This window comes from Peromyscus eremicus, chromosome 13, assembly GCF_949786415.1.
Source record: "Peromyscus eremicus chromosome 13, PerEre_H2_v1, whole genome shotgun sequence".
Taxonomy (NCBI): Eukaryota; Metazoa; Chordata; class Mammalia; order Rodentia; family Cricetidae; genus Peromyscus; species Peromyscus eremicus.
The window spans coordinates 34,066,808-34,138,896 of NC_081429.1; the positions used below are offsets into that span (position 1 = coordinate 34,066,808).

Consider the following 72,089-nt stretch of genomic DNA (forward strand, 5'->3'; position numbering starts at 1 on the left):
AGAGAGAGAAAATATCCTGTTACAAGATCCAGCTCTCAAATATATACACCCTAGTCATCTTCCTTCCTCATCTAAGCCCCTCCTGCTGGTTTCCAGAATTTTCTAAAATAGCATCACCAGCTAGCGATCAGGCCTTCCGCAATGAACTGTGGTTGATACTTCCTGTTCATATACCAGGACATGTATTTGCTCTAGCTGGTGGAATTGTATCTTAGCAATTTCCAACTAGTGTTGACATTCTTGCTGTGGCCATGGATTAGGGGATGTATATTGATAGCCCCAGTGGATAGGATTCGGCTGTAGAAGCTGAAAATCAAACCAAGCATCTCTAGCAATTTGGTCCTCACACTGCTGCCTCCTGAGAGGTGTGGCTCCACATTTTTCTCATTTCCTGAGTATACCCAGATGCTTGGCTCTCCCTGAATTCTGCAGAAATTCTCTTGCATCCCAAGGCCAAGGAGCTGGTAAGAGCCAGGATGAACTTAAGGGTGGACTTACACCCTTCTCACACCCTCTCTCCTCTTTGGTTTGAGTTTGAAGATTATATGGGAGCAGGAGCAATGCTTGGCAATGGAGATAACTGCAAGTGGTTATACATTTTTGTACCTTTATCTCATTGTGTGACTTTGCTTCATACTCAAATAGAAGGAAAAATAAAACATCTGTAGGACAGAGGAGGCTCTGATTCTTGAACTTAGCCACTGTTCAGGCCCCACAGCATGATACTCTAGCTTCAATTGCTAAAGACCCATGGAACTCTTAATTAACATTAGGAAATTATGTTGAGGATGTAGCTCAGAGGAGAACATTTACTAGCCAGTGTACAAAAAGCCCTAGATTCCAACTCCAGTGCCACTGAGCAATAGAAAAGAAAAAAAATGAACTCAAATGAATAAATTTAGGGAGAAAAATTAGTTGGTAGAAGAATTGGAGGTGCCATGCCTCAAGTGTCTGGCTGGGGGTGCCTTTTAAGCAATTGGGTACATAGTTCTGAAAGCTCATGAATCTAACTGAAGCGGCAGGTTTTTAAATGGTTGTTATTAAGATACCTACTGACGTTTGTTTTTCCATGTTTCTCTCCACCTTGCTAGTCAGACGTATTTTCACTTAGTACCAGCCAGTGTACTGGGTCAGGTATCAATGTGTTTGGTTTAAGTAATGGACAGCCTATCCTAAAGTATGTGTTAGGGACTTTCAAGTCATTATGACAAAATGCCCAACAGAAAACCTTAAGAGAGGAGATGTTGATCCTGGCTTGTGGTTTCAGCAAGTTCAGCCCATATTTGCCTTGCCTTGTACACTTGGGCCAAGTATGGCCGTAAATAGTCTATGGCGGACAGTGGCTGGGACTATGGCTTAGTGGGTGAAATGCTTGCTGCACAAGTATGGGGACTTCAGTTATGGTTCCCAACCTCCTTGCAAAAGCTGTATACGGTAATGGACATCTATAACCTCAATATTGGGTAGAGATGGGTGAATCCTTGGGGACCCTTATGCCAGCCAATCTAGTTTAAATGATCATCTCCAGGTTCAGTGAGAGGTTGTCTCAAAACAATAAGGTGAGAGGGGATTAGGAAAGATGCCTGAAATATCCCTTTGACTTCCACACCTGCACACATGGGTGAGCTCACCTGCACACACCTGCTTATGCCATACACATATGTATACATGTATGTACATACAAGACAGTATGTGGTCAAGGACAGCTTTATACACGGTAGATAGGAATAAGAGAACAATACAGAAAAGATCCAGAAAGAATATACCCTGAAGACCTGCCCACCAGTGACCCATTTCTTCCAGCTTGGCTCTACCCTCTAAACTTCTAAAACTTTCCAAAACAGACTACCATCTGGGGGCCAGGCATTCACATCATGAGCCTGTGGGGGATATTTCCTGTTAAATCCATAACATGATAGATCTGCTAGACAGGGATTCATCTCATTATCTTCCCGTCATGCCCCTGGAAGGAGGTGGCTGCTGGTGCTGCTTCCTTGGCTCAATGATGCTAGATCTTTAGAATTTCCTCTTGGCCCCTAGATGGTTCCTGCCTCTCTGGGCACCGAGTCGACATCTGAGGCAGGGTCAAAGAGCAGGCGCAAGTTTTATTGGTTTCCTTTAGTAAGAAAGACCTTTCCTTCCACTCGGAGTTCTGTGTAGCATTGCATGGTGTCAAATGACTAGCTATGGCTGCAAGGAAAGCTGGGAAAGTGAACGGAAAGAGATGTTGAGTCAGTCCAGGAACTGGGGTGTCCAATGTTTGACATCTAAAGTGCCACACTCACTAGTCTCTGGACCAGGAACACGAGCTCAGACCTGGCTGAATGCATCCGGTGACTTCGCAAGTGTGACCTCCTGTCACGCATCTTGACTCTTTAATGAAACATTCTCTGGACCTTCGAGCTCAATCCTTTACCAAAATCTTCATAGGAAAAAAAGAATTGGTAGCATGTGAACAATTCAGGATTTTTCTATGTGAGCGACACGTCTGGATGGCCATAAAAATCTGCAAATTCTCCCTTCAAACGTCAAAGTGAGAGAGTCAGGGAAGATGGAACGATTAGTAGCTTCTGATGAAGAGTCCCCTGGCAAGCTTTGCCCATCAAAGGCCTTTGTGGAGTTCCTTCAGGGAATGTGTACAGAGGAAAGGCATCCAGTCACAGAGGACATGCTTGGGCAAGGTGACACTTGTGGATGAAAGCTGAAAAGCTTGGTTGTTTCTAGAAACTTCTGGCTCTGTCTTGCCTTACTTGAACCAGTGAGCTATTTCTCCTAAAATAGCAACTTTGCAGCATTGAAGTGTCTTAGCACATGCAAAAGAGAATAAAGAAACAACCCAGACCAGCCAAGAAATGAACCCTTCTATGGTTTCAATGCTTTAGTTTCCATTTTTACCAGCTCAGGTCAATCACGACACTTGGGGTGTAAATCGTAAATCTATGTCTGTATTCGAGTAACACATAAAATCAAACCTTTATCATAAAGGCTTTGGTTTTATTTCCATATCTTTGTTGTTCTCGAAAGCACAGCAGAATCCTTGCTTTATCTGAACTCAAGGGAAGACACAACACTCTACGCAGTTGAAACTGGAAACTGGGGTGGGGAGAGAGCTCAGTGTGTAAAGCCGATTGCCACACAAGCCTTGTGACCTCAGTTCAATTCCCACAACCCATGTTCAGGAGGAAAGAGAAAACAGACTCCACAGAGTTGTCCTCTGACTTCCACATATATGCCATGGCATGGGTATGTGCCCACACACACACACACACACACACACACACACACACACACACACACAAATTTAATAAAGTAAAATAAATTAAAACTATGTGGTATTCCTGTCACCCACTATCCACCAGATACTGGAGACTAAAGAGACTTTGTCACTAAATATGTGATTCATGATTTATGCCTTCATTTCCAAAATGATTTCTGCCATTTATTTACTTATAAGACACTTAGATGCATATTTAGTTTTAAATGTGCTTTCCTTTAAGTAGTAATGAATGTTCTTCCCAGAACCTGATTTGTCTAGCGGACATTTTGAAATCAGATATTCTTCTGCTGGTTTTTATTATTCATTTGCAAATTCTTTGTTTTAATATCTGATTGATGTTCAGTCAGCAAGGGCTCCTAATATACGCTCAGCGGAAGACACCCTCAGCCTCCAACTTCTGGGTCACACTGTTAATATTTCATAGTATCTGAACACGCTCTAGGAGCTTATTAACCTATATAATGAGATAGAGAATTTTATTCACTAACATTCCAGGGCCCGTTCCCTATGAGATTAATGGCAGTCACCAAACTTCCCTGGGGGTCCGCGTGAAGCACAGGATCACGGATTGGGAGTGGAGGACGTGAGTGGAATGGCTGCATGGGAAGCAAGCAGGGACAGATGGCACAGTGTTTCAGGGAAGGCGAGGAAGAAAAATGCAGAGAGAAACCGAGAGAGGGAACACAAAAGAGAATGGGTGAGGAACAGAGCAGGTGTTGTGGAGTCTATGTGCATGAGGATGTGTTATTAGGAACTTCTGGGGCATTTTACCACACGAAATGCTATCTGTCATTAAATTTGTGCACAGCTTTTCTAAGTAAACAAAAATAATGTAGAGTATTAACTATAGAACTCATAACGCACATGGGTCTCTAGACTTACATACCCTTTGCCGTCCATACCTTCATTTCTCCTGCTTCTGAATCCTGCTAGACACCACCCCATGCTGTTCCTGGGTATTTGACTTTTTTTAAAAAAAATCTACATATCAATGGAATCATTCAGCATTTGCCTTTATTCTCCTGGTTATATGAAAATTTTCTCAGAGAGTAAACTTTTCAAGAAGTCACCACAGGAAAGGTTAAAAAGATAATTAAAAATTAAACATATTATCTATATTCACAGCGATTCAAATGATGAACAAAACGGGATAATCTTGCAATAATCATAAGCATAAACTCTTACTAAGAATCTAGGAAACAAGAATTAGAGAAAAGAGTGAAGGACTTCATTGTCACTGGTGAAGTCCTTGCTGTTAAGAGGCCAGGTGACTGTACGCATTTATTAAAAATCAATAAATCGAACAGGTCAGTTTTAATAAAAGGATTACAGTATTCACAACAATGTATGAGGTTGGCTATTTGTTCTAGAAAAATTATCAATAGTCAGAGACCAGCCTTAATGTTGTTGGGATGTATTTGGGTTATACTTGGGATTCAAGCCTCTTTGGTTATTTCTTCCTTTCTGTCCAAATGTTTCCTTAAAGTGGGAAATGCTCCAGGGAGTTACTGTTTGCTCTAGAGAGTGTGCACAATAGAGTCTTGAATGTGGAACTCAATGGCCTGTTTCCCAGTCCCAGCTGTGTCATAGCAGTAATTCATTTCATCTTTCTTCCCTCTCTTGAAGTTGTAGCACAGAGCTGGGAGAATTAAACACAATGTCTGTAAACGGTCCTGCCACCATGTCTGCCCATAATGAGTTTAATGGATCTTGCACCTGAATCAGCAGAGGATAGCTAAATCATACCAATGGGCTATTTTTACCCTCATCTGCCCATATGGGGTAGAAGCAAAGAGTCATTTCTATTACTGGGACAATTTTCTAATCAAGAGATACCTCAGGGATTATCAATAAAAAAATTAAATTAGTATCAACAGACTCATTATTTCCCCCCTTTGAAAAAATATAAAATTGCTAAATTTTAAACCAACAGGAAATTGAGTAGAAAAATTAAGGCATAAAACCCCCATGATTTCTGCTACACACACACACACACACACACACACACACACACACACACACACACACACCTCCAGAATGTCCACTATTTGGTAACCTTTTTTCCCATTAATCAGGCCAAAGGCAACATTTATACTCTAAACCACTGGAACTGAAAGAGAAAGTACTGAGTGAACATTATTCACCCGGTAGTTACATTAAAGAGCAGGGGGCCCTGACCCATGGAATTGAGAGTACAGAGAGATGAAAGGGACCCGTGGTCGCATGATGGGCTCCATTCATAGAACAGGGTGGTACTGTTCTCTCACAGCCAAGAGTTCTTGTAAAAAAAAAAAATCTGATTTCTATAGGGCTCATCCCCATTGCGCCCATGATTCCTTCAGTTCAGCATCTCCGCCATGGCTAAGGAGCAGCAGGATGGAGTCAACACGCAGTCTCTGCCGTGAGTGCCAAAAAAGGTACCCAAAGGGCTTTACCTTGGTCTTCATCCAAAGCAACAGCATCTCACTGCTAATTAAAGCTACATAACACTCCAGGGGTTCCACCAGGGAGAAAAATAACTGGAACTTTTTCCAGTATCATTTCTTAAATGGATGGTGATTCCAAAAATAACCCTGGGCACTCAGAATGTACTGTTGTGCAAAAGAAGTCAGGAACGGACATTTCTTCCGATCCTTGCAGCTCTCGCTCAATCCACATGTCATAATCTACCCACTGTCCTTGACTAAACAGAGGAATACAGGGTTTCTGTTGCACCTTCACATGGCATAGACAGGAGAAACTGAGGCCCAAAATGTGTGTAAAGTCATACTGTATTAAAATAAAGCCGAGGTCTTCTGATTGCCACTGATTTGATGGGACCTTGAAGGGTGGATAAAGGCAGACAAACAGTTTAGATTAAAACCTGACATGTAGGATACTGGAATACAATACTGAGAACTTCTGAAAATGGCCATATTCAAAAGTTCTGAGATAGACTTCATGTATATATATATGAAAGGATTGTGTTTCCTTCAATTTCCAGTTTTGCTTTAAAATCAGAGACTTCGGATTGTCTCAAGTGGATTAGGGGGGTCTGTGGCTTCAGACAGAACTCACTATCACTCCCCTGTCTTAATAAAGAGAGTATTCATTGGCAACGGGGACCCACTGACAACACAAAGCCCACCCCTGCCATTTCTGAGTAGCTGTCAAATGTGAGGTGCAGGCTATGCAAACATCAGGAGCTTCCTCCTCAGCAATGTATGCGGCATGCATTAATATGGAAATGGATGCAACTCCAGGCACTCTGGAAGTTGTCAAGGCTGTTCTCTTGTGACAAAGTTTCCATGTCTCCGTGCGTTGTACGGTGCTCCCTTGATTTTAAAATCTGTGCTTACCTGATGTATTGTAATTACGGGATCAAAAATGACAGGATGATGCTATTCCGAAGTTCAAATGAATGATAATAATACCTTAGGTCTAGATAGTGTCTTTCTTCTGAAAAAGTAAAAGAGCTTTTGCATATATTATCCCATGTATCCTCTCACTACCCCACATGGTATTATTAACCCCATTTTACAGATGGGGACCTGGGCAGGTAGGATACCTAGCCTATCATGGATCAGGGGAGTTACTTTAGCCACTGAGCCTCACCAGTAGGAAGCACTGCAGTGGCTTCTTCATGCTGAATGAAACAAGAAATTAACTTGTGTCAGCAGGAGCTTGGATTGCTCCCTACCTCCAGCTGCAGGTCCTACAATGCCATCTCATCCATGCTACTAGAACTCAGGTAATTAGATCAGTCACGTGCTTCCTTCCTTTCCCCTACAGACACTTTTGAGGATGCAACCACCACCTTGCCCTTTGGAGTCCACAGAACCAAAGATGCCTAAACGATTCCTCAGTGAGGCAAGCAGATGATCAACACATGAGATTCATATACTCAGGGAGCTTGCCAAGGAAGGAGATTGAGGCATACAGAGGACTGGTCCAGGGATACTCTTACAGAGAAGCAGCCTATGTGCTTCCCACATCCACCTAGCAACATGCATATAGGGTATAAGATGAACACTTATATTGTAAATCAGCCTAACAAGCTGCTGGTAGTCGTGCTGTCCCTTGGCAAATTTCCCTTTATAGTGGCCAGGAAGGCAGGTCTTGAGTTAAATACTGACTTCTCCAAGTTGTCAATAGCAATGGAGAAAGTGAGCCTCTCTCTTGGCCTGGGACACAACCTCTTTGTTCTTTTCCTCTCAGGCTCTGACTGTTCCCTGAGAAGCCTTGCACACGCAGCTCACACATTCTGCAAGCTCTACCCAAACACCCTAAAAACAGCTTCCCTGAAACTTAGGGACACCGACTAGGGCGTGGTTAGCCTCAGGATGTTGGAGCAGGGGAGGAAACCCTCAAGAGTGCTACAAAAAAGTAGGAAGTCTAAGAATAGTGTTTCTCAACTTGTGAGTCAAGATCTCTTTGGGAGTTCAATGATCCTTTCACGGGTTACATGTCAAATATCCTGCATAACAGATATTTACATTATTATTCATAACAATAGAAAATTACAGTTATGAAGTTGCAACAAAATAATTTCATGGTTGAGGGTCACCATGACATGAAGAACTGTGTTAAAGGGTCGCATCATTAGGAAGGTTGAAAACCACTGCTCTAGAAGGTGGTGGATTCTGAGTGGGCACATCAATTTAGCCTCTTGGATTCACCAGAGTATGGACTAAGTGGGGATAAAGGAGGATGGGAAGAGAGCCTCAGGTAGAAACCATCCTGTCAGGGTCAAAGAGCAGTACTGCTGATGAAATTCAACATACGTCATTACCAGACTGGAAACAACTTTGAAGATGTTTCTTTCAGAGTCAGAGGTCATGCAAAATTTGTTTCTCCCCAAGCCCATCCCAATATAGGGCAGACCCAAACCTGCAGCCATTTACATCCAAACCCTAGAGTCATGTCTGAGTCTTTCCCTAATGCCCACACTGATGGGAAAATGTTGACAAATACATCCAAACTCCAATCATTTTATCTCACCTACTCACCGCTACAATGTGTGGTACCATCATCTCTTGTCCTGAATTTTACATGAGTGTCCCAACTGGGTTCCTACATCCACCTTCATCCCCACTCTTTGGCCTCTTAGTATCTCCCCACAGCAAAGGAGCCACGGGAGCTTCTTGAAATTCAAGTTGACGGATTGAGTCATCTGCTTAACAGACTCCACTGACTTCCCAGTGACGTCACTGAGAAAGCCCAGTCTGGTACTCCTTCACACATCAGCTCCTATCACTTCCCCTCATGGCCTCACTTCTGCTACACTATCCTGCTGACTGTTCCTTGGAGTCACGAAGCACATCTTCTTGCCTTTCTTGCTGCTCCTCTTCCAGGGAGAAGGCGCGCGGTGATGTATGACCATGCCCTCCCTCGCTTCCTTTTTATCTTTATTTAAAATCATCTTTACACAGCCACATACCCAAAACCATGGTCCCCTTAAATCTACTTTAGCTAGCCAGGAAGTGCCACAGATATATTTTGGTTATATATGCTTGTCACCATATATGAACCCGAAAGTGAGTTCCATGAGGGTAGGCACCAAAGCCCAGAAACGTGTGATTTTTACAGTACTCACAAAATAAGACATTCTTGTTGACCACCAAATCCTAGAACTGGATTCTGAAATTGATTTGATACCATTTTAGAAATGTTCTGTGCTTAAATTAAAAGGGAAGTTTTAGGGAGATATGTCTTGATGCCAGTTGGGACGTTACCTCACGTCTCCAGGCTGAAAGCTATCAGAACAGCTGTCCAGTGAGCATTTGCTTTGTAAAGGAAAGAGTGACATTCACTGTCGTGGGAACTGTCCCATCCTGTACATCATTCTGGTCCCAATCCATCTCCTCCTCTTCTGAATGATGTGATCTGCCCGAGTGAGTGACCTCGAGGTGAACTTCCTTGAGATAGCATGTAACTTTTCCAATCCCCCTCATTTCTGGCTCTTGTCTGTAATTATATTGTATGTTCTTGTTTATTTCTTATTTGCAAATGCTGATTAGGAACTCCTAATGCAACTTATTTCCATAAACCACACATACAAACAAACGATTTTGTACTTGAATCTTGGCTCATGGTGAAGAAGCATCTCTAGCTTTGGCTTTAACTCTCACAGATGCATCCTCCTCCACTGGTCCTTCTCCCGACGTCACACTTGGATGAGTCATGGGTATGTGAGTACTTCAAGTCACATGAAAAGGACAGAAAGGAAAGCTCAACACTAAGACAAGTGGGAAAAGATTACTGACGTCCTCTAAGTCCAGCCCCTCTAAAGACTGATAGGAATTCCTGATTATTCCTGTAACTACCATGGGTTGTAGAACACAGGAATGTAGACTCCTCCTACATGTGTTACCATGGAAAACTGTGACAACAGAAAGTAAAGGAATAATACAAAAGCACTCTTGGTCTTCTGGATAAGGATTGCCATGCCAACATTTTGGTTTGTCTTTTCTGTCTAATCTTAACAATTTATTTAGTCTAATTTTATCATTGAACTTTATTCATTTACATAAGCACACATTATTCTTTTTTAGCGAATATAAACAGAGGATCAAAAACAATAAAGCTCACATATAGTCTCAGTGTTCAGAAACTGCCCCTGTTAATAACTCAGAAGTCACCCCTCCACAACGTACCTAAGCATACACTCATGTATGGATTTTTAGGGTGTGTGTATATAATATATAGTATTTCTTTCAAAATTCTGTAGCACAATATATAAAACTACTTTCATCATTGAATAAGTCATATCATCAAATGTTTTCATATCCTTAAACATTTGAACTATACATTATCTCATTATACAAATATATCAAAATGTTAGTCTTATTTGATTGCTTTGGGGCTTGATTTGTTTGGTTTTTGTTCTTATTGTTTTGCTTTCTTTGAAAGAAAATCTCACTGTGAAACTTTTGTTGGCTTGGAACTCACTATGTACATCAGGCTGACTGCAAACTTGGAAATAATCTTTCTGCCTCTGCTTCCTGAATGATAGGATCGTACATGCCTGGTTCACATGTAACTTTTCAGCTCCCATTACTGAAGATATCTGTTGTTTTCCTCTTTTATTTGTTAATTTTAACGTCATCATCTATTCAAGAAAATCCTTTTCTTTATTTTTCTTTTTAGGTTTTTAGATATTCTTGCTATGTAGTGGGTCTAGCTTAGGATTCAGGATGGCACCCAGGACGGCCATAACTTGGGCTTCTCCTGCCTTAGCCTCCCTAGCACTATGACTGCAGAGACATGCCAAGTTGGACTTAAGGAAGTATTTTCCATCATTCATGGAATTGTTGGATGTTGAACAGCGGAAGCCAAAGCTCTTACTAAGACTGTTCCCAGAACGTTGCTTCAGCACAGAATCTTTTTTGTTGTTTGACGTTTTCATAAAACCTTCTTGGTATTGTCATAGGACAGAATCAGCTCCCATTACATCTTACTCCTCAGAGAGTTTTTGCCACACCTGGGACACTCATTCCAGATGGATCCTTGCTATTTAGCATGTAAACGTAACATTACTTTAACCATGGCTTCAGTTCGATGGATGCTTGGGCTTTCAACACATAAGTGTAGCTGAATCAAACAGCCTCACCAACTTCTGCCCCTCCTGATAGCTTGGCACGTACCTGTGCTAACTTACCAACAGGACATGAAAAACTTCATACTGAATGTGACACCTTCATGAGAAATAAGTTGTACTGATTTTCCATGACATACATTTCTCCACCCACACTGGTGTGGTCCTATAGCCATGACCGCCACAGGTTAACTCTTAGCTCACAGCGTGGACAGTCTACCAAATCTCACATAAGCATACTTATGTGACTGTTGTGATTGTGACCTCTGTCTCTCTTTTGCTCCCTGGCAGCAGCCAATGGGACTCTTGTACAAGGAAATCTAAGACAAGAGGTTTTCTTTAGACTCCTTAAGAAGGACAGAAGCACAGATCCCACCCTGTCTGCACCTGCATGCAGGTGAGGTGCTTAGATTGATGTATGTGGTGTCATTTTCTGGGCCATTAAAAATGCTGTCAGCTCTGGAATGAAATGCTGTCGTGATTTAGCAGCAGACAACACAACATTGCACTATCATTTAGAAAGAAATGAGAAGAGTGAGGATTGAACCGAACATATTTTTAAGTTTATCACCTTTAAAAAATAAGATAGTCCATGCAGGAGAAAAAAAAAAAACTTGTGGATTTATTCTCGCCGATCAAGCTCTTCTTCGAAATCATTTTTATTTAAATGACAAACTAAGCTTTGGGGGAATAAACAAAGGAATGAAAGGAGGGCCTTCAACAACAACAGGCTAAGAAAAGTCTGGTAACAAATTGCAGGATTTGCCAGGTAGGATTTTCAAGGCCGTTTAAGCAATCTATTTTTTTTTTCTCTTCTCTTCCGAAGGCTTCATTCATCTCTATTCTGAGCCACAGGAAGAAGACAACAACACAGTCGGATCTTTTGTTTTTATTTCACATAAGCTTTGTTAGACAGCCCCAATGTCACAAGCCTCTGAAACACCAGCCTCTACCTGTGGCCCATCAGCCATGTTAATGCAAATGGCACATCTGGAGTCCCGGTCTTGAAATCCCTAGGTGTTTATACAGATGTGATCTAAGCAAGAGAGAACACAAGGAGACGATGATGCTTTCTTATCATAAAAGAGTTCATGTGTATTTTTGTCAAAATGAATCAAAAGAACTATTTTGAAAAGGGGGAAAAACAGAAATGAAATATCTGTCAGTGTCTGTAAATGGAATAAATCTACCAGATGCCATTTACAGAACTGAAGGTTTGTATACCCAGAAAACATTTATATATTCTATCACATGTGAGGATGTCCAATTAGGATTCAAAGTAGTTTGATGTTTTTGGTTTTTTTTAGACAGGGTCTCACTGTATAGCCCTGACTAGCATAGAATTCATTATATAGACCAGGCTGGCCTTGAATTCATAGAGATTTGCCAGCCTCTATAGACAGTGCAGGGATTAAAGGTGTGTGCTGCTGGGCCCAGCTTCATACTAGATTAATACTTGGTTAATTGTTTATGCATCTCTGAAAAATATGAGAATAATTAGTGACAACTATGTTGTGTGCAGATATTTGAAGTTCTCAAAGCTAACAAACCTATAAGCAATATGATTGATGGCTAAAGATCAAGTGCATCTTGTGTTGCTGCAGAAAAAAAGAAGATAACGTCCCTGGAAGAATTCCTGCAACAATGAGGTTGTCATCTTAGAAATGTCCCCACCTGTCTGCAGACTCACAGGCAGGCACACCTGCTGAGTGATGCGGTGTGGTTTTGGAAGTCATGTCTGTATTAGGTGACCTTGCTTTCTTGGCCCAGAATCATCATACCCGGGACCAAATGTCTCAGATTTCTAGTCTCAGAAACACAAAGAAAGAAAAGTGTCCATCAGATGGCTGGGGATGCAGTGTGGAGCTGGCTACAAGCTCAGAGATGGCCCGATGGTGTGCCGGTGTTACCGGAGCCTGTCAGCTGAATTCCGTCTGTGAAAACAGGACTGGAGCAGATGTTCAGGGAGAAGAGATAAGAGACTGGGGAAGCCCGATGGAGGGAAAAAAACTATCTGATGACATTCCAGGTTCTGAAGACTTGGAGCTGTCAGCTGAGAAGTCCCTGCATCATTGCGTTAACCCCTGCTTCTCCGTGCCTTTCGCGGAAGCTACTTCTAATCGTTTCTCTAGCCTTTAAATCATCAATCTTCAAGAAGCCACTGATAGGGCAGGGAGATAGCTCCAACCATTTCTTTTGAAACTTTTGGGCCAGAAATATTTTATATTTCAGAATTTTCAGTTTTTTACATACGTCACGTGGCTTATAAAATCCGCACTGAAGTTTGTGGAAATGCGTTGCACCTACGTCATACCTCAGTGAAGTATTTGGGGAGTGAGGCCAACTGGGAGGAATGAAGGGTGTAATTAGAACTCACATCAATCAATCTAGGTCAGGCTTTATTAAATGAGTCTGTCATGGGCCTGAGTGAGACCATTTTGTTCTTTGGATGGAGAACCTTGGATAGAGCTGGTGGCTTGTGGTCGTTACCTTTGGCATGTTTATGATTACCTGAGCGCAAGTGTGGTAGTCAGAGATCAATACCACTGTCCTCTTCTCTCACTCCGCACCGTGTTTCCTGAGACAGGCTCTCCCTGACCCTGGGACTTGCAGGTTCAGCTAGACTGGCTCATCAGTGAGCCTTAGAGATCTCTGCCTGTCCAGTGCTGGAATGACAGGTGCACAGTGCTGAGCCTGGATTTCTCATGTGGTTCTGTAGATCCAACTTAGGGCCTCATGCCTGCACAGTGGGCACTGTCCCATGTGGTGGTATTTTACTTGTACTGAAATGTGATTTTAATTGTATGTTAATAAATAAAGTTGCCCGGGGGTCAGAGCTATTAGAGCCATAGCAAGAGCGTGGTGGTGGTGGCGCACACCTTTAATCCCAGCACTTGGTAGACAGAGCTAGGTAGATCTCTGTGTGTTCAAGGATACAGCCAGCATTGGAGACACACGCCTTTAATCTCAATACCAACCATAGAAGACCTGGAAGTCTCTACAGACAGGCAGTGACGAGGGCAGTCATGTGTTTGGGTTTACAACCAATGAGAAGGCAAAACAGAAAGGCTATAAAGACAAACACACAGGAAGTAGCTCCTCTTTCGGAGAGCTCTCTTGGCTGAAGAGGATCCCTGAAGCAGGAAGGGTAAGGCTTTTAGCTCTGACCTCTTGGCTTTCTTCTCTGAATTGGCTCTGTGTTTCTTATTTAATAAGATGGTTGGTTACATCTACAGTCCCAACCGGCCTGTCTTCCCATCCAGAGATGCTCACCCTTCAAAGGTGCTGTGAAGACAAAATGTGGCCGTGTCTATAAAGCAGTTAGAAGATGCGCTTCGTCTTTGCTTGCACACTCTACTCTTGTCTCAGATGTAGGTTCAACCACGACCTTGGAACTTGGATGGTACCTTTGTGGCCACCCTTTGGTCCTGGTGGCTTCTTACTGTCCCCTCTTCTTTGCTCCAAAACCGAGTGACAGATGCAGCAGCGCATGTGAGCCAGTGGGAGGAATCTTCAGAGCAGCTCCCTAACCAGGGCACTACTGCTCAGCAGGTGGGTGTCAGGGCACTCTGTGTTGTTCACCACCAAAACTAACCTTCTTCCTACTGAGGAGGCCGTTGCCGCCTTCCTACCTAGACGCCAGTGCCTGACCATGGGTCTTTTTCAAGGACAAAGTGATCTCAAGTGACATCTTACAGTCCCCTCAAAGCATAGAAAAATGCAACACGTGGGAGCATCCAGCAAAACATCTTCCTCTATGGAAGCACCTCCTCCTGAGAGAGGAGCACGCCTCCCAGCTCCACTTAGGTCATTCTTATTGATAGGCATTCCAACCACGCCCCCATGGTTGGCATGCCCTGGCGGGACACAGTCATCTCCGCCTAGTCATTTCTGAGTCATATGTCCTGAGTAATCCATGCCCCAGGCGTTGCATGGTCACGTAATTGCCCGGCATGACCACGTGATCTATGCGCATGCGTGGAGTACTCACATGGGCCTATGGGTGCAGCTGCGGGCTGGCCCTTTAAAAGGCAGGCCCCATGTTACCCCGCCCCCTTCTCTCACAGATGTCCTTCCAGCAGGCCTGATCACATCTATCCCTTTCTCCTTGTCTGAATAAAACTCTTGTTAGTGGATTCTGTCGTGTTTCGTGACTTTTCCTCGCAGGGTAAGAGCGCCGCTAAAAACCATCACTTAACTTGCCATCACACGGCCTGAATCTCTGACTTGGTCAAAGTCAACACTCACGTGTATACCTTTAAATGGGCTCTTTGAAAACAACTGGTGCCTGCAGCCCCTTGGCCATCCTTCCTTAAATGCATTAAGACTGAGGAACAGTCAACACCTTTGCAGGGAAGAGCTCCCCTTCCCCTTCTTCCTTCAAGCAGTTTCCTTAGGAAATGCTGCATGTGGAAGTCCTAAGCCTTCCCTGTTGGGTGTCCTAAGAGTGTGAAAAGTGCCATCATCGCTGAAGAACTGCGTGCAACGTCAGCCTCCCACTCCACTTGAAGTGACTCTAAGTCTGCGCATTTCTATGGACCGATGCTTGAAAGTTTTCAAGTCACTGGAGTTGGAACAAAAATGTTATTTTCCCCGCCTCTTCCTACCTTTTCTCCCAGAGCTGGTTGCTAACTTCCCTTCTTTAGGGATCACAAGTGTCCCTCAAATTTCCATTTATAAATGTAGTGGAAGGGAACTAGCAGTCGATATTTACGGGATTTTAAAGAGAGAGAATCGGACTTCGCTGTGCTGCGTTAAACACCAATACAACTGAGGGCGAGCATTCGAGAGCAGCAGACATTTTATGAACACAATGGCTGTGACAGTGTCCAGGTCTTCCGGTACCGGGGAGGCTAAAGTCACAGCACACACACATAAGAAAAGTAGCTAAAAGCCAACTGATCTGTTTGTATTAATGCTGGATCCCCCAAAGCGCAGACATTGATACATTTTTCACAGTTTGCCTCTGAAAGAAAAAGAAAAATAATCAAATTTAGAATTAAGTAAATTGCTTTAGCCTGCCATTTAAAAGCAGCACATGTAATCTAATTAGCCAGACTTATGAGGAGGAAATGTGAGTGAACTCAGAAATTGAATTTGGAGACCAGCATCTGAGCGGGCCTTGCATCAACACCTTCAAGAAGAAAGCCAAATAAAAGTGACTTGTTTTTTAAGTTTTCCAAATCCTGGAAATTATAAAACAAAGTAGGAGTGGTGTGCAAACACAAAGAGGCTGAGTTCTTCCCAAAGCAACTCAGAACAGAGTGCCGATCATATCCGCTGGAGGAAACAGCCATCTCCGTAGTGTTAAGCATTGCCCCACATTCTGCAAATACGGACACAGTGTTTAGATTGACTAGATGTTGTTAGTGTTTATGAAACATCATGTACTCTTTGAAATGCCCTAGCTACCCTAGGCACCACCCTTCAGGCCAATTTAGACTTTGGTCTAGTACGGTTGCCCAGATGAAAATCAGCAGTAGCTGTTGAGGAGTAGGGTAAAAAGCCAAGGAAGAAAATAACATGGGGGGTGGATAGAGAGAGAAAACTACCCCCTGCGCCTTTCAGATTTACAGAATGACTGTTTTTATGTTATTTACCTGTTCCTATGTGCCCACACCAGTGTTGTTCAGTTGACAGTCACAGGGAAATGACTTTAGGCAGCATGTTTGGTTTAGGTAGCCCCATAACTGCAAGATCCCATAGTCCTCCAAAAGAAAAAAAAAATCAGCCTATGACCCCATTTGACATACAAGAGAACTAAGATTCTGAAAATCTAGCTCACCTCCCAATATTCCTTAGCTAACCATTGATGGAGACCAGCCTCATTTCTATCAGAGTTGGAAAGGTACCCATCATTAAAAGTTGGGGGAACAAAGGAGGTGACTGCCCATCTATGCATATTATGTGTATGAAAATATCATAATAAACCCCCTTAGTTTACACAATTCAGAGATAAAAATTATAATGCCCTTCAAAAGTTTCTCCAAATTTGTTCTGCTATTTATTTGAAGAAAATAATTGTCAGTTATATTAAAATAGTAGCGGTTCATGGCTTCCTACTTTCAAATCCAGTAACCTCAGATGTTGGTAGAAGGAATTTGTGAGATGCCGCACTTTTAAATGATGAACCTGAGACTTGAGGACTTTGATGTACCAAATATCATGCATTTTTAAGAACATGTGGATCTTACATCCAGGCGTATTTGGTCAAATCCCAATCTGTGAAAGAGAAAGCAAATTATAAGATGTGAGTGAACTCAAACTCCTCTGTCCAAAGAAAATGACAGCTGACAATAAATGAAATCTGGTTTTCCGAACGCTGAAATCTAACCAGGTCTCTAAGACTATTATTTGGAGAGAAGAGAGAAATGAAATAAGCAATTGACAAATGGCTGATGAAACAATCAGTAACAAGAGGAGAATAGCCATGGTACATTTGAATTGCTGATTTACCAAAAGAAGAAGAAGAAGAAGAAGAAGAAGAAGAAGAAGAAGAAGAAGAAGAAGAAGAAGAAGAAGAAGAAGAAGAAGAAGAAGAAGAAGAAAAGAAAAAAGAAATAGAAATAATTTAGGCAACATGTGAAACTTCTTTGCAGGGCAAATGAAAACAATTCTCAATTCTCCTAAGATCTTCCTATGTCGTCTTACAAATTATTCTTCTGTTTTATTCCATAAAACCTCTTGGTTACAATTTAATCTCACCTTTGCTTAGCCCAGAAAAAAAAAAAAAAAAAAAAAAAGCGAACCTCTGTTTCGCTTTCCTTACTTACAAGGAAAGCGTTAAGCCTCATTTTCTGTAAGCTAAGAGCAAAGCATTTAGAAGCAGAGTCTAGGGATGTGACAAGGCCACAAGCAATTACCATCCCTCTCCTGTGTCTCTGCCTGAATGTTTATGTGAATCTAGCAAAGGACAAGCCGCCCTTCCCCTTGTGAAGTCTCTGCTGGTCACAGAGGCAGATTTCAAACAATCTACGCTTTACTCCTCTGGGTTGTGTGGCTTTGTAGACTGTCAGTCGAGCTGTCCAGGTGGGAAGGTAGATACTGCCGCCTCTCTGGGCAGGTGCTGTTTGCATCAGGTCTGGGAGACGGCCCTGGCAGGTGCCAGCCCAGTGCAAACAGGAGTGAGCTGTGTCACTAGGACGTTCCTGAATCCTGGGGCTAATTAGCCTTCCAAAGCTTTCATAACAGTGAAGAAAACAGCCTCTTAGAGATTCCATTAGAAACGGCAGAGTTTCAAGGTACCTGCGATTGCCTGCCCATGGCTGCCAGAAACAAGAAACCTTTCTCTCTTGATGTGAGACCATTAGCTTTCTGCTTTGCAGCCGGCCATCTGCTGTACTTATCTCTAACTAGAGATACAGGGGAGCCCTTCAGCGGCCCCTGGGACAGCATTATCTGCTACAGTAGAGGATCACCTCCATGTCAAAGAGGTGTGGGCGTGAGTGGCAGGGACTGAGAGACAAGAAAATAGCAGCTGTTTTTGTGGGAAGCCCTTATTAGGAGTCTGGCTCAGACCCAGAGCACCGCTTACCTGATTTCATTGATCTTTCCAACCAACATGGATAGGACGTAGTGTCTATCACCCCCACACACGTGGAGAACTGAGCCTTGCCCTTCATCAAGATGTAGAGTGAAAAACATTTTGAACACATTTTTAAAAATTGGTAAAAAGGTAATTTGCATGTATAACATTTATTTAATGTGATGACTCATTTATTAAGTGTCAACTATCCATCAAGGAAAGCGCTTCTTAAATTTTCACAATATTTTAGGCGCAATCATTTTATTATCTACATTAGCCTTCTTTTGTTTTAATATATTCAGTGGAAACCAATGCAGTATATAAATATAAATGATTAGAAGTACTACTGATTATCTGACTGGGTTGAGTCATACACACATGATGGGTCACTGTAGTTATGAGAAATCAGGCCAGTGTATGCATTCAGATAACCCTGGGCAAGTACTAGAGTGGGTACCAGGGTCCAGCCCCAGTTCAGATGATAACAATTAATGGTGAAAAGAACAAATGTTGCCTTTCATGGAGTTGAGAGTAAAAGGACTGTTAGAAAATACAACATTATAGAAAGAATATTATTAGTGGCAGGCATGGCAATGCATACCTAAAATCCTACACTCAAGAGGCTGAGGCAGGAGGATTGCATTTGAAGCCAGTTGGGTCTCTCTCTCTCTCATGTATGTGTGCATGCGCTCACACATATACACACGTTATTATGTAAACTGTATATGAATGATTTGATGTTTCTAAATATGAAATGAAAAAGTAAAGTTTGCTGTAAGCTTTCCTTTAAAAGGGTACTTACTTGGTGGAAGGAGATGGCTCAGGGGTAAAAGTGGCTGCTATGCAAACCTGAGGATTTGTTTGAATCCACACACCCCCACAAAAAAGCCAGGCATGGCTGCAGATGCCTGTAACCGAAACCTTGGGAGACCGAGACAAGTGGATCTTGGGAGTTCCCTGCCCAACCACCCTGGCTGACTTGGTGAGTCTCTTGTTCAGTAAGAGACCTTTACTAAACAAGGCAGCAAGGGTGAGAGCAGTAGACAGAGATGTCAGACATCTTGCTCTGACCTCTGCATGTGTGTACCAGGCATCCACCATACACAGATGCAAGACACACACACACACACACACACACACACACACAACTGAAGGGTATACAAAGTAGTTCCCTAGAAATGACTTCATCAGAGGGGAAAAGTAAATGGTTACCATGACCTTGCAGAATTAATTAACAAGAATTCTTGAGTTAAAAAAACAATAGAAAGGAAAGTAAGCTATAACAAGCTGAACACTGGTCAGTATGGATCATACAAACATCCCCTGGACACCCATAAGAACCACTGGTCAGGACCTTCATTCTTGCTGCTGAGTAGACTCCAACACAGGATTAGAAAATCCACAGCTGTGTGTGTGTGTATATGTGTGTGTGTGTGTGTGTGTGTGTGTGTGTGTGTGTGTACTTAAGTCAGATGCATTCTTGACTGTTTATATAAAACACTTCTTAGCAAACGTGGGTTTTTCTTTTATCTAACTTGGGTTTCTCATTGCTGAACATGTGCATTTAGCATGAGTAGGTTGTTCTTGGGTTGCTTGGTGGATCTTGCTTACCTTCAGCCATTTCAGAGGCTTCGCTGAGGACACCTCACTTTAGAAAAATAGCCTTGAGACCTCCAAGTAGAACTGTAATTAAGTGTCATTTGGGGACTAATAAGCGAGGCCTGCAATGTTATCTGAGCTGGTGACTGGGGGACAGATGAGGATGCAAGGTTCAGTTTCTGGTCAAAAATGCTAGCTGGTTATTAGACTCCAGGAAATTCATGCACCAGGATATGTAGAGCTATTACAGACTGAAAATATAAAGCTGTATTGATTGCATGAAGGTCCATAGAGACTCAGTTTCATATCTACCAGTTTTATTCCTTAGAAATGAATGTGCCTTTTGATTTTTGCCTTATTAAACTTGTTTCCCTCTATTAAACCTTTTGTGGAGATAAATATAAAGTAAAAGTGTATTTACCAAAACCTCCGCATTTATTTATAAAAATCCATGAGTTCTGCCCGGCTACCATGGCCAGGCAATAACTTCTCTCATTGTTGAGAGCTGGGAGCATCTAGGGTCTGGTATCTGGAGTTTTGGAGGTCTGGGTATATTGGTATCCTCTACTGCTCTGGGTTGAAAGTTTGGACTCCTTGCCCCAGATTCACACAGTGAAATATTATTGTCAAGATGATATTAAAAGATGGGACCTGTGTCATTAAACTTTTCCTCACTGTAACAAACACTGGAGAGGAATATTTTAAAGGAGTATTTACTTTGCCTCTTGATGTCTGAGGTTGTGGTCCATGGTCATCTGGCTCCATTGCCAGCGGCCTATGGCAATATAGAACATCCTGTTAACAAGAGCGTGTAATGGAGAATTGCTTACCTCACAGCAGCCAAGAAGTGAAGTAGAAAGACAAGGGTTTGGAGCACCTTCAAAGGCACACCTCAAGTGACCTGCTTCACACACCAAAACCCTGTCTCCTACTAGTCCATTAATGAAGTCTGTAGTATCACGGTCCAGGCATCTCTCCTTAGCACTACCAGTTGAGGACCAAGTCTTTAATACATGACCCTTTGAGGAAGAGACATTTCATGCTCAGGCCACAACAGTGCCCAAATGAATCAGACCCCCAGAGATACCCTGGTCCCCTTTCCACATGTGAGGGCAGAGTGAGACGTCATCTGAAAACTAGAAAGTTGGCCCTTCCCAGACTCCAAACCTGATGGCAATCTGACCTTAGACACCTGTGAGAGACTCTCTAAAACACTGAGAAACAAATCTCTAAGTCGCCTAGCTTTTTCTATAGCAGGCTGAGCTGGCTAAGATACCTATAAAAATTGGGGATTTGGGGCTCGCTCTTGAGATAACAAACTATTAGCTACAGTAGATATAGAAATACTTCTGTTTGGGGAAATTTTTAAGATACCATTGCAATTCCTTTATCTTGTGGGGAACTAAAGGTAAAACAAGTACACAGAAAATCAAAACTTACCTTTAATAGATTTTTCTATAATGCTAAGATCTTTTTGAGTCTATACTGGACCCATCAAGTTAATCTAGAAGCAAGAGTAAATTGCTTGTATCTTACAAGTCGGTCATAGGGATGCACGGCAGGGAAGTGGCTACTGAAATTGGGATAAACTTGAGAATGGAAAGCTGTTTTTAAAAATCAGGTAAAAGAGACAAAAAATTTAATCAGGTTTGGAAATAAATAAAGCAAACTTGCAGGCATTTGGGCTGTCGCGAGGCCGGAGATACAAGTAACTTTTATCTACGTAGGCAGAATGGAGAGAGTTGGAACATAAAGGCAGTGGGAGGATTCAGACCTCTGTTCTGAGGCTCTGCAGGCCCTATTTCAGCAAATTGCCATATGTGGCCATGTGTCAGGGTAGACTTCATGGGGAGTCCTATATTTACCAGGTAAGTGACCAGATGTCTTTGCCAGCATTTAATGGCTTCTGGGGAAGGAATTAAAAAATTCAGCCCATACCACCCAAAATAGGAAATCAGTTTTCTGACTTTAAGTGAAATTTATGGATAATTCAAGATAAGCCATCTGTGCAATAAGAAATACACATCCTACAGATGGTAAGAATTATAGGACCTATAATATGGTTAATAATAGCAGTGCTTTCAGATGTACTGTATGACAATGTATGTATATGGGCTCATGGGTCCGGGGTGGGATTTTATGCTTAGACCCTGTTGTCAGATTCCATCTCTGACATGGTAGTCGATCAAGATTATCCATCAGTGGGCCTGGGAGGATGAAAGATGAAGGAAGAGGTTTAAGAAAGCGTTTCAGGGTTACCTTGGAGTGAATATGCATATTGATAATAGATAATAGATTGATATGATTGATTTAACTTGAGGTCAAATGCCATTTGAAGGAGAACAAGAGTAAAGGTAGCTTTCTTCTATAGCTGAGTTTTTTCTTCCTTCCACTACATGACTACATGGCATTTACATAGGTACAAACACTTACATAGGACAAACATAGGTACAGATAAGACTGCAGATCCAGAGCCTTGTAGAGTAGGCGTGGTCAGCATTAGACCCTGAACTCGTTGAGGAAAGTTGTCCTGGTTGCTTCCCCACCAGGACCATGTCTGCCTTGGTGACGTAAATTTGAAAAATTCTCCATCCTACTTCAACTAGCTGTGCTTGGGCCCCATGCATTATGCTCAAGCCAACTTGTATGACCACTTGGAATTTATTTGTGAGACACATTCATGATTAAACATTAAATGATATTAACTTGCAGTTAAACAAGTTAGATTAAAACACAAAAGACCTCCTCAAATACACTTGTCCTGATTACTTTAGTGCACTTTAATATCATGTTTCCTTGAGCTTACTTATTTCTTTTGTATCTATGTGAGGGAAACTATAAACCAGGGTGTAACTACGAATGTCCTCCAAATTTTGCATGCAGCAATTTCATAAGAGTTGTTTAAAACTGGCCAAAATGGGAGTCTTCCTCTAGAGGAACCTGGGAATGTAACCAGTCTTGGCTTACTTCTGTAGAGGGATGGCTAACCTATTATCAGCACATCACTAAGAATACACTTTTTTTTTCTTTAAAGGTAATTATATAAAAATGTTGCAAATAAAATTAAAAATCACACATCAAAATTAACCAGACCCGAATACTAAACAACTCAGTGAATTTCTATACAGTTAGAGTCACTATTTGGAAAAGAAGCTGTGTGACTTTAGGTTGAATTTTACACTTTAGTATCAAATATATTTTTATGCACTTTAATTTACTACCAAAAAATGAAAAATCCATGACAGAGTTAAATAAGAACAGTTAGCTTTATATCCTTCTTCATAACTCATGTTCATTGCCTACATTCAGTCCTTCCTAATCCCCTTATATTAACCTTTCTTGTCTTTTATTATACATGTTACACTTTACCCACACATACGTGTGTGTGTGTGTGTGTGTGTGTGTGTGTGTGTGTGTGTGTATTTGACTGAATTCCAGAAATGAGGGAGAACATATGGATTTTTTTCTTTTTGAGATTGTATGAACTTAACATTATACATCCTAAGTCCTTTCATTTCCTGCATAGTTTGTGATTATATTTTTCTTTAGAGTTGAGTGGTATTCTATTTTTATATATACCAAATTTTTATTATCCATTCTGCTGTTGGTGGACAACTAGGTTAATTCTAATTTTTTGTTATAGTGAATAAAGCAGCAATAAGCCTGGGGTGCAAATATCTTTATGGTAGGGTATAGAGTTCTCTGGGTATATGCCTGGGAGGGAAATAGTTCGGTCATATGGTGGTCTATTTTTAAATCTTTGAGAAATCTCCAAACTGACTTCCATAACGACTGCAGTTTTGTCACCAACAGTGAAAAAGGGTCCCTTTCTTTCCACATCCTTCCCTACATTTGCTCACAATTTCTTAATGATAGCTATTCACTAGGGTGAAGTGGTATATCAAAGCAATTTTAGTTTGCATTTCCCTGATGTCTACGGACATTGAATGGTTTTTCAATGGTTATTGGCCATTTTCGTTTCTTTTTTGGTAACTGTTGAGTTTAGTTGCCCACTTTTTTGATTGATAATTTTATTTCTGGGGTATTTAATTTCTACAATTCTTGGTAAATTCTGGGTATTAGCTCCTTGTCTGATGTGTATCTGGTAAAGATTTTCTCCCATCCTGTGGAATATTTGCTACAGTGATAGTTTCCTTTGCTGTACAAAAGCGTGTTCTTTTTATATAGTCCCATCTACTGGTATTTGGGGCTTGACCCTGTGCTATTGACATTCCGTTCAAAACATTCTTGCCTTCTGCAGTATCTTGAAGGATATCTCCTGTGTTTTCTTCTAGAAATTTTAGTGTTTCACGTTTTATGTAAAGGTCTTTGAACCATTTTGATCTCATGTTTGTATAGGGTGAAAGGTAAGAATCTAATTTCATTCCTCTGTAGCTACAAATCCAGTTTCCCCAGCCCCATGTGTTCAATGGACTACCTTTTTTGCCAATATACTTGTTGTCTTCCTGATCAAAAACTAAGTAGACATATCTTTGTCATTTTATTTCTTGTTCCTCCATTTTATTCTGTCCCATTGATCTTCCTGTCCGTTTTTATGCCAGTACCATGTTATCTTTGTGATAGCTCTAAAGTATAATTTTGTTTTCTCACATCAGTATCCATATTCCCTGTCTTCTGGGGTTGTCCCACACCTTTTAGGACTGTCTTCCTTCTTTTCTTCAGATTGTTTCCAAAGCTTCCGGGTTTCCTACTCTACCCCTTGATTTAAATTTAGAAACATGATGGTAGTTCAGGGATGAGCATACGAGCTATGCCAAGCCAATCAGAATCCTACCTCTCAGGTAGCTAGGCTTGAACAATATGGGCATAGAATTGATTGTAGCCACACTTCCCCTAACATCTGCCTGGCATACAAAAAGCTGTTTGCTGTTATTAGATTGTGCACCAGCCAGAGCTGGCAGTACAGTTGTGGGCCAGAAGAACCTAGTGGGCATCATTGTGTGAGTCTCTGGGCACAGACAAGCTGATTTCTATTTATCACTATTATGTTGATAAGCAGACTCTGGCTTTCCTTAAGCTACTTTGAGCTGGGTTTCTATCACTTGCAGCTAAGATTCCTGGCTAATGCAGTTCATTCAATATTATTCCCATCTTTCTCATTTCTCCACTTTCCTTGGTTCATAAATTATATGTGTGTATATAAACTGTATGTTGAGATTTTAAATTTCAGAGGAAAGAATTACTAGGAAACCAGATGTAGTCATTTAGGAAATTCAGGTTTTCTTAGACAAAACTTGCAGGATTTCCATTCCATCATGAGGGTTGAGGAAATAAAAGGACAAAGACCTACCAGGAAGAAACATGATTCCAAAGCTAGAATTAATATTCCTCCAGCAGAAGAGTCAAATGAAGATAGGGATACTTTCAAATGAAATTATAATGGATGGTCCAGTTGGTTTCCCATCTTGATTAATTTGTAGAAGGCAATGGTAACTACATCACATGCCATAGGAATATACCTAATTGGTATAAGAAATGAAGGGAAGTAAAAGTTAAAAAAAATAAATATAAGAAAAGAAAAATGAGCAAAAGACTACACATGTTGTTCCTTAATACATGCATCTCAGCTTCTATATCTAATAGGAATGACAATAATATCTTGTAGAGCAGTGGTTCTCAACCTTCCTAATGCCATGACCCTTTAATATAGCTCCTCATGTTGTGGTGACCCCCAACCGTAAAATTATTTTTATCACTACTCATAACTGTAATGTTGCTACTGTTATGAATTGTAATGTAAATACCTGTGTTTTTCTATGGTCTTTAGTGGTCATGACTCACAGAATGAGAACCTATAGTGTAGAGTAACCACAATGATTAACATTTATAAAGTTCTCAAACTGATCCTAGGAAATTTTAAGAGCTAAGTCCATTTTAGCTCTTACTTCCTTCTGTGTTCTGAAGGGGAATAATGGTACACATCATTTACTACAAGAAAGTTTAACAGAGCTATTGTAGACTCAAGGTCAGTTTACAAGGGATCATAAAATAGTCTAGAAACAATAAAAGGGTAGGAAATGGACCACTCTTGGAACAGAAGGAACATCAGAAGAGGAGTTACCGGAAGGTGCAAGTTGTAAGGAGGTGGTGGTCTGTAGCTGAAATTTTCCTGTGTCATGCCTGTCTCACGGTCATGACAAATCTCTCTCACTCACCAGCCCTGCAGCTGCTTAGACCCAAGTAAACACGCAGAGGCTTATATTATTTACAAACTGTATGGCCGTTAGCTCAAGCTGATGACTGACTAGCTCTTACACTTAAATTAACCCATAATTCTTATTTATGTTTAGCCATGTGGCTTGGTACCTATTCTCAGTTCTGCCTTGTCATCTTGCTTCCTCTGTGTCTGGCTGGTGACTCCTGACTCAGCCTTTCTCTCCTCAGCATTCTCCTTGTCTGCTTATTCTGCCTATACTTCCTGCCTGGCTACTGGCCAATCAGTATTCTGTTTATCAACCAATCAGAGCAACACACATTCACAGCATACAGAATGACATTCTAGAGCATTTCCCCTTTTCTGTCTAATCAAAATGGAAGGTTTCTAACTTTAACATAGTAAAATTACATATAATAAAACAGTTATCAAGCAAGAATTACAGTTACAATATTTAGTCAATTTATATTTGGCAAATTCAAAGAAAATATTCTATTTATCATATATTTGTGAGTCTAAGGTTTCATATCTAATTTATCTTTTATCATAACCAAGGAAAATTATAACTATCTAGTCTTCAACTATATCAAAGACCCCAGAAGGATATAATATTACCTAAGGAAACAGGAAAAGTGACTTCCAAAAATTCTGAAAATAACAGAGACAGCTGTCTGCCCGGGTAGTCATCCAAAGTTTCTCTGCAATGTTGGGCATCCATCTTCAGCCCATAGGCCTAGTCTCTCAGTCATTTTTTTCTCTGTGTCCTGTAGAATGTATGGCAGTATCTTCTGTGAAGCAAGAACCTGAAGGACCATCTTGCCTTGCAAAGTTCAGTGGTCACCTTCCTATAGGTCCTGAATGTCCAGTTTATATACATTTTGTCAAGCAGTTCAGGCAAGAATAGTTTCTTGCCCAAATGGCTATTTTTGCCAAGAAGAAGATAAACTCCATATGGAGTGTTGTCAATGGCCATCTTTTTCTATGAAGTAAATCGGTGCTGCCAGGAGCAGACGTGTCTCATTGTCCAGAAAGTCTAAATTTTTAAAACATTTTAAATGCCATGTTATGTAGGTCTTTGAAGTGTTTGAAGATTACCTACCTAACTGAATTATTTCTCTGTATACCAAGAAAATTTAACATAACTGTAAATTTGATTATCATAGAAGACTAATTATTAATCTGTATTATTTTTAATTATCCATTACAATTTAAATGAGCCACACAAACATAATACCTTCAACAAGAGTAGAAATATACATACAGTATAACAAAATTAACTTTAAATTTGTATCAATAAACTAAAATCTATACCAATGTAAAACATTTTAAACAAGTTGCTCTTTAAAAGTAGGTTTAATAATCTACCCTTTTATCCTATCATAACTATATTCTATTTTTCCATATCATATCCTCCTTTCTTCTTTTAGAAACATATTGACTATGACCAATAACAATTTGTAACCAACAACCTAAACAAAGACAAATATCCATAATCCATTTTTGGGGAATGTGGGCATAGTTTTCTAGGCTACTTCCTGCTGATAAAGGGTGCTATATTCTTATGGGGATCCTGAAAAAAATATGAATTATGGTCAAGTCCTGACTGGAGTAGTCTGTGAGGCTGCATTGTCTGAGCCAGTTGCCATAAAATCATTCTGGATGTTGGATCATCTGGGCCACGGTGTCATCGGAGACCTTTCACAGGGTCTTGGCTTGTCCAACCATATTAGCTTGGAAGCAATCCACAGGTTTTCATCTTCTATGGAAACAAAAGCAGAACCTTGTTTCCAAAGTAACGCATCCTTAGACATAGATTTTGAAATCAAGATATCTTTAAAATATACATTTTTATTTAACTCAGCAGCTTTTATAATCAGATGTCTCTTTGCAGTTAAAACTCCCAAAGACAATATAATCCAGATTCTCTGCGTAATATCCATCTTTACATGGCTTATTTTTTAATACTACCTTTACTGTCTCTTTAAAGAATTTACTTTTTAAAACTATTTCTTTATATAACTATCTATATTCATTTTCTTCTCTCTTCCAAGCCTATGTACATTTTTACACACATTATAAACCATTTAAAGTCTTGTTCTATCTGAATCTGCCTTATTGTAAATCTATTGCTTTAAACTGTATCATTACTAGGACTGAAATTGCAGGCTTGACTGCTGGCTTTTACCCACCTCAGTTTTCCAACATGGCAGTGGTACATTTACTGTCAGCTCTGGCTCTGGGAGCCATGTGTACCACCAACTTTTGGAAGCAGTGGGTCTATGCCTCCATTAAAGCAGTGTGTAGCCTAGAAACCTCTCTCTCTTGTATTAGTAAAAGCTATATTCATCACTCACCATGTTGCATGGCTTGCAGAAACCTCTGTGTAACTCAGCAAGAATCTGCCATGTTGTACTCAAGCCCAAATGCTGTGGCATCTTGTTGCCTGCATGAGACATGAAGCAGGAACCTGTTTTTGGCTCTGTTTAGAATCACTTATTAAGTATTCTCAGGTTTTAGGTGGAAACCCAAGCTAACTCACTGGGCGCCATTTGTAACTGAAGTTTTTCTGTGTCCCACCTGGCCTGCGGTCAGGACAATTCTCTCTCAACGGCTGGTCCTGCAGCTGCTTGAACCCAACTAAACACACAGAGGCTTACATTATTTACAAACTGTTGGCCATTAGCTCAAGCTTATTACTGACTAGCTCTTACACTTAAATTAACCCATAATTCTTATTTATGTTTAGCCATGTGACTTAGTACCTTTTTTCAGTTCTGCCTTCATAATTTGCTTCCTCTGTGTCTGGCTGGTGACTCCTGACTCAGCCTTCCTCTTCCCAGCATTCTCCTAGTCTGCTTATCCTTCCTATACTTCCTGCCTGGCTACTGGGCAATCAGCATTTTATTTATCAACCAATCAGAGCAACACACATTCACAGCATACAGAATGACATGCGACAGCAGTGGTCCCTGGCAGGAAGGATGAAATTTAGAGTGTAGGCAAAGCCAACCAGTGGCCGCTCTGTAGGGGAGAAGATGGTAGAAGAAGATCCTTCTCTATTTTGTAACCAGTGCCACCAATTAACTAAAATAAACCTGAATCCTGAGAGTACAAGTTCACTGATAGAGTCTGTGCAGGGTGCAGAACAGCATGGAAAAGGTGAAGAATAGATCCAAATGAGATAGCCACGCATCTCCATGCCATCCCTTCCTACTCTTCTTCTGGGTAAATTCACTTTTTTGATAAGGAGACAGAAAACGCAGTAAGCTACCATATGATCATAGATTGATGTCAAATCAGCCACAGTCTCACCTGAACCTAGGACATTAGCCATCACTTAGGCATGTGTAAGTAACTACACAACCTCTAGAATTCTTGTAGAGCTGGACATTGAGGTTGGACATCACTATGCCCTTCCTAAAGCATCTTCTCTGTGCTTCTCTTACCTCTACCAATTCATGGGGTAGAAAAGAATTCTTAGTCAGCCAGAATAATCCAAACTTTCATTCTTATAACATTTGAATTGACAGTCTTATCTTTATTGGTGGTAGCAGGTTCTCATTAACCAAGACTATTGGATAAGGAAGTATTTAGAGTCATTCTGGAGAATCCTCTGGCTTTTAGACATAGTCTTCTATCCTGCCATGCCCATCTCAGTCTATTAGAGAAACCTATTGTGCTGCCTAATTTTATGTCAACTTGACACAGGCTAGAATCATAGAGAGGAGAAAAAAACATTTGAGAAAATGCATCCATAAGATGTCTGCTAATACTCAGGTCATTCATTTGCTCTTACACAATTCAAAGTCCCATAGACATGTCCACAGGGCAGCCCAATCTAAATAACTTGTTATTCAGACTCTCTTCCTAGGTGATTGTATCAAATTGACAACCAATATTAACCACCACAATTTCCCATCTTATGCTTGTCAGAAGGCTCTGAACTGATACCTTGGTGATTCATAAATAGTAGTGTAGTATGACTTTTGTCATGAAAATTATGCACAGGCTTACCCATATAGACTTGTAAAGACACATCCTATGTCCATTATCAGTCACTCTGCTAGGGCAAGCTGTGGCATCTCCTGCCTATTAGAAACAGTAGGATTGTCTTACAAGGCTTAATTATATTCTGTGATTTTAGAGATTACATATAAACTCAAGGGCTACAGATTTTCCAGATATTCTGTGAACTGTCAATACACTTCTACTATTGTGTTTCTCTCTCTCTCTCTCTCTCTCTCTCTCTCTCTCTCTCTCTCTCTCTCTCTCTCTCTCTCTGTTTCTCTGTTTCTCTCTCTCTGTTTCTCTCTCTCTCTCTCTCTCTCTCTCTCTCTCTCTCTCTCTCTCTCTCTCTCTGTGTGCATGTGGTGTGGGTATGCGTGTGTGTGTGTGTGTGTGTGTGTGTGTGTGTGTGTGTGTGTGTGTAGAGGAATGCACTTGCCATGGTACAGCTGAGGAGGTCATAGGAAACCTTCTGGTGTCAGTTCTTGCCTTGTCCTCCTCAGGGACAGGGTCTCTTGTTTACTGCTGTATACACTAGGCCACCCAACCTCAGAACCTTGGGGGCCTTCTCTGTCTCTGCCTCCCATATCTCTGTAGGTACACTGCTGGGGTCACAGATGTGTGCTGCCACATTTAACTTTATGTGGATTTGGGGGATTTTAAACTTAGCTCCTCATGTTTGCACTGCAAGTGATTACCCACTGAGGTGTCTTCCCTGTCCCCACTTTGTTTTCTGTGACAGGACTTCTCACTGGCTTGGAATTCACCAAGTAGGCTAAGGTGGCTAGCCAGCAAACCCCAGGAATGCTTCTGTCTCCCTCTACCCAGATCTGGGATTATAAGCGCATCTTCATGGCTGGCTTTTTTTTTTTTTTCAATGTGTGTTTCGGGATCAAACTGAAGTCAAGCTTGCTGAAGTCAGCAAGCCCTTTCTCTGACTCAGCGATCTTCTCAGCTCCTACCTTTGTTTGCTTGTTTGTTGGTTGGTTTGTTTATGCTTTTCTTTGGCATGTACCTAAGAGCCTTGATCCACTCACTAAGACAACAGAGCACTAAGTTCACATCTTTGGAAAGCAGGGGTCAACTCCACAATGAGAAGTAAGCGTGAAGAAGAAAAATAAATCACCAGAAGTCAGGGTGGGATGTGTGTACGGTCTCTGCTGGGGCTTGGGGCTCAGGGCTCAGGGTACCCATTGAAATCCTGTGTGTCCCGGAAAGTATTTCAGAACTTTGGTCCATGTTGGAAACACAAGGTGCGACGACCTTTCTTTCCAGACAATAGAGATCAGGGAGTGGGAAGGTTTCACAATGAATATGGTAATTTTTCCCAGAATTGGTATTTTAGATGGAAATATTTAATTGTGGTAATACATCTGTTGAACTTCAAATGAGGAAGATAATAGAGTGGAAAAGGTCAAGTTATTCATCATATACAATCTCTGTTCCCAAAACCACTGCTTACAGCAAAACTGTTCTAGGAGACATTTCTGTACGACTCTTATCTTAGAAGAAGGTAAAGCATAAATAATTTGCATTTTTGTTAAATGCACATTTCCTGGGAAAACACCTACTCATTATCATCATCTTTCCTTGAGTTATCTAAATTTGAGAGAATTACCATCATAAATTAGTTGAAAATCATTTACCTAATTTTTTTCTTATTAGTATTTTGCATTTAATAGCACTTCCTTATCAGACAAGCTTGCTTCAGCTCTTTGTTTTTAATTAATTATTTCAGCTCACCACATACTGGCATCTGATTATATACTTCTTTTTTATTATGAATTGCATATTTCCCAAGGCGTCATCCTGTGGGGCCACTGTTCTGCTTCTGGTTAATGGACTGTGATCTTATTTTTGTGTGTGTGGAGCAGGAGGTGAGGGGGATACATAAATGGTGGTGAGTCAGCTGGCTTTGGTGCCCTAGGAGGCAAGGTTCTTTGCTCCTGGGGTGGAACTGACTACTTTTCTATTAGCTTCTAGTTTGCCTTCAGATCTACAAAAGGGTAAGAAATGGAATGATTAAGTGATGAGTAAGCTATGCGCCTCCTGGATCTGTTAAGTCGCTGGTCTAGTCAAGGTTTGCTTACTTCAGACTCTGGTCCCTCTTGGCTCCTCTCTGGCTGGAAAGACAAGAACAGTACATCTCCCACTGGTTCTATGGTACCTGCAGGTCAAATTGAAATACAGGCAGTGAAGGCAGCTGGAGAATGGAGTCATTCTTAGAGAATAATCAGTAATAGTAAATCACACCAGAGAGTGTGTTCAAGTTCAGGCAAGCTCAGATGCATTCCTTTTCTCTTCCTTCTCTCATTCATTCTATCTTCTGATTCACACCATCAGCTTCATGTTTCTTTTCAGAACTTCTCAGTACCCTTGGTAAAGAGAGGCCTAGCTGCCCGATGGCTCTCTTGGTTCAAACTGCTGCCCATAAAGTTACAATTCACTCTATTGTGCCACAAATAGAGATGGGCAAAATTCCACCTTCAATAACCAATTCATTATATAGTTATTCATTGAGTATATGCTGCTTATCACCAACATTTCAGTGAGCTTGGCCATGATGAAGTGTTAGTAGATAGATAGGTCAAAGATTTTTTTTCCTCTTCTCACATTCTGGATCTGTTGCATAATTGATGTTGATATTTGTGTGCATAAGGGACCTGTGGATAGTTGTATGACCTAATTGAAGGGCTAGAAACAGACCTTCTAAGTACCCATCAAGGTATGACTTGGAACCATTTAGAGTAAAATGTAATGGTAGAAGAGCAGATGATGTTTTGTTGAGAATGTAGACTTCAGATTTACTCCTGTACTTCTAAATCATACATAGAATATTGAGACAGTCTTAGCTATCCTATGATTTTTTTTTTACTGCATTTCCAACACCGCTTGCCATAGAATCTGTTACAAGGATGCCTATCTGCATTTATTCCTAGCTTTAAGACAAGGAACTGCAAAGCACATAATTGAGGATGCTGTGGTAGTCAAAGCAACTGTTGAAGTTCTTTCTTTTCAGTCCTAATGTTACTCGTGTAAAAAACATGCTTCTACTCATTCATTTACTCCAATTACATTACCAGGCACTGTCAGGGGAAAAGATACAGAGATAGATTACAAATGATCATTCCAAGTGATAGATGATACATCTGCTATCATTTTTAATAGACATGTGATAGATAGGTAGGAGGTAGTTAGACAGATAAGTGGATGATAGATAGATAGATAGATAGATAGACCGATAGATAGATAGATAGATAGATAGATAGATAGATAGATAGATTGATAGATGAATATAGATGGATGAATGGATAGATAGTTGGATGGATTCATAGATGGGTGGATGGATGGATGGATGGATAGATGGATGGACAGATAGGCAGATAGTAAAACATCTAGTGGATGAGATGACAAGGACAGTCATTGCCCTCTGTGGAGTCAGAATAGAAGACTTAGAGATGTGTCCTTAGCACTGTAAGACAGCATGTACAATGGTTAAGGGTCTGGACTTAAGTTCAAACCCTGATTCTTCTACTTATTAGATAGTTTCCCTGACCACTCCAAGTGTTAGTTTAATAACTTTTAAATGGGAAATAATATTATTTACTTTACAGTACCTTTCTGAGGAGAAATTAAAATGGTTATTCTCAAAATTTGTTCTGGAGACTCTGGGAGGGAGTGGTCCTGATTTTGCTGAATCAATATTTATAAATTATTTCCCCCTTTACTCTTATTCGCACACTAATTTTGAGCTTATATGCCTTCTCCCTCTTCTTATGGATGATCAGTGGAGTTTTTCTGAAGTCACTTGGCATGTAACATCTCACCACCATGAATGCAGGAGATAAAAGAATTCCAATGTTTTCCACTAAGTAAGATATAAGTGTAACATAAATTGTTAGAAGGTCTTATTAACAAAATCAAACCCAGAGCCAAGTATTGGGGTAAATGCTGGAAGATCAGAGAAGCAGAACAAGCCACAGCCACCTCGCCTTGCCAATTCCTCGGCTGATCCTGTTTCCTCAGATTGGAAGCCTCTGAGACCTCATCCGAATGGATCTCAGCTGAACTTCCGCTCAAAGCCTAAAAGCTTAACCAGCTCTAGTTCCTGGTTTTCATGCCTTACATACTTTTCTGCTTTCTGCCATCACTTCCTGGGTTTAAAGGCATGTGTCACCATGCCTGGCTATTTCCAGTGTGGCTTTGAACTCACAGAGATCTGGATGGATCTCTGCCTTTGGGAATGTTAGGATTAAAGGTGTGTATGCCACCATTTTCTGGCCTCTGTATCTAGTGGCTGTTCTGTTCTCTGACCCCAGATAAGTTTATTAGGGTGCACAGTATTTTGGGGAACACAATATCACCACATATAAGGTACTTGCAAAAGTAAAAAAAAAATCACAATTTGTTTAATATTTTTATTTTAAAAAATACATCCTTTTTATTTAAATTTTTTATTATAACATGAAACTCATAACTTTAATTTTTATGTTGACTTATTGTTATCATTACTTTAAACTAGTGAATAAATGAATACATTGAAATTCTCTCATTCTTAATTTCTCATATACAAACATGGCTCACATAAAAAAGCTCTTGGGTGTCCTCAAGAAAGAATGGGAAAATGACCTAGAGCAAAGTGTTGGAGAATAGCTAGAAAGAGCATGTTTGACATGCATAGGAAGTACTAAATGTTAAGTGTTATTGCTACGGCTGCGGTGAGGCCTGAAAGCTCAGTTGTGTGTGATGGGAACTCTGTTGATTACTCAGGGAAGCCAGAGTGGCCAAGGAAGGATTTACTGCCTTAGCCAGATTAGAAAAGATGATGTATTCTGCATCTCCAGCCTCCAGAGGTGGCGATAAGTTAACCTGGACAAGGACTGTGTTTGCCACATTGTGTTTATCACGAGGAGCTTACAAACAGAGGTGTGAGCAGTGCTGGCATTGAAGGAGCTGGAGAACAAAATCATCACATAGAAAGACAGCCCTTGGGATAGGATTACAAAGGTTAGCACAAGCAGACAGATAATAAGGGGCAAAAAGACTTCGCTTCTAGAGTCATAGAAGGTTATTATTGAAAGCACACGGAATTATCTTTCAGAGCAACCCTTCTATTGTATGCCAAAACTAAACAAGCATTATGAATACATTTTCTGCCCAGTATTTTAGCAATCCTAAAATCCTAAGTGTTGTTATTTTTCTCCTTTAAGTCAAAGGTAAAAATCATATCCATATCTCTTTACCAAATCGTGCTCCTCTATACCAAGACAGTTGTTACAAACAATTTGGATATACATATCTCCGTGTCTTCTTCTTTATATTAAATGGAATAATATAAAAAAAACCTATGGCCCTTACCAAATATCAGATATCATTCCAAAACCTTTATCTAGACCACTCATAATCTTCACCAAATTCTATAAGGCAAATTAAGCATTATTTTCTTTCTTTTACTAACTGGATAGGGGAACCTGAGACCCAGAAATACTAAGTGAATACCTTGCTATGCTTCCCTTGGATAAATAGAACGCTGAGCAGACATACAGGAAGGACACAGAGAAACACAGTTCACAGTGTGTAACATGAATCTTAAAAGATCTTATTAATAAAAACAAACCCAGGAGCCAGATGTTGGGGCAAACACTGAAAGATCAGAGAAACAGAACAAGCCACACCTCACCTCGCCAATTCCTCAGCTGATCTTGTTTCCTCAGACTGGAAGGAAGCCTCTGAGTCCTCATCCGAATGGATCTCAGCTGAACTGCTGCTCAAAGCCTAAAAGCTTAAAAGACTCTAGTTCCTGGTCCTCACACCTTATATACCTTTCTGCTTCCTGCCATCACTTCCTGGGATTAAAGGCATGTGTCACCATGCCTGGAAATTTCCAGTGTGGCCTTAAACTCACGGAGATCCGGATGGATCTCTGCCTCCAAAATGATAGGATTAAAGGTGTGTGTGCCACCATTTTCTGGCCTCTATGTCTGTCTAGTGGCTGTTCTGTTCTCTGACCCCAGATAAGTTTATTAGGGTGCACAATATATTGGGGAACACAATATCACCACAACAGTGTTTTAACGTATGTAAATTATTTGTGCATGTTGCTGTCTCCCTTCTCAGTGGCCAGTGGATGCTCACTTTAGTTAATTTGGCAGGGCTGCATTCTCATTAAATAACTGTGCCGTCATTTTGATGATCATCCTGGGACTCCTCTGAAGCATGCATGATGATGTTTCAGTTTCAGTTTCTCTGTCCACACCATGTGTCTTAGTCCATTCGGATTGATAAATAAAACATCAGAATTGGGTAGCTTATAAACAGAAGAATTATTTCTCATACTCCTGAAGCGAGGAAGTCCACCATCATGGCAGACTTGATGTCTGGTAAAGGTCTAGTGTTGGGACAGAATACAAAAATCTCTTGCTGTGTTCTTATAGGTAGAAGAGCCCAACTAGCCTTCAGCTATTTGATTTAAGAGAATAGTAATCCCAATCAGGAGGGCTCCACTTCCATCATGTAATCAACTTGCAAAGGGCGCTTCTCCTAAAACCAGGACCTTGGATGTTATGATTTCAGCTTACAAATTTAATGACATAAGCATTCAAACTATGTCCCTCTACATAATCGTTTTCACATATCTTAATGACTTCTGGTCCTGTATCAGTCCACAACCTAAACAAAAATGACAACTGGACCACAGACCAATGTCAGACTCCTGTCTACTCTCCTTCTCGTTACTCATGTCATAAACCTGAAGAGAGGGCCTGCTTCCGTGCTTGGTGGAACTTGGAGTGGAGATGTGAGGGCAATGGGTCCAAAAGCAAGTGTGTCTTCACCTACCAGGGAAGCAGTCTGTCTTAGTAGTAGCAGAGGTTGGTAAAGCCTCCCACATGGCTGGTACTCAAATACTGATCACTTAGGGGATATACATAGTTATCCTATGCCTTCAGACTGTAGATGAGAGGGGACAAACACAGCTATCCTATGCTTTTAGGATTAGGTGAGAGGGGACACATGTAGTTATCCTGTGCCTCCAGGATGTAGGTGAGAGGGGACACATGTAGTTATCCTATGCTTTCAGGATATAGGTGAGAGACAGGCAACTGCAGTTGAGATCTTTTTATGAAGCAGGAATCCTTGAAGACCTTCCAATATGGCAGTGTGAGAATTCCAATGTCTTAGACAGGAAAGGCTTGCTGGGAGAAACTGAAAACCCCTTTTACTTACAGGATATGAAAACATACTGCATGTGGTATGAGATTCCCAAACAAAAATCAGTTAACATCAAGAAGTTCAGAACCCCTGGAGTTTCAGACAAAGCCCAAACATTCTACATATGTGCTTTTATAAACCAGCCACGACCCTAGCAAAGATGAGTTCACAGTAAGCAATTATACACCACCAGGACAAAGAAATCACCACGAAGGGGAAAGAGGGGGTCTGCATAGGCAACACAGGAAAAAAGGAAACAAACAAACAAAAGCCCAAACCCCCAGAGAATTCAAAATAGTAGAACAATATGAGAGGATAAGATAAACTTTTCAATAGCTACTGTAAGATGAGAACTGAGACGCTCAAAGAAAGAAGGAAAACAAACATAAAAAGACACATTTGATGCGTTTTTCTAAGTCAGTCATGGAATTTTTATGGATTCCACTCTTTACCCTACAACTTATTTATGCAGATGGTAAAGGGCTTTAGTCCCCTTTTTCTATGTTGCCTAAATCACTTTGTGGCTGCTTCCTTTGTTCGCTGATTTTGAAATGCCAATGCAATCATAATAAATCCCTAAGTAGCCCATGTATGTGTCAGTCTAGTGCAAGATGCTCTCTGCTCCGAAGACTACTGTTATACCAATACACTATTTCGATTAATTTAATTTTTAGCTTGTTTTGGTGTTAGGATGGTTTGTTAGAGACGTGGTTTGTTGTTGTGATAAAATGCCTAACCAAAAGCACCTTAAAGAACAAACAGTCTATCCTGCCTTCAAGTGCCAAGGGACACACGGTCCATCGTGGAGGAAAAGTAGGGCGACAGGGGTGTGAAACAGCTGGGTACACTGGGCCTGCAGTCAGTAAGTAGAAGACAATGGATGCTATTCCTCAGCTCCAACTCTCCTTTCTAATCAGAATAGGTTGCCATCTCATTTAGCATCTAATCAGAATGGTGCCATCCACATTTAGGGTGGGTCCTCCCATCTCATAATATGATCTAGAAACTCCTTCCCAGACGTGCTCCAGGATTTGTTTCCATGGTGATTCTAAATCTCATCAAGTTGACAATCACGATTAACCATCTCCATTAGGAATCTATCTTTCATGATTTTTCATACTTTGTAATTTTTTAAAGATTTATTTTTAAATTTTTACTCAGGTATATGCATGCAGATCTGTGTGTATATATCTGCATCTTCATAGGCAAGAAGAGGGCGTTGGGTCACCTGGAGCTAGAGTTACAGGCAGTTGTGAGCCTTCAGGTGTGGGTGCTGGGAACTGAACTTGGATCCTCTGGAAGAGTAGCAAATGTCCTTAACCTCTGAGCATCTCTCTCATCCCCACATTCTGTATTTTTCAAAAGTTATATTCTACTTTCTAAATTCTAGGTCGTGTGTTTTTCCATAACGGGTGTATTAGTTACTGCAGTGTGAAGGACGAAGGATTTCTTTTGGCTCATCATTTGAGGGTCTTTAAGGGCAGAAGGGCATGGCAGCAGAAACAGCACTCAGCTGTGGCAGCAAGAATAAGAGGCTGCTTGCTCACATTTCAGTAGATCAGGAAGCAGAGATGAAGGTGCAGGCAGTTAGCTGGCCGTCTCCTTATCTTTCTCTTCAGCCCATGGAATAGTGGCATCCATCATCAGGGATGGGCTCCCTCTTCAGTTAATTCTGTCTAGAGATACTTCCACAGACATACTTAAAGGTATGCTTCACCAAAGCCCGAGGCATATTTACCCATCCCCGCTACCCCCACACACACACACCATGTGTACGTGTGTGTTCATATGTGTGTAAGTAGGAAGCCAGAAGTATCCTTACTCCGGTGCTTTTTTGGGTCTCTCACTAGCCTGGAACTCACTAAGTAGGCTGGATGCACAGAGAGCCTCAGGGAGCCGCCTGTCTCTGCCCATGTACTACTGAGTCTGCCAAGTGTCCACAGCCATGTCTATCTCTTTATATCACTTCTGGAAATCAAACTCAGGTTCTGGAGCTTGCAAGGCAAGTATTTTACTTACTCAGCTATCACCTCAGGCCCAGAACCTTCTGATCTAAGTTAACAGCAAAGATTAATAATCACCACAAGGGTGACATTGCCACCGAGAGGGAAAATGAACTCTTGGGGTGTGAAAACTTGCATGCATAAGCATCGATTGACATACTGTATGCCTGTAGTATTGTTGTTTCACGAGGGAACAATCAGAGAAATTATTACCCAGCTCCTGGAGATGATGATGTTAATATTAATAATGATGAAGATGATGGTTTTAAAAAAAGATGGAAAGACATTGTTCCGGATGAATTGTGGAATTAGCTTGTCAATTCTTAATGCTTATTTTTGCAAAAGAAGTCCCTGGAGACCAGAGCGATGACGTGATTTGACCTAGGTTACATTGCAAATTTGGAGCAGATCTTGAGGGAAACGCCTACTCTTGACTTTTAGTTCTAGATTCTTTCTACTGCACTGCCAATTTGGATTGATGTTGGCACCATGGATACTAAATCCCTCCCAAGTCTTCGAGCAGGGTCTGCACATTGGACAGTTCTGAGCACAGTCTGCCTGTCACTCTACTGAGTCATGGGAAGCCATTTCTAAATGTACCTGCCAAGGGCCTGGCTCTTCCATTCCCAACCTTCCTTTTCATTTTCAGATGTTGATTAGTTGACAGGGATGCTAGCTGAGCCTGTTGGGTGAAAGCGGAGTGCTGAAGAACTGGCCAGAAGAGGAAAAAAATGGCTTCTGGGATCTGTTGCTCAGAAAACAGGCTTAAAAGAAGGAGATAAAAACGACAGGGAATGAGATCATCACTGCTAATGAAGGAAGGGGTGTAATGAGTGACTGCTGAGGCAGAGCTTACTAATCCAGTTTCTTTACACTTCTGAGGTGTGACGGTCAGCCTTGACTGTCTACTTGGTTGTATTGCAGTAATTTAATGTCTGGGAAGGAGGTTCCAGAGAGGATTGATTAAGTGAGGAAGACTCACCACCATATAGGCTGGGGGTCCAGGTGGTGGGAAAAAGAAGGAGAGGAAGCCTGGTAACACAGGTTCTTCTCTCTCTATCCCTTTCTCTGTCTCTCTGCCTCTATCTGTCTCTCCCTTTCTCTCTGCTTCCTGGCCACCGCATTATGAGCAGCTCTACACTTTCATGCCCTAACCGTCATGATGAATCACAACTGCTGAGACCATGAGCTAAGATAAAGCTTTCCTAATTTCAGGTGCTTTATTCAGGACTTTGTCACAGTGACTGGAAAGTTAACATGCGTATAAATAAGACCCTTCTGGTGATGCACGAACAATGCAAACCAAAGCTTTGATCTCTCACAAAAGCTGCGGTTCTCTTTCCCACAGGCTCACACCCCTTAGAATGTCTGCTAACTAACAGTGAGGCAAGGCACATTATCAGTGCTTTGTACTTTTATTTATTTATGTTTATTGGTTTCTCGAGACAGGGTTTCTCTGTGTAGTTTTGGAGCCTGTCCTGGAACTCGCTCTGTAGACCAGGCTGGCCTTGAACTCACAGAGATCTGCCTGGCTCTGCCTCCTGAGTGCTAGGATTAAAGGCCTGCGCCACTGCCGCCTGGCTTTTATTTATTATTTATTTATTTATTTACTGAGATTGGAGCTTATCTTTTTTTCCCAGCTTGGCTTACAACTCCTGAATTCCAGGGCTCTTCCTGCCTCAGCCTCCTGAGTGACAGGGATGACTGGCCAGGGGTATCTATCTGTATCTAGATACCTATATACCTTCATCTACAGTTTCATTGCATCTAATTCTGCTGCTTCTGTTTCTTCAAGAAAGAGCAACAGTAAGGGAAGAAAGCTGAGGAGAAGGGGCAAGTTTATTTGCTTACCAGGTGCCGTCTGTGAATCTCTTTTGGTTGTTAAATGTCCTTTGTCATACCAGGCTGTAAGGACTCCTTTTGTCATATCTTTATAGTGTTTTGGAAAGCCACCCATGACCCATACAGACTAAGATCCTAACCACATTGATGGCTCCTCTCCTCTCCTCTCCTCCCTGATTTCTGCCATTAGTTGTATAAGATGGTAAACATTTGCTATTCAACACTACTAAATTTTAAGATAATTAGCCACTTGATGATAGACAACTAATATACTTCAGTTCTGGCCCTAGGAATAAATGCTGGGGGTTGCTTCATCTCTGAGATCAGACCTGTTAGGGTTGGTTATCTCATGAGAGGTCTAACCTGTCATTCTCCAGAAGTATCCATTTAATCCAAAGAAAGCATGAATCCTTGTCCTGATCCATTCAGCAGGACAGGTACATCTGACTCAGGCCCTCTCTCTTCCCCTTGACCCCAGAGACAATGGCAGTCCAAGAATTTCCATGTGTCCCATATGGGAGTGAGCTGTGTATTGGTTGTATAGGGCAACCATAAGCCACATAAACTTTGTGACTTAAAGCAAAGAACCTTATAAATGTATGATTAATTATTTGAAACTGCAAAGACTTGACTTGCTGAGTGTAGGTGGGATTGAGGTCCATCAGAGGATGGAGTGGAAAATGTTTACTCTTCTCTGTACTTCCTGATGGATCTAGGCCTCCCTTGCCTTATGACTCTAGTCTTTGCCTGCATCTTCACAGGCTTCTCCACATCTCTTCTCCTATCTCTTATAATGGCATATACTCTTGGAGTTAGTCCTACCTGGGTAACCCAGGATGTCCCCATGACCTGATTTGAATTACACCTGCAAAGATCCTTTTCCTAAATGAGACCACATTCCAAAGTTCTGGTAATTAGGATGTGACTACATCTTTGGGGTGGCTTCATCTCAGTGATAGTTCTTTTCTCTCAACAATGACCCAAGTGTCAAGAAAAAAAAAATCTGATCACTCTTGTGTCCCCCAACCTCCTCTAGCTTGGGGAGGCTATTAACCCATTCTCTAGCTTTAGCCTTTCATTTTGTCAGAGGTGAGTGTTGTGTGTAAGGAAAAACCAACTATAATCTTCTACAGTTTACCTCTTGGCCTAGTATAGCTAGTCATAGTCACCCCCTTTCACTGTTAAACTCGTTCTAAGTTGGGATAAGTTCCACAGGCCATCATAATTAAGGTTTGTACTGGCATTCAACACATCTTGCATCTCAGCAACCGGCATCTTTCTTTCCTGTCTTCGGATCCTTGGAACTCAAACATCTATGAGATGACAAAATAAGTTTTATTTCACATGCAGTTACAGTTATTATTAATATTCATTACCTTAAAGGTGGGTGCTTCAGGGTTTGGGAGCAATGTGATCACGTAATGAGTATGTGTCATGAGGAAGAGGAAAGGGAGAAGAGGTGAGTGTTTCAGAAGCTGTCTCTTTAAAAAGCAAGGCTGGAAAGATCCAGTCTGAAGATGTGTCTGGAATCATGAGTAAGAACCATCACCCCAAAAGTCCTCTAGCATCTGGAATTATAAAAAGAACATTTGCCAGTACCCAACCTATGGAGAGAGGGCAGGCCATTTGTGGCACTTAAGGCAGAGCCACCAATTCTATACCTCTTTCTCAGATTCAGGTTCAAACCAGGCCTACCTGTCAGGACTGGGAACAATCCAACAGCCTGAGTGATGTCGACTCAGTCAAAGCCACTAATCTAGGGAAAGATTATCTTCATGGGATGGACTTGGGGATTCCACTCATGAGATTCAGACATCATATTCCTATGAGCCAGTCTGAGCAGATGAGCACTGGGTGAGAGGGAAAATGGGCATGATTCATGGTCTGAAGCACAGAGTCCTCATTTACAGAGTTTTTAACATATTTGTTTGATTGTCATACTTTAGCACCAGCTTTATTCAAATTCCTGGATATTTGCTATCTCTTTATGTCTTGATTTCCTCCTGTTTGATGAGCGTGCTGTATCAGTTCTTGTTGCTAATCTAGGTGTTGATAATCCCTTCTTCAATTGGGTAGTCACTACTCAGGTTCCAGACGTTATCTCAAATTCCACCATGTCTAAAACTGCATCCTCACAACAGGTCACTCTTCCCAGGGTGGAATGCCCCAACCCTTTCTGTGGCTTTGTCCAGAGTGAATACGTTTTCTTGGAGTTGTTTGTTCCACAAGAATCGTGTTTGCTTAGGGTGACTTATTTGTGTCTTCTCTTCTAGACCCCAGGAATTTTTCAAAGAGCTAGAAGTGGCAATTTCGCTTTCTTACCAACCTTCACCCTGAGAATCTGGTGAACAGGCAGGACTCAGTAAAACTTCATAGAAAAGCCAGTGACATGTGTGGTTCTTGTCTATTTTTCTATTATAGACTCTTGGCTGGTGACAAAATCTGAGGATCTATGTCAATACAGTCATAGTCACCATGAAGGCTCAATCACAAATTCTGGGCTAACCTCTACTATGTTGGTCGATTATCTAGCATTTGCCAGAATCTATATTCTAAGATTCTAGGAACTTGGAAGTCTCTGAATGGCATTCTCAGAACGTCATTCTCAGTATGTCTAGCTGCGGTACAAAAAACAGGCAAACGCAATGAGATATTATTGAAACCCCCAAATAATAAATGATGTGACTTTTTGTTGGTTTTTTTTTTTTTGAGGTAGTCTTTCTACATAGCCCAGGCTAGCCAAGGACTCAATATATAGTCTTGAATGTAGCATGCCTCCTGCTTTAGCCTCTTAAGTTCTGGGATTATGAGCATATGGCAGTCTATAAGAGAATGTGGTATGATATATTGTTTTTATTAGTTATTTTAATGCATGATTTTATGGGGTATAATGTAGTATTTTGACACATCAACATATTAAAATATTAACATATACTGATCAAATCAATGAGTACATGACATTTATTGTTGTGTACCATACCATAACATCTTGCTATATACTGTAATTTATTTCATAATTCCTTTATTTGCATATGAAGATTGTTTCCAAGTTTTCAATTAATTTGTACTCTCGTCTCATAAACAATGATATACAACAATAAATGCCACATATTCACTGATAATAAAGTTGTGGAAAATTTAATTGTACACACATACATATACATATATACATACATAGTTTTACATTGTTCACATTAAGGAATGCCTACTTAAATATGCTTTGTCTTGAGTGGTAAGATCATGTTTTTTGTTTCTTAGACTAGAACTCATGTAGCCAAAGCTGGTCTATAACTCATTTTGTTTAACTGAATACCTCGAATGGCTTATCTTTCTACCTCTATCTCCTGAGTACTGGGATTATAGGCACACACCAACACTCTTGGTTATATGTGGAGCTGATAATGGAGATCATACTCAAGACCTTCTGTATGCTAGAAAAGCACTCAAATCAACTGAGTTACAACCATAGCTCAAGATTAGTCTTTGTAAAAATGTTTGAATTTTTAGAGCATTCTTAAGTCTACAAGAACCATGAGCAAAAACCACATTCTGCCCCTACAAAGGCAGCCCCCCATACCAAAGCATCTGTACCAGACTCCTGTTGTAACTGATGAGTTTGTGATGGCATATCTTAGCACCCAAAGTATTCAGTTTACACAATGGTTCACTCTTGGACATGTATATTCTAAAACTGGACAAATGCCTTAGGACATTTACCTAGCATTATGAAATCATGCACACCAGTTTCACTGCCCTTAAATAGTCTCTGATCTACCTGTTTCCCTCCCCAGCTCCCAGAAACCACTGATCTTTTCTCTGCACACGTGGTTTTCCCTTAACTTATTTTTTTATATGGTCTATAAAATTTTTGCAAGACAACCTTCATGAAGTCTAAAGAGATTTTGACATACTACTTGATGACCTGAGTGATGGAACCTAAGAATCATCCAAGCAGACAAAGACATTAGCAGTATCTGGAAGAACATACCCCATTTCAATTGTTACTGTCAATAACAATTGGGCATTTGCAAAATGCTTGTGCTAATAGTAGAGTTATATGCAATACATATTGAAGATATTGCATACAGATATAATTTTAGATTATGAAGTATGTAAAGTTTGAACTTTTTCCAAAGTATATCTCCCTTACGACAAGATGCTTTAACTAGGGTAGAAGCGAACCATGTGAAGGGAAGAGGATCCAGAATGTAGAGTGTAGACACCTTTGAAAGCATCAGCTTCCCAAGAGAGGAAATAGCAAACTGAACCTGGTGTGCATTATTCAACTTCCACGAGATTAAAGCTATTAAATGTGCAATAATTCTAGTTGAGCCTTGTGAAAACAATACAAAATGTCAATTTTAACATCTGCTGGATTGGCAGCATATAGACAACTTGGATAAGTAGTCTTGAATCTTCCTATGACTGTTCATAGAATCTGTATCACTTGGCACTTTCATGATTGCAATATGGTGGGAGATTTGAGGAAAGGAATGCCCTAACATGGATAGTAAACCCCTGGAGTTGGACTTAGTCATTTCAGAAGTAGCTCTTCATTTTTCTATTCCTTGGAACATAAATGTGGCATAAGAGCATAGTGGAAAATATTATATTTTATATAACACAGACAAATGTGCTTTGCATATCAAGCACACTATTAGTGCAGGGTTTCAGTTTATAACAATGATATAAATAATGAACTGCATAGTAACTACACTTTAATGTGGACAGTTGACTGTCTTTCAGTCATTGAAGGTCACTTTAATAATGCAACTTGGCAAAAATTGTTCAAATTGGATTCACTTTTAATTTGCATATATTATAATGAAGGGCAAGAGAATGTTCATTTTGCTTATAAAATGGGAATACATACTTTGGAAAGCTAATAATTCAAAGAAAATCTAATAATTATTCTTTTTACAAAGTCATTGAGATATGTGGGACTATTCATTTATCATTTATCTTGTGTATTTCTAGCTAGAAGAAAATTGAGGGGAGATAAATCCAGGGCTTGGAAAAACAAATAAATCTTTGCATTCTAATTTTGGTTTTGCCTTTTTTTCTTTGCTGTGCTCTGACTTGAACAAGTATATGGGCCATTCTGGACATTAGTTTTCTCACTAGCAAAAAGAAGACAATGTACCCTTGTCATTTTTTAGTCTTTTAGAGGAAATTAGTAATTTTACAACACAAATCATATATCACTATAGCATGGGCATTAGTAAATTATTTTTTTTAAGTAAATTAAGAACACGTAATTTCTGAAATATATGCTGTAACATTGAATTATTTTCAGAATATGTGTGGCTCTGTGATTGAAATTTACCTAAGTTCCCCCATTTATATTAGACACATTTCCCACATTTATATTAACATGGTGCTCACCTGACATTTGTTGGGTTTTGTGCTGTGAAATAATCCTTCTGCACACTATGAATATGCATTACTCCCACTGGCTAATAAAAGCTGATTGGCCGATAGACAGACAAAAAATATAGGTGGGGTGATCAAATGGAGGATGCTGGGAGAAAAAAAGGACAGAGTCAGAGGGTTGAAAGTTGGCACCAGCCAGCTGCCAGAGAAGCAGGACATCCAGAAAATGAGGTTAACTAGCCATGAGCTGTGTGGCGAAGCATAAATAGAAATGTGGGTTAATTTAAATGTAAGCACTAGCTAGTAACAAGCCTGAGCTATCAGCCAAGCATTTACAATTAATATAAGTCTCTATGTTGTAATTTGGAAGAAGTTTCGAGGATAGGAAAACTCTGCCTGCATATAGTACCCAGTGTGGGGTGTGTATCCACATAGGACCTGAGAAGGCTTTAAAAAGGTTCTAAACACAGAGAAATGGAGCCACACTGAACTTCCTAGTCTCTCATGCAGGCTGCAGTGCAGAGACACATCTGCAACAACTGCCTGCAAGATGGAGGTGGCCACCAACTGCCATGAGCTAAGTGGTGTGGTGGGTTTCCATAATCTCTCACACAGGCTACAGTACAAAGAGGCATTTCTCAGCTGCTGCCTTTAGACTTGAGCTGTGAGCACCAGCACTCATGGCATGACAAATTTGGGGTTTTGCTCATGCAGACAGAAAAGATTACAGATACACAGTTAGAATGGATTCAGAGGGGGAGAAAAAAACCTCTAAATGGGTTACAGTATATGTAAAAATATACATACATTGGGGAAGAAAAGAGAAAGAGTATATAAAAGTAGTTTAAGAATAAAATAGTGAAGTCCTTTAAAAAGAAATAGAATAATAAAATATAATAAGCCATGTAAAAATGGAAAATACATAGAGAGTCTGGACTCTATATGTTATTTTGTTGTCTTTAAAATGTTTGGCTGCTAGGAGACCTTGGATTATGGAAACTGCTATACTAAACCAACTTAAATACTTTAAAAATATTTTAACTTCAAATTTTAAGTTAAACTTATATTGTGTTGGGGTATGTTTTGTTTCCACAGGAAATGAGAGGCTATGGATTCATTCTGGGTTAAGAAAAAATCAAGTTTGATTTAGGAAGTTCCCCTGAAAAATCACTGATGGGAGCAGATGACCCAGATGATCCAATGTCTTGGAGCACCTCTGTTACAGTTTCCTCTGAATTCCGCATCCAGAACAGCTTCAAGGCAGCTGGCTAAGATGGTCCAATCCCATAGACTACTCCAGCCAAGATTTAACCATTGTCCTAGACAATGATCCTAGACCATTGTCTCAGGGTCCCTCAAAGATGACAGTGCCCCCAAAACAACAGGAAGTAGTCTGGAAAATTATGCTTACATCCCCAAAGAATAAATTATTGATATTTGTCATTGTTTAGGGGGTTTGGTTACAAATTGTTATTGGTTATAATCAGGAAAAAAGCTAAACAAATGAATTAAATTCAAATATCTCTTTTTAAAGGAAAAAGGGGGGATAGGACATAGAAATGATAGGATAAAAGAGCAGATTATTGAATCTACTCTATCCAAAATAAGAATCTCAAAATATTTTACATTGGTATAGGTTTTAGTTTATTGATACAAATTTAAAGTTATTTCCATTATGCTATATGTGTGTTTCTGCTTTTGTTTGGGATATTATGCTTAAGCAACTAATTTAAAATTATAATGTGTAGTTAAGAAATGCAGGTTAGTAGTCATCTAAAATAGTCAAACTTATAGTCATATTAGCTTTGTTTTTAAGGTTAAACAGATATATTTAGATAGATATATGGTCTTCAAACACTTCAAAGACCTATAGAATATGGCATTTAAAATATTTTAATAACCTAAGGCCTTTTATGACAGTGAGACATGTCTGCTCCTGGCAACACCAGTCTACTTCAAAGAAGATGATGGGCATCGAAGAAACTCCAGATGGAGTTTGTTTTCTTTATGGCAAAAGCTAGCCATGTGAACAAAGAAACTGCCCTTGACTCAACTGCTGATGGTAAACTGTCCAAACTGAACCAGCAGGATGCAAAAAAGGTGACTGGTGAACCTTATCAAGACAAGATAGGACAGTCCTTCAGGATTTTCTGCTTCACAGGAAAGTCTGTCCAGATATGCTAGGCCTGTAGGCCAGAGTTGGATGCCCCAACATTACAAAGGAACTTTGGGTGACTGTCCAGGCAGCCAGATGTCCCTGTCATTAGGTAATATTTTACCCTTCTGGGATCTTTGATGTAGTTAAAGACTAGATAATTATAGTTACAGTTTTTCTTAGTTATGATAAAAGATAAATTAGATGTAAAATTTTAAACTCACCAAGATAAGATCTAAAATAGAGATTTTCTCTAGTATTTCCAAATACAAATGGACTGGATATTGTGACTGTAATTCTTAGTAACTAATTTTGTTGTATATAATCTTGCTTTGTTAAAGTTCAAACCTTCCTTTTTAATTAGACAAAAAGGGGTAAATGTGAAATAATCCTTCTGTACACTATGTATTTTTCTCATTGGCTATTAAAGGCTGGTTAGCTGATAGCTAGACAAAAAGTATAGGTGAAGCAATCAAATGAAGGGTGCAGGAAGAAAGAAGAACAGAGTCAGAGGGTCCAGAGGAGATACCAGCCAGCGGCCAAACAACAAGATGTACAGAAAATGAAGTAACAAGCTATGAACCATGTGGCAAAGCATAAATAGAAATATGGGTTAATTTAAATGTAAGCATTAGCTAGTAACAAGCCTGATCTATTAACCGAGCATTTATAATTAATGAAAGTCTCTATGTGGTAATTTGGAAGTGGTTCCCAGGATGGGAAAACTACACCTACAGTTTTGTTCTTGAATGAGGATAGAAAATGATGGAACCAGGTAACGGTGAATAGAATGATCATTGTAACTGGAAGGAAAGGTCACAAATGACTGAGTGAAATCCAGAGAGTTGAAAGTGTTGTGGAGAGAATAAGGCAAGGTAAAAGAAATGTGTTGGGCCAGCCTTGACCAGAGAGCAGTGAGAGAAGATTACTTAGAAATATCATTGGAACTGAACCATGGGAAAGAATGGACCACACAAGTACCTTGGAAGAGCACTGGGCAATAGTTGTCATACAATGCTAAGACTCGGAGACTGGAAGCAGAGTGGCAGAGTACCAATCTATTGGCAGCCTTGGCTGGAGACTCACTGGTAGGTAGATATGGAAGAGGTATGCGGAGAGAAAACCAGAGCCTGAATTTCTGACCACAACAGTAGCTAACAAAAGGGTTTTGGGTAGGAATGGCTGAAGATCAAATGCATTTCCAAAATAAAGGCCACTGGAAATTTTCCCAATTTGCTTCAGAAATAAACAGTGTGAATAGTTGTCTTCTCCATTATTCAGTAACAGCAAGCTTCTAGAATAGTACTTACAAACTAATTTATCTTCAAAACACATTCCAATGTTCTCATTATGTTCCAAAAAAAAAAAAATCCCATCTCCCAAAGGTCTCTCTACACTGTGGGGGGAAAAAAACCACACTTGTATTTGTTAGGATGTGCTTTATAGCCTCAAAATGCTGGGTTAAAGGGTTTCTTTAAATGAGCTGCCATGAATTAGACAGTCTGAATACTGGAGATTACTCCATAATTTGTTTTCTGCCAAAGAGATAATGCATTCAGCACATCGTATTTATTAAAGCTGCTAGACTTCTACCCTTTGCTCTCTAATTAGGCTTTCCTTGTTACTGTGTAGAGCAGGAAATATGACTGTTGAATTCCCTCAACCTAATGAGCCCCATCCAGGAGCTGGATTAGAATGGAAAGCCTCTAACTTCTGTTCAGTAGCATTCAGTCAGAGTATTCAATCTTGAAGCAGGGAATGCTGAATGGGAGCGTTATGGCAGAATGGTCCTGGATACCTTTGTGTTGCATTCTTCCTACCCACTAAATTCTGACTTATTTGCCATGGCAACAGAAGGATGTCTCAACATCTGGAAAGGGCCTCAGGACATTGATTGGGGGCTGAATATATGGCTCAGTAGGTAGTTAAGTGATTGACGTGCAAGTATGAAGACCTGAGTTTGGATGCCCAGGTAAGGTCAGACACAGCTGCATGCTTGGAAACACAGGGCTGGGAAGAGAAGACAGGTGGTAGTAGATATCATGCTCTTACTGAGTGGCCAGTCTAGCCAAAACTCTGAGTTGTAGGTTTGGTGAAAGACCATGTCACAAAATAAAGTGAAGTGATTGGGGAAGAAGACATTCAATGTGCCCATATGGTGAACTCACCCACACACATAACAAAGACATTCTCATATATCAAATTTCCCCTAATCTAAGTCTGCTGGTCACTTCATACTTCAGTGACTGCTGACCTCAAGCATTTAGATTCTGTAGTGCAGACATTTCCTTCCCTCATTAATTCTATTCACTCTTTTGTTTGCTGTTCTTTTATATCGCTTCTTTTTTTTCTACCAATTCATGTTTTCAAAACCTTGAGGCAGAAAAATATGTATTTTGTTGACTTTTTGACTATATTCAACATGTTCAGGAAATTTTGCTGACTAAGCTTACTAGACTACAGCTGTAGTTTTTCCTTTTCTCAGTATTTAGACCTGATGCAGATACGATAAAAGAGTGTCATTTGGGTTCATATACAGAAACATAGCAGCACTGAGTAGCAGTCAAGACCTTAAATATAAAGGCTGACAACCTTAGACTCAAATTCTTATCCCAACACTTAGTAGCTGTGAGTCCTTGGGAAAACAAAGATTGAATCAATCTTCAAATTTTAAAAGTCCCTATTATGAGGCTGGAGAGATGACCCAAGGTTTAAGAGCACTGGCTGTTATTCCAGAGTTCCTGAGTTCAATTTTCAGCACCTACATGGCAGTTCACAACCATATATAACTGTAATCCAATGGGATATGATCCCCTCTTATGATGTACAGACCAAACATCCATACATATTAAATAAATAAATAAATAAATAAATAAATAAATAAATTCTTTTCAAAAGTAACTATCTCAAGTTTTTCTAATGAAGAAATAACACACACAAAATACTTAGAAGGCTGCTTTATGTGATACAAGTGCCCATTGCTACCCACACAGGCTAAATCACTGAACACACAATAGTGTTAATCTGTAGTCAACTGCTCATCTAAACCACATAAACTTATTCTTGAATACAGCAGGATACCAAGGCTGTTTAAAGTTTTAATATGTCAAGTTTGAGTATATACTAGAAACAGAAACAGCCAAATGTGTACCTACATATTTACTTGTTTGAACGGATTTTAAAAATGAGCACCATTGCAATGTACTGTCTTCAAGCATAACTATTTTTCATGTAGAATTCAGGATCATACAGGCTGGATGGACTTCATCCAAGAGGACTTAGTGACAAGCCCACCAGAAGGATGCCTTTATAACACAATTTCACCTGTAACAACAACTGAGTCACCAAATCTAAGGGTAGCAAAACATCAAAGCTCCACAGAGTGGCATGTGTTGGCATCTTTTTCTTCTTCCTCTTCCATAGGAGATTAATTATGCTCATCTCTCTGCATTATGCATACTGTCTGACCATTTATATATTATAAGACAGAGCACTTTCAGTAATAAACCTGTCACTGAAGTGGTAATGGAGTTGATGTAATGCAGCCGAGCCATAGGAATTCCACTTGAAAAATGCAAAATTTGGGTCTGCCCCAACATCGGCACCCACCTCCAGCAAGAAGATTGAGGTTTCTCAGCTGAACTTTTGGTCCTTTATCAGACACTAAACACTGACCCCTCAACACTTCTGCTTCTCGACATGAATGTGTGTCTTCAGCTACTGTCTCAGCATCCTTCAGCTGTGCTCTCTTATCTAGCTGTATGTCTTCTGTACAAATCATTTCCAGTTTAAATCTTCTCTCTTTAGCCCTCACCTGGGACCTGCTGAGTGCCATTTAGGCCTGTTTGTGTTTGACTGTAATCCCTTCTAGGACCAGACTATGTCTGACCACTTCTGGAAGATCCACGGTGAAATGATTTATTTACATAAAGAATGCATCCCAAGGGTGTGGGAAAAAACATAGTCTAAGGATTGGTAAATCAGCACTTAGTCACCTTTGATATCAAAGAGGGAGAAAAATAATTAGATCATCAAAAACATATTGTTATTCAGTTCTATCCACTCCCTACCCATTTATCCACGCATCCACCCACCCATCTATCCATCCATGAAAAAGCAAGACTGACCTTAAGCCCTATACCTCAACAACCATGAAAGTATCCCAACATGTGATATAAGTCATCTTCAAATTTCAGCTTAAAAAAAGAAAATTTCAGCTTAAAAGAATGTATATTGTCAAGTAATTATGAAATAAAATCTGATGTTTCATTTTCAAAATAAAAGTGCCTGGAATCAACATAGGTCCAGCTACAGGCTGTTGGCAACCTGGTAAGTTAGCTACCTCTACCAAACTCTCTTAGTTGAGCTACCTCCACTCCCAGATGAGAAGATTAGAGTAGAAAATTACTAATACAAAACTTGCCTAATGATCACCAGATAAGAGAAGACCACACACCTGCTAAGCTTCAAAACAGAGTGGATTTAAACATAGAGATGAACCCACACACAGTCTTCGATGAGAAACAGATAAACATACATGGCAGAGGGAAAGGTAAAACTCAGATAATTCATAAGATTGACCCTCCTGGTTACTCAGCCAATGAGGAAAGGGAGGAAGGGACCTGTATTTAGGGCGATAAAAACTGTTCTCTGCAATAGACCAGAAACCTGCCATTCTACGTTGACACTCAGCTTTGCGAAGTTGTAAAATAAACTGCCTCACTTCCACCACACCCAGTGAGTATAGATCCAAAGATGCTGGGGGAAGCTGCTTTCAAGCTCCTGAGTCTCAGGAAGTATCCAGAATGACACCCTAGACAAAAGTACAGAAGATGAGATATTTGCCTGTGTCCTCTCTAGTCTCATTTTTTGCAAAGTCATACCATCACCAGAAGTTTCCTTATTGGTTAGCCACGATGAGCCATCATTAGAAAACAGAAATAGTTTCAGTTTCCTGTGATCACTGCCTACTTCTTATATGGGCAAAACCCTGTGGGAAGCCAAGTTAGAGCCCGAAATTGGCATGGATTCAGAGCAGGGGTATGGCAGACAAAGGAAATAGCTAATGGCTGAAATAAGAAAGCAGGGTACCCTTTGACAGGCAGAAATTTACACTCACATCCATGCAAGGAATGCTGATACCCAAAACCTGGAGGATGGGTTGCCTATATCTGAGGGTTTTTGTGAGTTGTCTTATATGGATCTACCCCTGAGGGCAGGATCTGTCTCTTAGTCCTTATAGTCCCCCTTACACATAGTGTAATGCCTTCAAATAAATATTCAAGCTATGTATTTCTCAAACAAAGAAACTATGTTCAAATTCAAATTAGACAATCATGCCCTTTATGTATCAAAAGTTCATTTCATTAATGTCAACGTTATCTATTGTGGAATTGATAAAACATACCCAATAAGAAATATTCCAATCAAACGTGAAAAGCTGAAAGGTTATTTCCTTGAAGAAGTAATAGCTGATGGATAGGTAGCATAACAAAGTTGATACATTTTCCCATGCTCTGTGTTTTCACAGTTCTACACAGTAGAGGGAATATAAACAAGGCCATGAAGCATACAAAGAAGAGATTCTCTTTCATTTCCCAGACCCTTGCTGGATTCTTTCACCCACAGGATCTCATTAAAGACTGAGAAACACCTTGTGAGTAAGCATCACTGCTTTCTTAATGCTTAATGTGGGTAAGGGACCCGTTGGCTCCCAGCTTTGTGATTCAAGGGGACTACACAAGCAGCAGAGGAGCCACACTGTACACAACCTCCCTCACTTGTGTCACAACTCTCAGTTTCTCATTAGTTCAGCAGAGATAACCTTATAGGATTTGAAGACAGGGATGTCCATTCACTCAATTGTGTGTGAGAGAAGCAGACATTATGTGAGGTGTTGGACTGGACTGGTGAGCCCAGAGAAGGTCCAGCTTCTCCTCTGTTATGTTCTGGGAGAGGGTAATAAAATCAGAGCACCTAAATGATAGCAAACGGAGACTGTCATTAGAGCTTTCTAGCACAGGGTGACAACCGTCAGAACAGGTTTTTGGTAAAGTTATATTGGTGGACATAGGAATGAGAATGGCTTTGAGTCAAAACGAGAGGAACACTCAAATGTGTACTGATGCAGGCTGTTGGGCTGGGCTCATGGTAGAAGGGCTGAGAAGATGTGACGCATCCCACATGATCAGTGAGGGCTGCATATTTGGTTTTTCCTATTTGTTCCTAAGTTGGAAGCTGGGTGAATGTTGAGAAGGTTGTTAGTTACTAATCAAATCCAGGCTGTTGAGCAGACTGTGGCTTCCTGGAGTGTTTGAGGCACAGTAATTTGACTCTTTCTACTGCTTAGTGTACATATGTTCATTTCCTTGGCTCACAGAAAGTTCTAGGCCAGTGTTGTTGTTGTTTTAAATAGGTAATCTGGCCTCTGTCTCTTTGGGTGTCAGTCTCTTGGATATGTTGACAGATTTCTCTACTCCTCAACTAAAAGCAAGATGTCTACTCTGAGTTCATTTTAAAGATAAATACCTGTCCTCAAAAGATAAAACAAAGAATAACTACCTTTTAATAACTATTCCCTATAGTTTGGGCTAAGTCTGTTAGACACAGTTCCTCAGATGGGAGTCTTGATCTTGTGAAGCAAATGCTGTTAGTGTTCAATTCCATAGGTGAGAGAGGAACTTTGGGACCCAGAGAGGTTAAATAATTGGCCCATTGTCCCTAAGACTAAAAGTAGAGAAGACTTTTCACCCTTTTAGTGTCATTGGGCTTTTTACTGTTGTCTCCATATTGCTCTGTCTGGGGATGGCTGCTGTGGATGATTGATTGATAAATAAAACACTGATTGGCCAATAGTCAGGCAGGAAGTATAGGTGGGACTAGCAGAGAGGAGAACTGAAAGAACAGGAAGGCGGAGAGGAGGAGACACCAGCCTGCCATCCAGGGAGCATCTTGTAAAGGCAACAGGTAAAGCCATGTGGTGACATATAGATTAACAAAAATGGTCTGAGTATAAGAGTAAGAGCTAGACAATGGTAGGCCTGAGCTAATGGCCGAGCAGTTTAAATAATTTAAGTGTCTGTATGTTTATTTTATAAGTGGGCTATGGGACTGCCGGGACTTGGGGGGACCTGGAGAGAAAAACTCTAGCTACAGATGGCCCTCAGTAAATAGTGGTTCCTTCCTTATGAAGTCGGGCTGTGATGGTGGCCACTCATACTGCTGCAGAAGTATAGGATAAGGCCGTCATCATCAGACATCTTGAGGACAAAATAAATACATGGCTGCCTCAGAAGGATAGGCAAAAACAGACCAAAGGGGCTTTCAATGTGGGAGGAGGTAACCAGGAAAAGGGATTTTGCTTAGGGTAAGCTGCTCAATCCTAAGGACAGTTTATCTCTTTTTATCCTTGGCATTTCTGTGGTTCAGAGCAGAGTGTGTGCCTCAGCTAAGTATTATGTAGATGTGGGGAGGGAAATTCCCAGAAAGAAGTTGCAACTACAAGTATGGCTGACTCATTAGAACTTGAGTGATATACAGAATAGACATAGAGAATGTTGTAGGTCTGGAGCCAGTGTATCTTGAGTCAACTTTAGCCCACTTTGTTGCCCAACCCTGTATGAGACCTAACATTCTTGTACCTTTCAGGTAAATTCCTTTGGAATGGATGAACAGACCCTAGTTCCCATCATCTGAAAGACTAAGATCATCATCAGATAGACCTGAGACTTATAACAAAACTGCCAGGCTATGCTGTAACCCACCTTGTATTGGGAAACTGATTTATAGTATTCTTGTTCTGTATCTACAAAACACCATGAAACAGCTACCGTCTTAGAGTATGGAGTAACATAAATCTGTATTTCTTGGCCATGGTCAGGGAATTATATTTGTCCAGAATAAACTAGCTCTCATTCCTATTGAGTAAAGAGCTATGTATCTTGCCTGGCAATGACAATGTACATTGGGGACATTCCATCACTGCCTTCCCATGGTCCCATCCCCTGAACTCACAATGACTTAGGCATCCTGTAGGTTTCCCTACTTACCACAAATTCTATGCATTTGTCATGTATGGTTATTTCTTCGCTTTCAGGCAGGAAAAAGGAATGTCTGAGCACAAGTCTTTTGGCCCATGAACCAAGAAAGGAAATAAAAATCATTGTCATTGTTTTTATCTGAAAGACAACTCTCAGAAGTCCTAGGAAACAAAATTATTACTTAAACCAATAGTTTGCCATTAATGGATTATGTCCATATATTGTACGCAAATTAAAATGATACAAAAAATTCTCTAATATATGTAATGTTTCCAAATAATTTGCTTTTTATTTTCTTGTCATGAAAACTCTCGAGCTGTTTAAATGATAAAAATATTTTAATATTAAAAATACCCAACAGTGTTCATCTGAAATTCCATCTTCTTCCATTTAACTTAAAACAGTAATAATAATGTGGTATGACTGTCTTAGTTAGGGTGCTATTGCTGTGAAGAGACACCATCACCGTGGCAACTCTTATACAGGAAAACATTTCATTGGGCTGGCTTACAGTTTCAAAGGTACAGTCCATCACCATCATGGCAGGACACGGTGGCATGCAGGCAGACATGGTGCTGGAGAAGGAGATGAGAGTTCTACACATTGACCAACAGGCAACAGAAGGAGACTGTGACACTGGAGCTAGCTTGAGCATGTATGACTTCAAAGCCCATCCAGACAGTGACACACTTCTTCCGACAAGGGCCACACCTTCTAATCGTATCACACCCTATGGGCCAAATATTCAAACACATGAGTCTATGGGGGCCATTCCTATTCAAACCACCACAATGACTGTTATCAGGATAATTGTAGTGGGTAGCCATTCCAGCTTTGATCTGGAAGTTCCAACCCTCATTGAGACTTTGGCAACTGTCACGCCTACAAGGCAGGGCCAATGGAGGCGCCTGGGGACCCGAGATCTGGATCGGAGGGCGCTCTCGCAGTTCCGGGACGCTGGATAGTAGAGGTGGACCAAGCAGAGCTCCAGAGAACACCGCTGGACCGTGATACACCTTCCCCAGACCCCGCGACCTACCTATCCCTTAATTTGTAAGTTACGCCATTAAATAAATCTCCTTTAACTACGTGGAGTGGCCTTAATAATTTCACCAATAGATAATGTCAGATTCTTTTTTAGATATTGTCTGAACATACCACTTAAAAAAATGGACAGGCAATCTTACTATTTGGGTGTAGTAGGGAAAGGCACTTGAGAAGCTTCATTAACTCATTCGAGGCACTGATGTCCTATTTGGTAAATTGCTGCTCAGTGTTCTCATAGTGTGATCCCATTGGAACCAAATTCTTGGATGAGGTCTGGAAATGCCAGTAACCTGGTGTTTCTCTGAACAAGATGGACCTGCATTCATCAGATGGTTTTATGCTGGAAGCAAAACTACTCCATAGAGATGTATAAAGGGTGCTTTTGTCAATTCATAATTAGTTTTCATGGCTCATCCTCATCATCCATAGATGATGGAGTCTTATTCATTTGTTATCTACCTGTCTGTCTGCCTATCTATCTATGTATCTATTCATCTATCTATCTATCTATCTACCTGTCTATCTACCTATCTACCTACCTATCTCTTCCTTCACTCCTCTACCCTCCTCTAACCAAGAATCATTTTTTAAAATGAAAATTCTCCATTGATGGTCCTACAGAGAAGTGAAATGCTCCTTTGGCATTGAAGGCATCACCTTTGAGCCTAGCTAAGAGCACCACTAATGCAAATGCCTGAGCTAATGGTGGAATGCGGTGGAATCTGCTTCAAGATTCCCCTTGCTTCACCTCTGTTCCTCTCTATCCAGGCCTTTGTTTCTGGTTCCTTGTTCTATCTGTCCCTTAGTTCTTGGCTTTATACCTGCGTTTGGACTCCTCTCCGTAGACTTGGGTCTCCTTCTTGTTTACATTATACTAGAAAATGAAATGGCAAACTCCTCTTTCTCTCTGAAACCATAGAAACCAGTCCCAGTGGTAGCCACCCAATAGCTGTGCCAACCAGTGCAGTCCCAGAAACACAGAAGGGAGAGCACATATAGCCTATGAGTCAGACAGAAGTAAAGTCAAAGATAAAATGCCATGACAGGTCAGTGCAAGCTTAAAATATAATAATGATGGCGTATACTTATTTTCATTAGTATTCTCCTGCAGCTATGAGGCTGAAGTCCTGTGACTAGCATATTTTAAGCAATGCAAGAAGTAGGTTATGACCATTACCAGACTAGTCTAAACCCTCTCTAGTTTTAGAAAGGTTGCTTAACTTTTGTAATAACCTTTTGAAATCTTTTTCAAGTACTCCAGTCATGAAATTGACCCATGACACGTCACCTTTCCCAATATTTCTAGACAGTAATGTTGTGGATTGAATATTCAATGTTTCCTCCACAAGCTCAGGAGATGAATGTTTGTTCTTCTCCAGGTAGCAGAGCTCTTTTGGAAGGCTCTGGAAACTTTAGGGGTGGGTCCTAGCTGGAGGAAGAAAATCAGAGGGGCATGCCTTGGAAGGTTACACCTACCAATCCCATCCCCTGTATGCTCCCTTTGTTTCCTCATTGACATGAGTTCAAGAACCTCCTCCGCCTTCTATTCCCTATGCCGTGATGTTCTTCTAAAGTGGATAGGACCAAGCAGCCTTAGTCTGAACTCTCTGAAACTGTTCACCAACACATCACATTGTTCTCTCAGGTATCTTGTCACTAGAGAAGCTCGTGTCAATAAAAAAAACACAGGGGCCTCTTTGTGCAAAATGAGTTGATACTTTGTGATCTAACACCAGTTTAATATACAATTAGCACACTTGGACTCAGTTTCATTCCTCAGAGCTGGTTCCTGAAGGAGATGGCTGCCTTGCTAGAATGACAAAATACAGACAAGGGACTCTGAACGACATTACTCAGTGCTATTCCCACCCCCCGCCCATCTATGTCCTACTTTTTGAGAATTTAATTTTCACCTTAGTATGAAGGAGTTTATATTCCAAATAATCTTCTCTAGAATGGGTAATACTCACTGAGAGGTTATACCGGCTCTCTCAACCTCAGGAGAACTGCCCATTTAAAGGTTGGGGATCTCAAAAGGATTAAATGGAAGAGTGAATATTGAAGTGTTTTATAAAATGTAGACTTTACAGGGAAAGAAAAGGATGACTGCACCTGCGTGCTTTAGGCCTCACAGTGATATAAATCCTGCCTGGGCTCCCAGGTCCTGCTCAAATCTCCTGCCAATCCCAGCACTCAACTTGCTCGTCTCCTATCTAGGAACTATACCAGGAACTGCCAAATCATGTGATTTTAGACTTTATGTACAGAAACTGTCACATGGCTTGGTTGTTTTCTCTTTTGCTTTTATGGGCAAAATCCATGTCGCCCCAGGAAATAGGGACCTGATGTCTTTATTGCTCGATCAGGAAAAGATAAATCTTTCGTACCAGAGATGCCTGCACAGCCGCTTTGCATGCACCTATGTCCCCGAGTCCAGCTCACTTCGGATTTTCCATTTGCCGACACCAGCATCCCAAGGAAGTTGTGAGCATCATTTTGGATAATGTAGATGAAAAATCATCACAAGCTGTAAACTTCATGCTGACTACAAGTGATTAATGCTGCAGAATTACAGTCAAAAGTCCCAAACAGAATATTAAATAAGTCAATCTCCAATGATCTATCAATCAAAGGGAGTCATTTTTTTTTCTCCAGATCAAATTCAGTAGATTATGGTAAACCCTGGGAGTCAGAAAATCTTCATGCAAATTCTAGATTTTCCACTGGCTTCTATCCAGTCTGAGCTTCATTTTATAGTCTATGAAATTGAATAGTTATATAGGTCCATTTCCAAGTTCTCTTCTGTGTCTACAGATAAATAAAATGTTATAAAATTTACATCTTAGTATTATTTATTTGCATAAAGTATGAAGCAGAAAAAAAACAAGAATAAGCTATGAGAAATATGTTAAGTTAAATTTCTCAAACTTAAAATGTAATCTTTGACCTCCAAACCCTCCTTATTCTGGATTCTATGTATGAATACGAATAACTCTGAAATTATTTTGTGTGAATGTTCACATGTGTGCAGATGTATGTGTAGGTTCATATGTAAATATAGCCGTATATGTAGAGGTCAGAGGTCAACCTCAGATATTGTTCCTCAGGTGCTGCCCCTCCATTTTTTGAGACTATCTCTCACTGGCCTGGAAGTCTACAAACAGACTTGCTGGCTAGTCAGCAAACCCCAAGAGTACACCTGTCTCTGCTTCCCCAGGGCTGAGATCACAAGCATGCTTTTTACATGGGTTGTAGGGAATCTAACTCAGGTCCCCTTGTTTGTGAGGCAAGCACTTTACTAACACCCCCAAGTCCCCCAAATTATTTTTACTGGAGGGAGCCCTTAGTGAACATATGGCACCATGGAAGAGGGCAATAGACAGGGAGTAAAAGCATTTTGCCCGGAATCTCAGAGTAACCCACAAAGAGATTTCATGAGGAAAATCACATAATCACTACTTGGTATTGAGGCTTGGTGGAATGATGACAGACCGGGTGCTCAAAGAAGGCTTTGCAGAAGGGTCTAATATGAGTCAGACGGTAGAAAGGGATGCGACAGAGGTGCCCAGCAAAGGATGCTAAGAGCAATATAATGCAAAGATGGGAACAGGCGAAAGATGTTTGACCATGAGTAAAGTGGACTGGTTGCAGGTCCGATGTGGAAGTGGGATGGGGATAGGAGATTAGGGCTTGAAAATAGGTTAGCCGTAACTGAGGGGGCATTGAACAAACTTGAAAAGACTTCCCTTTTTAAGCAAGAGGGCATACATTCAAAACTTTGAGAGAAGACAATTATTTTATCGAGCGTCAGTTTCCAAGATGCCTCAGATGTGGTAGGAGAATCAATCAACAAGTAGAAAATTCACCATCGTAATCCCACAGCCCACTTTTGCATGGATTAAACCCTGAACCAGGTCTGTGACAAATAGGGATTTAAAGAAAAGAAGAAAAGCAAAATGCTGGGAAGGGAGAAATGCTTAGCTTAGACTTTAGAGTGAGAATAAGGAGACAGAAGGTTCTCTTGAACTTCCATTCTGGAAAATGAAGGAAACCAGGAGTGCTCAGAGGAAGAGGCAGCATGAGAAGGCAAGCGTGTCGGAGCCTGACAAGGTCTTCAATGTTTTAGATAATGAATGAAGAGTGGAAGTAGAATTAAGTAGAGGGGAAGTTTAACTAGCACCAGGAGCCAACGGCAGCACACGAAGAGATATTCTAGACGTGGCATTATCTAGGGGTTGAGAGCCTCATGCTGAAGTCAGATCCTGATCTAAGCCCATTTTGCATGCAAAAATCTTGGGGACATGCCCAGAAGCAGGAGGGTGAGAGTTCCAGAATCAATGGGTTCCACCCATGCTACTCCCTGGCTATATGGCCTTCGACAAATAATTACTTGGGCTTCGGTTTCCAGTAATGGTGTCCTCATCCAAGAATCAACTGAACAGTATAAATCATTTAGAGCATATTATAATGTTTTCATTAACATTTCTAGGCCTTGGTTTTCTCATGTTTATGACTGAGATCATAATAGTATCTATTTACAAATGGATTATAATAGTTAAATGCAAAGAAGTTATGCAAAGCTCTCAGTGAACTAGTCTACATCAAGTGTTAGTTGGAATAGCTAACTCAATCACTCCATATATGCTATCACGTGTCTACTGCACACCATGCCTTTTCCTCATATTTGGAGGTGTCCTACTGCCAATCTGATGCGCATGATAGTAAAGTGGGGGCTGGAGAGATAACTCAGCAATGAATAATGCATTCTACCCTTGCAGAGGACCCAAGTTAGGTCCCCAGCACCCACGCTGATTGGCTCACAGCCTCCAGTAATTCCAACCCCAGAGGATCTGATTTCTCTAACCTGTGCAGGCACCTACACTCACATGTACACACACACACACACACACACACACACACACACACATACACACACACACACACACTTTAAAACAATACAAATAAATCTTAAAAGCATTTTTTTAAATAAAGTAAAGAAGAGGATAGATGAGGGCTCAGAGGGGGTGAGGAAATGCCTCTTTGAAGTGAGTCTTCTTGAATGAAGTAAGGAAAAAAGCCACGCAGTGATCTGTAGGTAAAAGCTTCCAGGTACCATGTTAGTTCCATGTGTGTAGATTTTGTTGCATGGAAGACCCCACTACTGTGACACTGAGACAAGAAGAAAGGGGGAAGAGGTGGGAGATGAGGTTCAGTTATTAAGTTCTTGGAGAATGAAGTTGCACATTGGAAGTAAAATGTAAGCTGTAGATGTCATGTTAAATTTTCTAATAGCTTCATTTTTGAAAATATGAGAAGTGGTGAAATTTAACCCAATATATCTTAAACATCATCCTAGTGCATAATTACTACACAACATATCAACCAGATGTGTATATTCATTGTAATGTTCCCTTCCTTTCTGTTTTCCTCCTTCTCATCACTCAGATTTCTCCTCAAGTATGAATCCTGCCTCACACATTTAGCTAGAAAGTAAGCATTTCATTTTAACTAAACCCAGTGTCCAAACTCACCTGCTAGGTTGATATGTTTCCTCAAGCATTAGAGTCATTCCTCTTCCCTCTTAATTTTCTTGAGTCCTTGATTAAATGAGTGAATTGGTTGTTGTGTTGATTTGAAGGAAAACAGCACCCAAAGGAAGTGGCACTATTAGGAGGTGTGGCTTTATAGGAGTAGGTATGCCCTTGTGGGAGGAAGTATGTCACTGTGGAAGTGGGCTTTGCGGTCTCAATATGCTCAAGCTTCACTCAAGGTGATACTCAGTCCACTTCCTGTTCCCTGCAAGATGTAGGACTCCCAGATACCCCTCCAGCACCATGTCTTCCTACATGCCACCATGCTCCCCACCATGATGATAATGGACTGAACCTCTGAAACTGTGAGACAGCCACCCCAATTAATTTTTTTATTTATAAGAGTTGTCATGATCATGGTGTTTTTTCACAGCAATATAAACCCTAAGACAGTTGTGTAGACGTGGTGGAGGGATAGGATAGTTATATAGAATTAAAGCAATGGAAAACCTTCTAAGTACCAGTCTACCATGTTTACTATTCAGACATCAATTTCTAGGGTCCACATAGTCCTAGAAGCATGTGACTTCCATATCCACATCACACATCACACACTCTAATTTCCCTTTTCTCTCAATTCTAAGGATACTTCACTTTCTCTCTCTTCCACTATTCTACTCTTCCTTCCTTTTTTCCTTCATTTTTTTCTTTCCCCAATTCCCAAAGAATATCTGATGTGATCTTTTCAATCACTCAGCTTTCCAAAGGGATGGAAGGGTTGCCTTCAATAGCTTTTCCCTCCCACCCTGACTTCTTGAAACCTGAGATACACAGAGTTTGAATGAGCCTGACTCGGCTCCAACAAATGAATGAGAAATAAGGAAGGGTACATGCAAATGAACACCTCAGTGAATTATCCTGCTGCCTGCACTGTTATTACTGTATAGTAGACATTTAATTGGCTATTGAATATTTCTAAAAGTCTCGAAAATGTTGAGATTTGCATCAAGCCAGAATTGTGAACTACGTGTGGCTCTGTAAAAGAACAAAAAGCAGAGATCTATTCATGTCTCATTTTCTTTCTGTCTAAGATGTTGATGCTAAAGTAAAAGCCCTGAGCCAGCAGCATTGGGATCAGTTGGGAGGTAGAAATGTGGAACCCCAGGCACTGTCCCTGTTCTAAGACTCAGGACAAGCAGGGCACACATTCCTGTGTGAGAAGGATGTGGTGGCCTAACCTGGAGCTTAGATGTGTTGTCAGCCCGAGAATCCTGCTAATGAATTCATTCATCAAAGGGCTCTTTCAGGATGCCTGTGATGTACAAAGTACTGAGATCATGGGCTGTGAGGATGTGTACCAGGACAAGACAGTGTTTGCTTTCAAGCAGCTCATGGCCTCATAGGAAAGATAAACTACACACACAGGTAAGACGTTCACAGAGCACAGACAATAAGCTGGTCAATGGCAATGTATAAAGGTGAGATACTTAGGAAACAGAGGCTTAGGATTTCAGATGACCCTGGAGAGTGGGAAGGACCTACTCTACAGAAGCTTATTCTCTTTGAATCTAAGGTCATAGAAAGAATCAGAAGGAAGAAAGAAAGTGCCTCCTGGTGAAGCCTGGGCCAAAGGCAGGTGGGACTGCTGAGGAATGCAGCCGAGTGCCTGATGCTTTCTCCAGAAACCCAGACGCCAGAAGGTGACAGTGTAATGCCAGATTTCACGTTTCCTTGAGGCATGCTTTAGTGGCAGCCTGCTGAAAAGAGATAGCCAGTCACACATTCTTCTAGGTAGCAGCTGTGTGTCCTTGCAAATGGGGGACACTTCGCAGACTCCAGGCGAGCATCCGGTTTTTGCAACCAGTGTGGGCAAGTTGCAGAGGTGTGAATTGAAAAGGCCATGAATATGCATATCGTAACCTTCTTAAGATAACATCGTCTAATTTTACAGGAAAACTCCCAGAGGGAGCTGTGGTCCCCTTCTTTCCTGAAGCCATTCAGCTGAACAAAGGACTACAGGTGTCCCATGGTCACAGTACGGAACTTGGGGCTAGAGTCAAATAGTCATACAGTCATTAGAAAATATACTAGCTTGTCTTTGTGGGCATGCTTCATCCTCCTCAATATTAATATAACTTAGTTTAGAGCCCCACCTTTCACTGAACTCCTAATCGATTTTGCTCTGTCAGGCTCACACTTCATTCAGCACCATCCCAAAGTCCAGAGCAACCTCTCCCCTAGTGCTCAGCTGAAGAAACAGCAGGTTTCTGCAACAGGGTAGAGGGCACTAGTTATGATGGAGTTACTGAGAAGCATTATGTCCGCCTCCACTAGGCCCCCTCTTCACATATCTTAGGGGTGACCAGAAGTACTGTCTCAGTGCATTTTATGCTGCCATATCAGTACCACAAGTGAGATAGATGCTGATTATTGATCTTATTGGTCAATCTGAACAGTTTGAAATCACCATGGGATCAATCTTTGGGTGTGAGAAAGTAAGCTGGACATTCCATTCCTCTCTCTCTCAGCTTTCTGACTGTAGATGCAGTGTGGCCAACTGCCTCATTGTCCTGTCACCCTTTTTTATTTTTTTCAAGACAGGATCTCTCTATAGCTTTGGAGCCTATCCTGGAACTCACTCTGTAAAACAGGCTGGCCTCGAACTAACAGATATCCACCTGCCTCTGCCTCCCAAGTGCTGAGAGGAAAGGCGTGAGCCACCACATGCCCGGCTTCCATATCTTTTTTAATTAGCATTTTTATTAAAATATAACTGCATAATTTTCCTCCATTTTCTTTTCTGACTTGAAATCCTCCCACCACTACCCCACCACCACCCTCGCCCCCACCCAAACTCCTGGCCTCCTCTTCTCTAATTGTTACTGTTTTGCACACACATGAGCATAAACATATAGGTACAATCTGCTGAGTCCATTCAGTGATGCGTACACATGACTTCAGGTTAGCCTCTCGGTATTGTGTAACCAGTTAGGAGGCTCCGACATAGGAAAAGACCATTTCTCCAGTCCTCAGCATCTCTCAGCTGTAGTCCTGTAGTCCTTTGGGGAAGGCTGGAATCCAGTGGCTTGTCTCTCTTCCACATTAGCATGTCTAGCACCATGTATTTTTAACTACTGGGCCGTCTCTCCAGCACACTCTCTTTTCTTTAAAGAACCCACTGAGTCCCATTAGTACTGACCACGTGTACCTGGGTGTGTCATCATCTACAGGGACACAGGCAACCTAGCAGTAGCCATCACTCAGCCCCCTCCAGAAGTGACTACCCCTCCTCTAGTATTGAATAAGTACAAGTCTCTCCACAGTTACGGTTAGGTCCCTTGGGAGCCCATCCCCATTCCATGCTGAAAATTTCAACTGTCTTGATCTTGTGATGGTAACCACAGCTGCTATGTGTTCGTGTACACAGCAGCCATCATGTGTCCAGAGGACAGCATTTCACAACCCTCTTCCCCACCTTCTGGCTCTTACATTTTTTCTTGAGCTTGGGTGGGAGAGTTGAGATAGATGTCCCATCTGTGACTGAGCATTTGCTGTCCCTTAATCTCAGTACTTTGAACAGCTCCGAGTCTCTGCATTAAGCCCCACCCACTGCAATAAGATGTCTGACCAAGGTAGAGAGCATCACAAATCTGTGGATATAAACAAATGTGCTTAGAGGGCAATTTGACAACGTGAACATTTAGCAAAGTGACATCAACTAGTTACCCTTCTTGGGCCTGTGTCTTCCCTAGTCATGGGTTTTGAACATGTATATTGTATAAGGCATGGATTCCCTCCTGTGGAACAGGACTCAGATCCAATCAAGACAGTTGTTAGTTACCCCCCAGTGGACACATCTTAACTGGTAGGTCAGTATTAAGCTATAGTTTGAAGAAATATGGAAGAAAGATAAAAGAGCAAGGTTAAATGTTCAATGTCCTTAGTCATCAGCAAAACAAAAATCAAAGCTACACGGAGATACCATCTCGTCCTAGTCAGAATGTCTGTAATTAATACAACAAACAACAGATGCTTGAGAAAAGAAACCCTTGTAAGTTGAGAGGAGAACAAGTTAGTCCAAGCCCATGAAAGTCAGTAGGGGAGGTTCCTTAGAAAACTAAAAAAAGATCGACCATTTGATCCAGCTATACCACTCTTGAGTATCTGAGAAAACCTAGGTGTTCACACTCTAGAGTCTAGAGATACCTGCGTATCCATTTCGTTAGAGCTTATTCATAACAGCGAGTTATGGCAATAGCATGTTAAGTCAACCTAGATGCCCCTCAAGAGAAGAATAGCCAAAAGGTAACCTGGTATATATTTGAAATAGGGTTTTATTCCAATATAAAGGAAAATAGAATTCTGTCACTTTCAGGAAAATGGATAGAACTGGATATCATCATATTAAACAAAATAAGCCAGACTTAGAAATATAATTTTTTTATTTTGTACAGAATCTAGATTTTTTAGAAAGACAACAACAATATGAAAATAGGAAAGAGACTATTTGGGTGGGAAGTGGGCAGAATCAGTGGAAGCAAAAGAAGGGCAGAAAAGGGTGAGAAAAGGCAAATACGATGAAAATATGTTATACGCATTTGTGAAAAGGTTACAATGTAACCAATTACTCCGTACAATTATCATGCACTCAGGAAAAGGGGAGTGGGAGTTATACTCATGTTCTGTGATGGTTGCAGGAATCTGTGGAATTCCCCACGCTGAAGTACTCAGAACATATAATCTACCTATAGGTTCAAAGCAAATAGACGTCTTGGAGCTAAAAGAAATACAGTCGCCATCTGACAGGTGAATGAGCAGTGTGGCGAAGAAAGGAAGAAAACCAGGGATTAGTTTTAAACTCTAGGGAGGTAAATAATTTCCAGGGTTGACAGGCAGTCAAAGGCAATCCAGGAAGACAGATGAGTTGAGTTCAGTAAATCGCAGCGTAATCCTTATGCCAGAGGCCTCCCTGACATGGAAGACTGGCGGATATTCTTTGGAATTTATCACATTTCTTTGGCTAGAGCCTCCACTTCAAAATCTGCCTAAATATCCCCATGCTAGCCCAGCCCCTGGAGAGGCTGTCAGGCAGGGAATGGAGGGAGTTAAAGGAGTCTCGGGCCTTCGCCTTCTCAACTCAAATACAGACGCTCTCCTTGACTCTTCTTCTGGGACTCGACTTGAAGAGAGGCCTCTGGTTATAATGAAAAGGATAATGAAATTAGGGCACTCCACGAGCTCAATCACTTCCCAGCGTACAGTGTTAGCGGCAACAGGTCCACTGGCCTGGCTTGTTTTGATCATTCCCTGGTGTCCTGCTTTGCTTCTCTGTGGCTATGATAAAACACTGACAAAAAAGCAACTCAAAGAGGAAAGAGCTGATTTGGTGAGCAGGTGACAGTCCACCACTGAAGGAAGTCACGGCAGGAACCTTGAGCAGGAACCCAAGCAGAGACCACAGAGGAACGACGCTCACCTGCTTGCTCAGGTTGCCTTCTCTGCAACAGAGGAGGCCCCACTGCCTAGGAATGGCACTACCCACAGTGGGCCGGGTCTTCCTATATCAATCCCTAATATTTTAAGAGAATTGCCCCACAGACATGTCCACAGGCCAGTCTGACCACCAGCATCACCCATCACAACTGGATATCCCAACATGGTTGTAATTGTGTAGAGCACCGACTTCCCTCAGCCATTTTGGTGGGTCATCTTACAGTGGTTCCATGGGCCTGTAAGACCTTGTTTTTATATAACTTGAGGCTTCTTAAGATACTTACTTTCTCGCCAGGCGGTGTTGGCACACGCCTTTGATCCCAGCACTCGGGAGGCAGAGCCAGGTGGATCTCTGTGAGTTCAAGGCCAGCCTGGTCTACAGAGTGAGTTCCAGGAAAGGCACAGAGCTACACAGAGAAGCCTTGTCTTGAAAAAACAAACAAAAACAAGATACTTTCTCACCCAAAGACATCAGTTCCCCTGTTAAAGCAACCTTATACTACAGTTCACCTGACTTCCATCATATTGTGATATCATCCATTGCAATACCCATGGTCGTGAATATGGCTGGCGCTACTAGAATCAGAAGTTCAGTTGTGAGGACTCTGAGGGCTGTTTTATATTTCTCCTCTGGTGCTTCCTCAGTTCTCCCCACCCCCAGGCTGTTAAAGGAAAGCGTTGTGTTAGAAGTCAGAAGATGTGCAAGGTCACACTGAACATATGCTGCCGTTTGGACCACTTTGATTCCCATCTTTGCACTGAGACAATCCCTTCAAAACATCAGCAGAGATATTCAGGGGTGAGGGGGGTCTTGTGTAATGACAGAAGCCCCTCTACCAAGGTAGTGTTTCAGTTTCCATGGCATAGCCTCCCGAAGGAATGTTCTCTTTGAAGATCACCAAAAGGTAACCAAGATTCTATTATCAATAATTATAAGTATACTGAGTCAGGTATCACTGTAGGCAAGGCTCTATCAGAAGCCAGTGGAAAACTGGACATCAGCCATTTACAGCCAAGTCATGGCAGAAATGCTTAAAATGGAAAAGATGATATCTATAAAATTAATTTCTCTGGGACATGGGAAATGACTGCCATTGATCAACTTTGATGGTAGATTTGGGTGTCCCCCTTGAATTAGGTTATCTAGACTTGCCAGGATGTGGGAGGAAATTAGGGAAATAACAGGACCTTTTAATCTCAGAAAGATAAGTGATCCTTTTTCATAAATAGTAATATCTCCACTGGCTGTTCTAAAAAGGCTTACCTAGACAGAATGTACAGCACAGAGATGAATTTTATCTGTGTCCTCTATGGGACTTCCTTTTATTAAAGTCATATCTTAAAGTCGAGGCTCCCAATTGAAGAAGGAAGTCATGTGTGTATAGCCTTTCTACCCCCTTTTGATGTGTATAGGAATGAGCCTTGAGAATAGGTCATAGCCTTGAGCTTCGTTACAGAGAGATAAAGAGCCCTTGCAGCCTGTGTGGGGCATATGTAGCCAATGGCTTTTCTCTGTCCCACCCCATCCCATGGCTACTTGTAAATAATCACTTAGAAGCTTAATATTACTTATAAATGTTTGGCCTATGGTTCAGACTTATTACTATTTAAAATAACTCATTTCTATTAATCTATATTTTGCCATGTGACCGGGGTGTTACTGGTCTGCTGGCATCTTGCACCTTGAGTGGTTGGATGGTGTCTACTCCTAACTCCATCCTTCTTCTCCCTGTTATCTCTGCTTAGATTTCCTACATGGCTCTTATCCTGCCTTGCCATAGGCCAAAGCAGCTTTATTTATTAATCAATGGGAACAACACATATTCACAGCGTACAGAAAGACATCCCACACCGAGCATGTCTCTTTGGGAATACTAACCTGTTCTAGATGTGATGTATAATTCATTGTTCTGTTTAAGTATATTTGTCTTATGGCTCCTGGTCAACTACACTTAGAGATCTATTTCCAGTAGGGATGGGCTGAGGCAGGGATGCATGCAGACTCTGTTACTTCAGCAGAGTGAGACATCCTAACCATGGGGGCTTAAGTCCATTCTAACTTTTCTCTACATGAGTAAAGCATTATTCTATTGGGCCTATAAGAGTTGTGCCTTTCCTGGTGACCTCTATGTCTGAGAAGTATTCAGTGCATCGATATCTTTGGGGCTGCTGCTCCTGGTAGAAGGTGATATTAAGTAACCTCTTGACTACCCTACATTAGGACTCCTCCAAGGAAGACGTTACTGGTCCATATCCTTTCCATTTCTGGCATCACTTCAGACCTGTTTCCTGAAAGATCTGAAGAGTACTCTGAAAGTGGTTAAGAATAACATAGTGTACAATACTGAGTTTCCATACAAGGCAGCAGAAAAGTCTCCTATAATCTCAGAAGTGTAGAGGTCCTACTAAGGAGGGTAAAATCTGATGCTGCCGTCATTACTCATGTGCTTTAGAACTGTGAGCCTTTGGTGTTTTATGTTTTAATGAAATTAGCATATGCATGAATCAGCTCAGGTGCTTCCCAAAGCAAAGCCTAAGCTAAGGGTTATTTGCATGAAGAAATTCCATTTGGAATGAGAAAAGGGCCAGCTTAAAAGTCCGCTGTGGTATTGGTGTTGCAGATGTGATGATGTTATGTCCAGCACTGAGGACAAATAGGGTCAGTTGTTGCTCCTATTGAGTAGTTTTAACCAGGTGTCTATTGAAGGGGTAGTGGGCTGTAGAACCTATGGAGCTAATTCTCATTGGCTAAAAAATGGGCTCATCAGAGCAGTGCAGGGACACTGTGCGGAGGAGGGAGGGAGGGACCAGGTTCTATCTGTGCAAAGAGCAACGCCAGAGTGAGATTTGCGTAGAAGAAAGCACGCACAAGTAGGCATCAGTACCAATGCTAAAGAAGAAATTCTGGAACACAAACACAAACAACAAAGCTCTTGCTTTGTGGGATGTGTTGTTGTTTGTTATGTGTATATGTCTCTCTCTGAGTTAGGATATGAAGCTATTTTTTAATTTAAAATATAATTACATCATTTCCCCTTTCTTTTCTTCCTTACCTCCCCACCCCCCAAAAATCCATAACCTCCTCTTCTTTAATTATTGTTATTCCATATATATGACGGAATAAGTATATAAGTACAACCTGCTGAGTCTGTTCAGTGTTGCCAACAGGCATGTTTCCAGGACTGATTACTTGATATTGGGTGATCAATCAGGGGCTTCCCTCTGGGGGAACACTGGTGC

At 40.9% G+C, this 72,089-nt stretch overlaps 1 long non-coding RNA gene across 1 annotated transcript; it reads right to left on the minus strand.

Annotated features, from left to right (window-relative positions):
• Positions 1–16,131: 16,131 nt before the first annotated feature.
• Positions 16,132–43,738, minus strand: LOC131923342 (uncharacterized). Its single transcript, XR_009382579.1, has 8 exons — positions 42,907–43,738; positions 32,248–32,324; positions 28,507–28,595; positions 26,768–27,185; positions 26,060–26,164; positions 25,289–25,457; positions 16,971–17,075; positions 16,132–16,561 (listed from the first exon to the last, which is right to left on the minus strand). It is a non-coding gene; the product is annotated as an uncharacterized LOC131923342 (long non-coding RNA).
• Between the last annotated feature and the right edge of the window lie 28,351 nt (positions 43,739–72,089).